Source organism: Phoenix dactylifera, chromosome 9 (assembly GCF_051530095.1).
Source record: "Phoenix dactylifera cultivar Ajwa chromosome 9, Ajwa_hap1_PhDact_Kaust_v1.1, whole genome shotgun sequence".
NCBI classification, from domain to species: domain Eukaryota; kingdom Viridiplantae; phylum Streptophyta; class Magnoliopsida; order Arecales; family Arecaceae; genus Phoenix; species Phoenix dactylifera.
Genome location: NC_143198.1, coordinates 18135689 through 18207777, shown reverse-complemented (window position 1 = coordinate 18207777; position 72089 = coordinate 18135689). Strand labels below are relative to the sequence as shown.

General features: G+C 44.1%; 3 protein-coding genes across 9 annotated transcripts in view; 2 read left to right on the top strand and 1 right to left on the bottom strand.

The window, feature by feature from the left end:
- LOC103713527 (C-type mannose receptor (DUF620)) overlaps positions 1-1633 on the top strand; it is a 3109-nt gene extending 1476 nt beyond the window's left edge. For both annotated transcript variants that reach the window (XM_008800489.6, XM_088704314.2), the window contains exon 3: positions 1084-1633. In XM_008800489.6, the coding sequence (XP_008798711.3) occupies positions 1084-1578 (495 nt within the window). In that variant the 3' untranslated portion in view covers positions 1579-1633. The remainder of the gene's footprint in view (positions 1-1083) is intronic.
- Positions 1634-26718: 25085 nt separating this feature from the next.
- On the bottom strand, positions 26719-54680 carry POLH (Y-family DNA polymerase H). 6 transcript variants are annotated; one of them, XM_088704312.2, is made up of 16 exons: positions 54542-54680; positions 54003-54123; positions 53750-53910; positions 53483-53650; positions 53055-53219; positions 52611-52714; positions 52353-52472; positions 51593-51716; positions 49233-49346; positions 48876-49067; positions 37194-37293; positions 36967-37085; positions 28454-28562; positions 28046-28375; positions 27661-27957; positions 26719-27573 (listed from the first exon to the last, which is right to left on the bottom strand). In XM_088704312.2, exons 3-16 carry the CDS (start codon positions 53768-53770, stop codon positions 27305-27307), a joined length of 2232 nt encoding a protein of 743 aa, XP_088560438.2. In that variant the 5' UTR covers positions 53771-53910; positions 54003-54123; positions 54542-54680; the 3' UTR covers positions 26719-27304. The 6 variants fall into 6 exon arrangements, with proteins under 6 accessions (XP_088560438.2, XP_088560439.2, XP_008798704.4 ...); XM_088704313.2 differs by having other exon boundaries at positions 28046-28366; XM_008800482.5 differs by having other exon boundaries at positions 53799-53910; positions 54542-54674.
- A 366-nt stretch (positions 54681-55046) lies between these two features.
- LOC103713526 (uncharacterized) lies at positions 55047-55858 on the top strand. The gene is made up of 2 exons (XM_008800488.5): positions 55047-55466; positions 55640-55858. The coding sequence occupies exons 1-2, from the start codon at positions 55149-55151 to the stop codon at positions 55721-55723; spliced, it is 402 nt and encodes a 133-aa protein (XP_008798710.3). The 5' UTR covers positions 55047-55148; the 3' UTR covers positions 55724-55858.
- Positions 55859-72089: the final 16231 nt, after the last annotated feature.

The window sequence follows — 72089 nt, the reverse complement described above, 5'->3', positions numbered from 1 at the left end:
CAAGCCTTGCAGGACAAAGCCTCTTCGTCTCAAACTTCAGAAGAAATTTTCAAGAGATTATGTATAACCAGTCACCCTTTGGGAAGTATGCTAAGGATTCTAATAATGTAATAGATGCACAATCTGGCATATGCAAATGGCTATGATATAATCATCAAAATCTCATACTAATGCATAGAATTGACAGAAAAAAATATGAAGATTTTCCATGAAATTTTTGTTTTGCTTGAAAGAGATAATGGGGGACTTTTGCAGGAAAGAAAGTGCCGAGGTTTGAGTGACAATTAGTGGCCAAAATCTCTTTCTTGATAGGCCCACCATAGACAGGTGTTTCTTGAATTCAAGCAGGGTTGAAGATAAATCCAGTTCCTTACAAACTATTCGTTATAGGTCAATATGAAGTTTTCCTCTGTCCTTTTTTTTTTTTCCCTTTTCTTCCTCTCCTTCAGAAAAATTGATTAGGATTGCTACACAAAAATTGCTTCTAGTATCCAGTAATAATGCATTACCACCAGAGTTTGAACCCTTCAGGGATAAGCTCTTATAGGAGAGTGGTGCTAACCTGCTAACCTCATAGCTGTTTGGTAGAGATTCTAGTCTTAGAATGTCATGCTGTGACATAGGCAATAGCTCAATGGCAGCACCCTTCCTTCTATGTTTGAAATTTAGAAGACATTTTTTGAGAATATAACTTTGGATTATTTTAGAGTGGATTTTCCTACATTCTCCAAACAAAAAAAATTCAAAAAAAAAATAAAATCTGAACCCATATTAAGACAGCTGAGCCCATGTTTAGTAGCCAAATCTGAACCATATGCATGCATCATCTAGCTTAGAGTCTCACCAAACCAACACCCATCCGAAGTGGCCAAAATTTCTACCTAGATGAACAGGGCATCCACAATAACCAAATCGGAAAGCCATTACCTTTGACGCACAAGTTAAAGCCTGTGTTCACATGCTAATCCAAATGTCATGACTCCAGACTAACAGTTTCACATAAAGTTCTCCAACTACTTACATTTGATCCCCATACATGGTTCTTGGGAACTTTTTTCATGCACTTCTTTTCTCATGTCGCAGGGATTGGACCCGAAAAGCATAGGAAGCATGTTCAGCAAAGCACAATGCTTAGGGGAGAAGCGCATCGGGGACGACGATTGCTTCGTACTCAAAGTATCGGCGGATCGTCTGACCATCGCAGATCAAACAGATGGGCCAGCTGAAGTTATCAGGCATGTTCTATATGGATACTTCAGCCAGAAGAGTGGCCTCCTCATCTACATGGAAGATTCACACCTTACCAGAGTCCAGTCTCCGGGGTCCGATGCCATCTACTGGGAAACAACCATTGGTAGCACCATAAAGGACTACAGGGAGGTTGATGGTCTCCTCATAGCTCACCAAGGGAGGTCCATTGCGACTGTGTTTCGTTTCGGTGACAACTCTGCGAACCACAGCAGAACTAGGATGGAAGAGGTGTGGAGGATCGACGATATAGTCTTCAACGTTCCAGGGCTTTCAGTGGATTGTTTCATTCCCCCAGCAGAGATTTTGACTGTCATCAATGGTTTGTGACCACAAGCCAAACAATATTCTATAAAATGTATGTGAAACTGAACCCTCAAAGAAAGAAGCGTCAATACCAGCGCCAATTCACCGGCGCAGTGCAAAGTTAACCATTAGATGTGCTGCGAAACCAAAAATACTATTGGACACAGTCCCATAGGCCCCAAACTTGGCCCACATTGGACACAGTCTAACCCCAAAGTCGGCCCAAAATGAGCACGACCCAAAAGGGCCTAAGCTCAGCCCATAATGGATACGGCCCAATAGGCCCGCATCGGCCCACATTGGATATCGCCCAATAGGGCTCGAGCTCGATCTGCAATAGACCTGGCCCAATAGGGCCCCAAACTTGGCCCAGATTCGGACTTTATTCGAGCAAGTTAACAACCAAACCACTAAGCAAAACAATTAAGGACTCTTTCTAATTTTAGACTGAAAATTTTGAATTCAATGTAATATTGGACACGCCTAATGTTGAATAGAGATGGGCACTGGGCCGGGCCGCCCACGGCCCGGCACGAAGCGGGCCGTGCCTGGCACGGCCCGCCAGCTACAGTGACGGGCCGTGCCTGGCACGGCCCCTTTGATAGGGCCGTGCTGGGCTAGCGAATCCTGGCCAGCGGGCCGTGCCAGGCACGGCCCGCTTCGGGCCTGGGCCGGCACGGCCCGGTCTAGGCACGCGGGCCAAGCACGGCACGGCCCGCGTGCCAGCACGGCACGGCCCATAAGGGCCTGGGCCGGGCTGGCACGCGGGCCTGGCACGGTCCGGGCCTGGGCCCGGCTCGGCCCGATAAAATTTTTTTAATACATTAATAAATTATGAACACTAAGAAATCTTGATTTATGAATATAAAGCCACCTTAATGGTGGGGGGTTTGGCATAGACCCCTACCAGTTTATTAATTTCAATCAAAATGGTACATGAAGGGAGGTTTGGACCTTGGTCTGACCTCTAGATTCTAGAATACAATAAGAAACTAAGAAAGGGCCGAGGTTTGGACCTTGGTCTGACCTCCAGAATACAATAAAAATGTACAATTATAAAAAATTAAGAAATCTTACTAATCATCAGTGATTCAGTGAATCAGTATTCACTCTTCAGTCTTCAGTCTTCAGTCTTCAGTCTTCACTCTTCAGTAGTGTTTGTATCATCATCATCAGAAGATGTTGTACTATGTCCACCTTTATCTTGAAGTCTTGCCTCAGCATCCAGCCAATCCTTGAAGCAGAGAAGCATCTCCACCGTTTCGCCCGTCATCCTACTTCTCTTTTTGTCAAGAACACGCCGACCTGCACTAAAAGCGGATTCCGATGCTACCGTGGACATCGGCACAGCTAAAATATCGCGTGCAATTGCAGACATAACAGGATATTGATTTCTAACACTCTTCCACCAAGATAATACATCTAGATTCTCTATTTGATTTTCATCATATGCAGACTGAAGATCATTTCGTAAATAAAATTCTAGTTCACTACTTAAAGATGAAGAAGATGAAGAGGAACTTGAAGCATGTGTGTGTCTTCTCTGTGCAATGAATGAAAAAATAGATGACGAACGAGAACTACTAGAAGGAGGAATAGAGGTTTGTATTTGTGTTCTAGATCCACGAATTTTTTCATCATATATAGCATAAATATCATAAAGAAGTTGTCTTACCTCATCTTTAGCAGATTCAGCATCTTGATTCATATTTTCAGCGTATGCATCAAGTAAAATTAGCACGCCATTTAATTTAACTCTAGGATCAAATACAGCAGCTAAGTTATGCATAGGACATATCCTGTCCCAATACTCATTCCATTTAGATTCCATTAGGTGAATAATAGGCATTAAAACATCATCATATCTATGTTCTGCAAATTTTTGACTAATTATATATGCTTGTTGTAAAAATGAACATGAAGTAGGGTAATAAATACCAGAAAGAACATTGGTAGCATTATAAAAACTAAGCAAAAAATCTTCCAAAATTTTTTCTTTATTCCAATCAGTTTCAGTCAATGTAAATCCTAATCCACGATCATTAATATATGCACTTAATAAATTTTTATATGGGTATGCATCATGTATCATGCTATATGTGGAGTTCCAACGAGTAATTACATCAAGTTTAAATTTTTTAAAACGTTTACCATGATTTATGCATAATTCCTTAAATTCTTGAAGTCTTGATCTAGAAGCATGAATAAAAGAAACTGCATTTCTAATTTTTGAAATCACATCTTGAATCATGCCCATGCCAGCTTGAACAGAAAGATTTAAGATATGACATGCACATCTAATATGCAGTAAATTTCCATCTAATATGGGATGCAATGAGTCTCTTAATAATACAACAGCAGAATTATTATTAGATGCATTATCAAAAGTAATAGACATAATTTTATCATTAATATTATATGAACATGCAATTTGATAAATTATATTTGAAATTTGTTGCCCAGAATGTGGAAAATCAAAAGCACGAAAAGCAAGAATACGTTTATTTAATTGCCAATCATTATCAATATAATGAGCAGTAATGGCAATAAAAGAATTACTACCTACAGATGCTGACCAAATATCAGAAGTTAATGAAATTTTTACATTTAAAGTAGAAAGTGTTTCAATTAAATTTTGTTTCATTGCTAAAAAATTGGTCATAGCTACTCTTCTAAATGTACGCCTACTAGTTCTTTTGTAAGCAGGTTGTAGGTTTAATTGAACATATTCTTCAAAATTAAAAGATTCACATAAACTAAAAGGTAATTCATCCTTAACTATCCATTTTACAAGTGCTTTTCTTTGATTTTCATGATTATATGCAAAATTACCTACAAGTAATCCCCCTTGTATATTAAGGGTACTTTGAGTTTGAGCATGAGAATCATGCATCCTATGACTCTCTTGATGTCTTTTTAAATGCCCTGTTCCCCCACTACTACTACAACTATAAAGTTTGGCACATTTTTTACATTTAGCTTTCCAGACTCCCTCAACCATAACTCTATCAAATTCATTCCATACAGTACTAGTCCTCTTACGAGAAGAGGTTTGACCTTCACTCGGTTCACCAGTTCTAGAGGAACTAGGAACAGGGGGTTGGGGATTAGTTTCTTCCCCCTCAGAAACAGGAATGCCAAACTGACTTTCCTCAAAAGATGACATATCTATGATTAATTCAAAAAATAAAAACTAACTGCAAGGAGGAATTGAGTAGAGGGTCGGAGGGCAGAGGCAGCGCCGAGATTCCGAGCTTCCTCTTGTGCTCTCAACAGAAGCGACCTTCTCTTCTCAACAGGAACCTCCTCTTGTGTAGCACTTGAACAAACTAAAAATTAAATTGCTAAAAGAGCACTTTAGAAGAGAGAAATAATAGCAGTAGAGAAGGAGAGAATGAGAGGTTTGGTGTGGTGAGAATGAGGGAGGAATGGGCTATTTATAGAAGCCCAAAATTTTTTTTTCCCAAAATACCCCTCAATTCAGCCGTTATAGGACTGTTGGGAGGGGCAAAACCGTCTTTTTCCCGAAAATAGCCGTTGGAAACGGCTATTTTCTTCCCCCCTCTCCAGACGGGCCGTGCCTGGCACGGCCCGTCTGGAGCCGTTACGGGCCGTGCCAGGCACGGCCCGTTTAGAGACGTTGCGGGCCGTGCCTGGCACGGCCCGTGCCGTGCCGTGCCCGGCCCGGCCCACCAATAGAGGGGCCGGGGGCCGGGCCGGGCTTGCCTTCCGTGCCTCACGGGCCGTGCCAGGCACGGCCCGTTTAGAGTTTTGGCCCGGGGGGCCTGGGCCGGGCCGGCACGGCACGGCCCGTTGCCCAACTCTAATGTTGAACCCAAACTCCTAAACTCAAAACTTCTAATCAATTAGGACTCTCCAACACTACTAGGACTTAATTGAATTAGGCGTTAGAACACTAGAACCCAATGTAACTAGGTGCTGGAAATCTTGGACCCAATGTGTTATGGTGCTGGAACTCTTGGACCCAATATATTCTGGGCATACCCAAGTAAGAACCCAAACTCTACCCAAACTCTACCCACATCCATAATATCTTGGGCCCCTACTCCTGCATCATTCACCAATCCCCTTCACGTGGTCAAGGCAAGAGAACTTGACTCACCAGTGCCCCTTCCTCTAGTCAAGATAAGAGAAGGTGATTCTCTGCTGCCCCCTCCAATGGTCAGTTGATATTTCCCTGCATTTTTCCCATGGTCTTCAAGAGTTAATAACCTCACACTCTTGCTCATCCGATTCAAAGTTCAATAATTTTATTTGCTTGATGTCATTAAAGATCCCAGTAGGGATATCTTCCAATGCCCAATAACTGTTCTTTTCTTCATGTGTGGCACGTGTGGAAAATTATATGAAAATGAAGCAAGTGAAAAGTAAAAAAATCCATAGTCTATTGGAGGTTCAAGGAAAGATGATTGGTGAGAGAAATTTAGTGACCATCAAAACTATAAAAATACTATTACCATTTCATCACATATCACCAAAGTCTCAAGGTTAGGCTTGCGCATCAGCATGTATGGAATTGCTTTCCAATGAACTCTATTGAGCACCAAGTTCAACCTTAAGTATTTCTATTATGCCTCAAACCCATCACTTGGATCGGTCATGACATGGCCGCATATTCACTAGGGCAAAACCTAAAAGAATTTGCAAGGCCTATAATTTTAATACAAATTCAACATTCTAGATAATAATCAACCTCAATTCATAACAAAATAATTCTATCATTAACAAATCATAAAATTTGTCCAATTACAAAATTTATCTATTTGACCGATACTAGTGATTATCTAACTTTTTCTTCTCTACAATAGTAATCCTAAGCTATAGTTGAATACTAAGTATCCTGCAGCTCTAAAAAGAAAAACTGAAGAAGTGGTATAAATTAATAGCACAGTAAGAATCTCCGCACACCTACACTAGCATAAGAATATAAATTTAAAAATAACAAATAATTAATACATAAATAAATGTAAATATCATGAAATTACAAATCAACTATCAAACACCGCTCCAATAAAATGGTCTACATCTACTGTAATTCCTAGCCCATAATGAACCGGATTTGATCTACTTGATAGGCCTGGGAAAAATTGGATCAACTCGAGGCCCATTAGACCCAAGAGCTGCTAGGCCCAAAACTCACCTTGGCCCAATTAGGAATGAGGAATTGAAAAAGAAAAAAAATTGAATCCAACACATGCACAGCATGTGCTAGGGGTTTTGTGAACTTCATGCACGCTGCACATGTTGGAGGAGGAATGGACTCCTGAGTCCTGATGGAAGTCATCTCCTCCGATTCTCCGTGGGAGTCCAGTGCCGAGAAGGAATCTAGCGCCTCACCATGCTCTATTTAAATCCCTCCGGTGTCCCTTTGACCTCCACCATCAAGTTCGAGCCTCAAGGGTTGAACTTTGCCAATGCTTCTTCTTCCCAAGCACAGCCCACAACCGGTGAAAAGGTAATGTGCAAGTCGACCCTGCTGGCATGGGACACGTTATGTTAGTCGCGTGCAGTGGTGGGTTGGGGATCCACTCTTTGTTAGATCGGTGGGAGATCTTCGCCACCAAGCTGGCAATCAGATTTCTTCTGGAGCTGGCGAGTCTTTGGAGCTCCATTATGAGGGCCAAGTATAGGAACTCGGCCAACCTATCAGTCTTTCGAGTGGACCAGCGTAGCTCCTTCATCTGGAGAGAGATTTGCTCCCAGGATCTCTTGATGACCCCAGAGATCATATGGGAGATTGGGGATGGGCGATCCATCGACACTGTAGGGGACAGATGGTTGGCGGACCTGCCGCTATGTAGATGGCCCACCTTGTTCGAGGTCGACTAGCTAGAGGGACGCAGGGTCTATGACCCAAACCCTATCTTCCCGGGCTACTTTCAGGCTCATGGGCCGACCAGGCCACAAGGAGCTAAGCCGGGCCGAATGTATTGATATATGGGCAGGCGACCAAACAATCTCTCCACAGAGAGATTCTGAAGGGGAAACAATCGTAGCTCAAGAAATTTAAGTGAGTCGTATCTTACTATTTAAAATTTTAGTCTTCAGTGAAAACATATGAAAATTAGCACCATAAAATTCATCAATCAATTTGAAACAACATTAAGAACACTACTAAATAGGATGATAGAATTATACCTTGGCTCTCAAGTATTTGAAGGTTAGGGACTTCACATTAATTAGAAAGACCTCATAGAGTTTCATCAATCTCCATGTTTTACCCTGGATTAAAAACTGTTAAGCTTGCATGGTCTAAAATGGACATGTCATGAAGCACACATCCTTATGCCCTTATCTGAGGGGTATTTGAGTGATAAAGAGTTTTGGTGGCATAGATCTCTATCCTATTCAAGCAATCAATAAAGCAGCAAGCTATCTTCAGTATCTTGTGCTCATTTGCAATCTTCGAGCATGGTTCTACAAGAACAGGACAGCTTGAAACTAGTCCACTTAATGAGTTCAAGAAATAACACCTTTGAGGTGCATAGCTGTAAGCCTCCTAAGATCAACAGAATCACCCAACACCAGTGGCCATTAAGGCAGGGCCAACATCAGTTTCTTTAATGACTGGCATGTCAAAGGGCAATTGGGCAGAGTCTCATGATAATCAAACTCACAAGTTGCAACAAGCTCGCAGTCAAGCTCGTGAACATTTCTCTATTCTGTGTACCGCAACCTTCTATCCGAAACACCGTGGTCCATGTGATCTGAGATTGCGAGGCGATAGTTTAATGTATTTGACTCATGTTCACAGATGAGCAGCACTGTAACAATATGTTCCTGAAAGTCCCCAAGGAAATCTTGATTAAAGTATAGAGTAGTGAATTCTCCAACTCTGAAAAGCTCAGGGATTGCTTGCTTCAACTGTATGAAAGGTAACACAAGCTAAGATGTGAACATTACAATGTAACTTCAAATGGGGCTGGTATAACAAATCAACCATTAATTACTGAATTAGGTGATATGTTTCATTGGATAATGATAACATGAAGAAAAATATGAGGGAAAAGGATGAGGGGAAAACATGAAAGGCATTGACTGTTTGACTTTGCTAAAAAAGGAAGAAAGAGAAATATATATATATATATATATATATATATATATATATATATATATGTTATTTGGATTTTGTAGACATAAATTATGTATGAGTGGTATTGGTTCTTTATAAGAGTTCACAATATTTAGACCTAATCTGGAAATTGGTAGTAGTTGCTAGTTACATTCCATCCTTCATTACAGCCAGTAGAGAACAATCAAACAAGGTTCTATATAGCAATTATCCAATGTGATGGCTCCCTAGAGCTACCATTACCGACTTATTTTGACACATCGATCCAGATATTGACTGTATAATTTTTAGAGTAAAATTGGGACTGTTACAACTGGCAACAATAGTTATTAGGCATTGTCATGGGAAATAATAGGAACAACCAGGATATAAGAGTGTATTTAACAAAATCATTGTTTCATAGTGTAATAGTAGTCGTTTGATTGATAGCTTTGTGCATCTATTAAGCATGATAATATGAAACATATATATGAAAAGATTGCATAACAGCCATTATGAATGGCATTTTATATACATTAAAAATATGGAGGGGCGTTAAACCATTGCAAAAGTAATGATAGTATTATAACAGTCATTATTTTCCTTGTGAAAAAAATCCCAAGTTCAAGAACCACAGCTCTAGCAAGAATTAGAGAGTTACAGATTGAGAACCATAGACAAACATGAATTTGAAAAAAGAAAAAATCTAGAAAAAAAGGGCTCACAGTCTTCAAAAAGTCTGGAGTACTGTTAAGTGTTAAGCATAACCTGGTTGATTTTAACACATTTAAGAATCTCACATGGAAAATCTAATGATAGCTTTAATTACTGGCGATAAATCGAGTCATATGTTGATGCAAGTCTAGTGCACTCCAGCTAGCATCACTCAGCTCATCAGCAAATCCAACAGATTCTCATGATCAATAGGTGTCAGATAGGTTGGTTACAAGTAGAGTAGTAAGTTCTCAAATCTAGCAGCATTTACATGTTGACGATGGATGTGGCGAGGGGAATGAACATGGATCATACATGTGCTATATATAAAACTATCTGCATGTCCATATCCATTTTCATTCAGCTAGTATAGATATCTGTACCTATGCATACCCATATTCATCGTAAATGGTCTTGGACACAAGCACTATGTATTTCAAGAAATATTTCTGCATCTTGGATGAATGTACATATAGATACAAATATCAGGCCATTTTGGGATAAAGGAGTATATGTGATTCTATCATACTAGACCCATTTGTGAGCCCTGTAAAATTTTCATGTGATGTATGAATTCTTTTAGAATTTTAGCAAAAAATTAGAATCATTTTCCACGAACAATCGAATGCATGTAATCACTTTCATCATCATTGTCATCATAGAATCATCATCATTATCCAAGCCTTTTCCTATCAAATACATTCAGCAGCAAAGCATGACTCTATGTTGCGAAGGCTCAATGGAAGAATTGACCAGATTTTAACATCAACCTTCAGCCTAATGCCAACTCTCTAAATCTGGTATAACAATATTGGCTAATGTAAAATTAGGCATGAGATAGGCCTGCAATGAAACCTATATGGCCAGTTGGCAGGTAAAAACATATCCCTTATTTTTTGCAATTTAAGCTTATGCAATCAAGGTTTAACCCTCTAAAATTCCCCTTGAGTTGTAAATAGATTAGATGAACCTAATGAAACATTAATAGCTTTATTTTATGGATTGGAAAGTCAATTGATGAGAAAGTCATAACTAGAAGATGGTAACAAGGTGTTCATGGTGGCAATAATGAGGGTTAACATGTGGTTAGCTAGAGGGGTATATTTTGGGAGTCTTGATTTGTAGGGTGTGTAGGAATCTATGTTTAGGTGTTAAATATTTTTTAGGGCTCAAACCTGTCAAATATGTTAAGATTATTTAGCCTAATGCAACTTCAAATCCTCCACTGTCTAACCTAAAATTGCCTACAGGACTCCATCTAATCGAAAAGGATAAAGTAACAAGGGTCTTACACAATATCATATATTCAGTGAGACCTTGTCAAGTTCAAAGAATTTGACCACCAAATTGACCATTCTAAGCATTCATTTTCAAATGGGCTTTCAATAACCAAAAAAGTTGCTATCAAATTATCCTTAAAGGCCACCTTAATCACTTATTGAGTCACTGGATATTTCAATAGAATAACAATCCCTTTGACAACAATCATGGCTTCCCCAGGTTCCACTGTTCAATCTTGGTCCCTTGCTAGTGGAATTTCAACCTTGATCAAGAAAGGCACAACTAGGTAGATAATCATGAAATGTTGAATTGGTTCATCCAACCTAAGCAGACAGTAGGAAATGAGAGCAACTATTAATCAATACACTCAAATTCACACCCATAACTAAAGAGAATGATCTAATGCAAGAGAACTGAAACTACATTCTGAATCCAAAATTGAACCCAGTTAAACTTAATCTAAAACCATAGCCTTTTTAAAACCAGTTTATTAACAAACTAATCTTATACCTACCTAATAAATCTGAATTTAGTAATTTCAACATATACTACCTTATTAATTCAGTCCTAATTAACTTATTTAATCGAATGCAATTAGTGCTCCACCCAATTAACTCCCTAAATTTGCCTTTTAAACCATAACCCACTCAGTCCTTTTTAACATATATAAGCCCAATGAGTGAAGAATCAATTAGTGTAAATAAGTATTGTTGCTGGTGGTCCAAACCGAGAACGATTGGCACAGCGGTGTGAACGGGGTTCCGTCTGAGTCGCCTTGGTTGGTGTTGATTACGCTCCACTTTCCACCAGAAAACCTGCAAGCAAGCCTCGCACCACCACTGGGGTAGTGGGGGCCCTCCGACGATCAAGTCAGAGGAGATTGGAGGAGAAGGAGAGATAATTGCAGGTAGTAGGAGAATGCACTGGAAGTTCTTGCTTACCTCCCCCCTTCTTCCCCCAGCCGCATATATACCAGGCTGGGGGGTCCTTCTGGGGGGTTGATCATCGTGTGGCACGATGGAGTTGCCACTGACATGGCCGTTACTGGGCGTCGTGGGGTAGCGCTGGGTACGGCCATGACAGGGCGTAGTGGAGCTCCGCTTTATACGGCTGTTACAGGAGATCGTGGAGCAGCGCCGGATACGACCGTTGTAGGGAGTAGTGGAGCAGAGGGTCGCGGCGTGCTTCAGGGGAACAGCCTGTCGTTGTCGAGAGATTGCCGACTCGGGGTCGGATTGCTGGATCCAGGGGGCAGCCGACTCGGGGTCGGGCTGCGAGGCCGAAGATATCCGACTCGGGGTCGGGTTACTGGATCAAGGGGCAGCCGACTCGGGGTCGGGCTGCGAGGCCGAAGATATCCGACTCGGGGTCGGGTTACTGGATCAAGGGGCAGCCGACTCGGGGTCGGGCTGCGAGGCCGAAGATATCCGACTCGGGGTCGGGTTACTGGATCAAGGGGCAGCTGTAATCTTCTAGGGCGCGCGTGCCGGTCACGTGGGGCATGGTGGCTGAGTTCCCCCGTAACAGTAGCTCCCCACTTCCGAGCCTGGAGCCAGAAGGGGAACGGGTGAAGGAAGTGATGCTTCGAGATTGTCGCCATCCCTCGGAGAGGCGCGCGCGCTTCGAGCTCCCCGCCTTCTTTATGGCGTATGGCGGTTGTTGCTGACCTGGCAGTCTGAGGATTTCGGCGGACATCCTTCCTTAATGGCGTCGATTCGCCTTTGGGGCGCGAGCGACCCTTCGGCAGCCAGGCGTCCTCTGGCGTCACCGAGGCGTCACCCACCTTTCCGCCTATTTAACCGGGGGTCCTCCTCCGTCCGCCTTTCTCTTTACAGACATCTTCGAGTTTCTCCTTGGCGCTGCCGTCATCGCCGTCGGACTGTTCGCTTGCTCCTCCTTTGACGCTCTCGGAGCCGTTCTTCCTTCTTTTCCGGTGAGTTGCTCCATTCTTTAATTTAGGGCTCTCCATACTCTCTTTTTGTATTAGTGTACTCCAGTCGTTCCGGTCTTTTCCCCCTTCTCGACCCTGTCCTGACCGTAGATTCACTGGCCATTAGGGATGGGCGAAGTGAGAGCAGACCGCATTAAGTCGGAGTTGGCCGCCGAAGACCTAGATAGGTTCGTGGCTCGATACCATCTTCCCGAGGCCTGCAATGTTACGCTCCCGGGGCCTGAGGAGAGGATGTCCCACCCTCCTCCGGGGAAGGTTGCCATCAATGAGGGCATTCTTCAGGCCGGGTTCCGCTTTCCCCCCTCGGACTTAGTCGTTCAGGTGCTTCGGGGTTTAAGAGTGGCGCCGACGCAGCTGGTGCCGAACTCATGGCGCGCCCTGACAGCCTTTCAGGTTCTCTGCCGCATGCACGAGGTTCCCGCCACCCTGAATGTCTTTTGGGAATGCTACGGCCTGAGTGGCCACCCCCAGGATAAAGGGTGGTGGTGCTTTGCGGCGCGGCGAGGGTGCGGCCTCGTCAAGGAGGCTCCCACCTCCATTCACGGCTGGAAGGAGCGCTTCTTTTTCGTTGACGCAGATCCCTCTTGGGGAATCAGGGCAACCTAGGAGACGCCGATGAAGTCCCAGATTGGCCTATCGAGGTTGTCGAGGGAGGAATCCGACGGCGTCGCCGTCTTGAAGGAGTTGGTTGCCGAGGGTCGGCTCCCCCCGGTGTGTCGCCTTATTTCCGAGGATACCTTGGTGAACGTCGGTCTGAGCTCGGTCCCCACTGACCGTGAGCCCGCCACCATTTCTTTTTTAGCTCTTTTCCCCTCTTTCGTTTCGTTCTTTCCTTCAGTTTCTCAACCTCCGACCACCTCGTCCTTTTTGCAGAGATCGACGACGTCATGCGGTCGGACAAGGCAACGGCTGTTGGTAGGACGTCCCTACTGGAAGCAGTCCGGAGGAAGAAACGAGCTCCTCCGAGCGGGGCTCCACCGGCGAAGAAGTCCCGCCGGCAGGCGACTCCGACGCCGACAGGCGGGTCCGGACCCACCGATCAGGGGGACGCCGCGGGCGCGGACCGGGAGTTGACGCTGTATCAGCCCTCCGATGCCGAGACTACCGTTTCTCCAGAGGCATCACCCGGGCGCGCCCAAGATGGACGGGTCGGACGTGATCGGTCCCCAGCCCAGCCTTCGACTCGGTCGGCTCCGGATGATACGAGGAGGGACGCGCCGAGGCCCCGGCCGAGCGGGACCCTGTCAATTCCAGGGGCGGTCCCCGCCCCGAGCGTGGTCAGCATGACTCTTCCCCAAGCGATGGGTAAGGGTAAGGCTGCGGAACCACCGTCCGACTCCGGGGAGAAGTCGGGGTCGGCCTTCACTTTCGCTGGCGCCCGAAACCTCATCGAGACGGTACTGCTGGAGAAGGACCGCAGGCAGGTCCGGGAGATGAGGGTCCCTGACGTTGGGGCTGCCAGCTGCGTCTGTCTCATGTCGGTGAGTGTTCTTTCGGTCGCTTTCATCATTTATAGGCTCTGTTGATCCCCGCCTGACACCCTCGTTTTTCCTATCTCTTAGCTCGCCCAGTACATGATCTGCCTGGAGGAGTGCTACGAGGAACAGGCGAGGCTTCTGGCGAGGGCCGAGAGCCAACTAAAGGCAATAGAAGAGGGAGGTCAGGCTGCGGCGGGGAGGACGACCAGGGACCTCGAGACGAGGCTCCAGGTGGCCGAAGAGCGGGCACTCGGCTTCGCCACCCTCGAGAAGCAACTGTTGGAGGCTCGGGAGCAACTCAAGGTTGCCTCAGGTCTCGAGGGCGAGATCAAGAAGGCGGAGGAGCGGGCCGAGAAGCAGTCCCGGAAGGCTGCCGACTACCGGGAGAGGTGGGAGAAGGCCCAGCGGTCAGCCGACAACGCCCGCAACCGAACCCGGTCTCTTGAAGCCAAGCTGGGCGAATTGGAGTCGGCCTTGGAGAAGTTCCGCGCGAGCGACCAGGAGCTTCATTCGCGCCTGGAGGAGGCTGAGGCTGCTCGCATTGCTGCCGAGGCGAAGCACAAGGAGGCTCAGGCTGATCTGCTGAGGGTCTCCTCCGAGGCGGATGACCGGATTGTGGCGAAGGTCTTGGAGGCGAAGGCTCAGATTATGGAGCGGGCAGAGGCGACGCTGGCCGAGAAGAGTGCGGAGATCGGGCGTCAGGCGGTACAGGCTTATCGTCAGTCCGCCGAGTTCACCCGTGATATGTCGGAGGCGGTACAGGCCTATCGTCAGTCCGACGAGTTCGTCCGTGATATGTCGGACGCGGGGTCCGACTCCTTTGTCTTAGGCTTCGAGGAAGGCCTGGCAAGGGTGTCGGCTAAGTACCCCGAAATTGACCTGAGTGGGATCTCCCTTCTCGACTCCCCTCCGGCGCCATTGCCTGCTGCTTCTCCAACCGTCTCCCTACCCCCTACGGACGTGCCCGACGTTCTCGACCCGGGGGTTCCTCCAAGCTGACCTTCTGTATTTTGTTCTTTTCTTTGTGTGTTGGCGTTTTGCCAAGTTGTGTGAGTCTCAGCCCTGAAACAATGAAAGTTAATGCAACTAGAGTTTCTTCATTTCACTTTCGTCCTTCTTCTTTTTAACTCTTGGTAGCGTCTCGCTGACTCCCGACTCTTGAAATTCTTCCGAGGGTAAGCCAGGCATCCGAGGGTCAGGCCTCAGGAAATTCTTCCGGCGCTAAGCCAGGCATCCGAGGGTCAGGCCTCAGGAAATTCTTCCGGCGCTAAGCCAGGCATCCGAGGGTCAGGCCTCAGGAAATTCTTCCGGCGCTAAGCCAGGCATCCGAGGGTTAGGCCTCAGGAAATTTCGCTCGTTGGTCGACCAAGGCTGGCGCAAGCCGAGGCGATCGGTCGGGGCTTCAGGCTAGTCTGCTCCCGGGATGATCATCGGGTTAGCCTGGCATCCAAGGGCCGAGCCTCGGGAGATTCCGCTCGTTGGTCGGCCAAGGCTGGCGCAAGCCGAGGCGACCGGTCGGGGCTTCAGGCTAGTCTGCTCCCGGGATGATCATCGGGTTAGCCTGGCATCCAAGGGCCGAGCCTCGGAAAATTCCGCTCGTTGGTCGGCCAAGGCTGGCGCAAGCCGAGGCGACCGGTCGGGGCTTCAGGCTAGTCTGCTCCCGGGATGATCATCGGGTTAGCCTGGCATCCAAGGGCCGAGCCTCGAAAAATTCCGCTCGTTGGTCGGCCAAGGCTGGCGCAAGCCGAGGCGACCGGTCGGGGCTTCAGGCTAGTCTGCTCCCGGGATGATCATCGGGTTAGCCTGGCATCTAAGGGCCGAGCCTCGGAAAATTCCGCTCGTTGGTTGGCCAAGGCTGGGCAAGCCGAGGCGACCGGTCGGGGCTTCAGGCTAGTCTGCTCCCGGGATGATCATCGGGTTAGCCTGGCATCCGAGGGCCGAGCCTCGGGAAATTCCGCTCGTTGGTCGGCCAAGGCTGGCGCAAGCCGAGGCGACCGGTCGGGGCTTCAGGCTAGTCTGCTCCCGGGATGATCATCGGGTTAGCCTGGCATCCGAGGGCCGAGCCTCGGGAAATTCCGCTCGCTGGTCGTGCGCCTGTCGCTTGCCGCCCGACGGAATTTCTCCATGGCCAGCTGCGATTGTATTTCTCCTCCTCTCCAAGCGTCGCCTGGGGAACACCAGATGGGCATTAAGTGCTAATTAAGGGGTTATCTGGGAAATCGGATCGCCAGTTGCTGCTTGCGAGGAGTGTCAGTTAAGCGACCGCGATACGCGCGTTCTTCGAGGCGGATGCGGCCTGGGGCGCGAGCGGAGATACGTGGACCTAGGGGTACAGGCCACCCGGAGTGTCCTGCACAAAAAATGCGATTAAGGAGAATGACGCTTAGGAAATCGCGGAAAGATACGCCTTGAGAGCCGGATCGGCTCCGGATTCAATGCGCCCGCATTTATTGGAGCCACCCGTATCGGAACGACCGGGGGGCTGCAGTTTGGCTATAAATATAGGTGCAGGTGCGACGGAGCCTGCCAAGCCGGAGCTGTTCAGGTTGCCATGGATCGTGGGCCTCCTCTCCGGCGCATGGTTGAGAGACCCCTGCCGAAGGAACGGGAGGCGCGCCCTTCGCGACTTCCGCCAACTAGCCGTTTCATCTGGGATCAACAAGGAGGTTCTCCCCGGCGGAACTCCGCTCTAGGCGTTTCATCCGGGATCACGTCTCCCCTCCTTGCAGTTCGGCCTTCCGATTGAGCTCCGCGCCAGGTGCTTGATCCGGGACCGCGCCTCCATATGCTCTTCCCCCTTGTATTCCTTCTCTCCCCTAACAATGGGGAGGACCGGAATATCCCTTGGAGGTGGCGTTCCCCTGGAGGCAGCGGGAGCTTCGTCTGCGGCGGCTCCTCGTCCTCTTCGTGGGGCGTGGATGGCGCCTCCGGTTGGAGGCAGTGTGGACTTCTCCTTCGTCCACTTCTTCTTCATCCGCGCCGGCTCTTCGTCTCTTTCGTGAGACGCCGATGGCGCCTCCGGTTGGAAGCACCCACTTCCGGCGGGATTGCAACCGCTTCAGATGGAGGTTTCGGGATCCCAGATCTTCAGCTCCTCGGAGTCTCCACCTCTTCTTTACTTTCTTTACACCCTAATTCCCCTCTGGGAATTCCTTGTAATCACACGAGCACGCCGTTGTAACCAGAAATTATTGAAATGCAAAGTGTTATACATTTTTGAACTGTCTTTCTGGCATCGTCGTTCTACTGGTAATACATCCGCAGGTTAGCGGAATTCCAGCTCCTTAGAATTTCTCGACCATCTAGGGCCTCCAACTGGTAGGAGCCAGGTCGGTTTACCCAGCGAACCTTATACGGGCCTTCCCAATTTGGCGCTAGCTTCCCACCTTCCGCAGGTTGAGATGCTTTAGCTCGCCTTAGCACCAGATTTCCGATTCTGAAAAGCTTCGGTCGGACCTTGGAGTTGTAATATCGGGCCACCCTCCGCTGATACATCGCCATCCGAACCTGCGCCATTTCCCTCGCTTCTTCCAAGAGATCCAGGTTCCCTCGGAGTTGCTCCGAATTGGCCTCGGGTCGGTGCGCGACCACCCGGGGTGAGGAGAGTCCGAGCTCCACGGGGACAACGGCTTCCGTGCCATAGGTTAGGCTGAAAGGCGTCTCCCCGGTAGGGGTCCGATGCGTGGTCCGATACACCCAAAGGACATTCTCGAGTTCTTCGACCCAAGCTTGCCCCGTCCGACCGATTCGCGCTTTGATTCCTTGGAGGATTGTCCGATTTGTGACCTCGGCCTCGCCGTTGGTTTGGGGATGCGACACAGATGTGAACCGATGCTCGATCCCGAACTCCTCGCAGAAGTCACGGAAATGCTTGTTGTCGAACTGTCGGCCATTATCCGAGATGAGGACCCGAGGTACCCCAAATCGGACAATGATGTTCTTCTTCACGAACTTCCGGACTTGCACCTCCGTGATAGTGGCCAGCGGCTCTGCCTCCACCCACTTGGTGAAGTAGTCGATTGCAACAATCAAAAATTTCCGCTGAGCTGAAGCGACGGAGAATGGTCCGAGGATATCCATTCCCCACTGGGCGAAGGGCCAGGGTGCAGTGATTGGTGCCAAGGGGACAGAAGGGACTCTCTGGACGTTGGCGTAGCGCTGGCAGGCGTCGCATTTCCGTACATGATCCTTTGAGTCCTCCAACAAGGTAGGCCAATAATAGCCTTGCCTCATGATCTTGTGCGCCAAGGACCTAGCCCCCAAGTGGGATCCGCAAACGCCTTCGTGGACTTCGCCGAGGACGTAGGCCGCTTCCAAGGGGCGGAGGCACTTTAAAAGGGGGGCGGTGAACGAGGTCCGATACAGCCTCCCTTCATTGAGTACGTAGTGGGCGGACTTCATAACAAGTCGCCGAGCTTGATCTTCGTCTTCAGGGAGGATCCCTTCGGCGAGGTAGGCGACAAGCGGGTCCATCCAAGACGGCTCCGGGTCAATCGCCATCACCGCTCCAGCCTCGCCGATGCTCGGGGCATCCAGGGTCTCCAGGTAGATCGCCCTCGACAAGTTGTGCGCGTCTGCGCTCACTAAGCGGGACAGCCTGTCGGCCCTGGCATTTTCACTTCTTGGGATCTGCTGGATGTCGACACTGCCGAGGTCGGAAATGAGTGCTTGCACCTTCCAGACGTAATTCTGCATGGTCGGGTTCCGGGCTTCGAACTCCCCACGGACCTGCCCGACCGCCAGCTGAGAGTCGGTGAAGACCTTCAGGCGCCGGATGCCGAGCTCCTTGGTGAGTTTGAGTCCCGTGACTAGGGCCTCGTACTCCGCCTCGTTGTTGGTCACTGAAAATCCGAACCTCAAGGCATACTCGGCTATCACTCCATCAGGGCTGGTGAGGACCAGCCCGGCCCCTCCACCTTCGGGGTTCGACGACCCATCGATGTGAAGCGTCCAAATCGGGAGGTCGAGGCTGGGTGTTTCCGGCGACTTAGGTTCCGCCTCCTGCACCGTGCACTCAGCGAGGAAATCCGCGAGCGCCTGGGCCTTGATAGCGGGTCGGGGCTGGTAGCGGATGTCGAACTCACCAAGTTCTACTGCCCACTTCACCAGCCGTCCTGCATTCTCAGGATTGCTGAGGATCTGCCGCAGCGGTTGATCGGTCAAGAGGGTGACAGAATGGGCCTGGAAATAGGGGCGAAGCCTCCTGGTCGCGGTCAGCAGCGCGAAGGCGATCTTTTCAGCCTTCGTATACCGCGTCTCGGCATCCCGTAAGACCCGGCTGATGTAGTACACAGGCTTCTGGAACTTTGCCTCTTCCCGAACCAGTACCGCACTGACTGCGGTTGGGGAGACTGCCAGATAAAGGTAGAGCATCTCCCCTTCTTGCGGCTTGGACAGCAGGGGAGGAGACGCCAAGTATTCCTTGAGCTGGTCGAATGCTGCTTGACATTCGGCCGTCCAGAGGAAGTCTTTCGGGCGTTTCAACACCTTGAAGAAAGGTTGGCAGCGTTCGGCCGACTTTGCCACAAATCGTCCGAGCGCGGCGACCCTCCCAGCGAGCTCCTGAACCTCCTTCACTTTGGTCGGAGGGGACATATCTTGGATGGCCTTGATTTTGTCAGGGTTGGCTTCGATCCCCCGCTGGTTGACAATGAAACCGAGGAACCTCCCGGCCGAAGCGCCAAAGGCGCACTTCGCTGGGTTCAGCTTCATGCGAAACTTCCGCAGGGTGGCGAAAGTCTCCTCCAGATCCGCGATGTGCTGGTCTGCATGGCGGCTCTTCACCAGCATATCGTCCACGTACACCTCCATGTTCCGGCCGATTTGCTCTTTGAAGATTTTGTTGACGAGGCACTGGTAAGTGACGCCAGCATTCTTCAGACCGAAGGGCATTACCTTGTAACAGTACAGCCCCCGGTCTGTTATAAAGGCAGTTTTCTCCTCGTCCTGTGGAGCCATCATTATCTGGTTGTAGCCGGAGAAGGCGTCCATGAAAGACAGCAGCTGATATCCGGAAGTCGCGTCGACCAGTTGGTCTATCCGCGGAAGCGGAAAGCTATCCTTGGGGCATGCCTTGTTCAGGTCGGTGTAGTCGACGCACATCCTCCACTTTCCGCTCGCCTTCCGGACAAGTACGACATTTGCCAGCCATTCGCGGTAGCTGACCTCCCTTATGAATCCTGCCTCCAAGAGCTTGTCTACCTCCTGGTCGACCACTCGGATCCGATCCGGGGCACAGTGTCTCTTCTTCTGCTTTACTGGTCGGTGGGTTGGGTCGACGTTGAGGGCGTGAGAAATGACCTCCGGGTCGATCCCAGGTACATCGGCCGCCGACCAGGCAAATACATCGGCGTTGGCTCGGAGGAATTCCACCAACCGAGCCCGAGCTCCCGGGTCGAGATTGGTGCCGACCCGGACCGTCCGGTCCGGGCGACCTTCCTCGAGGGGAACTTCGATCACACCTTCGGCCGGCTCCCCGTGCCGCAAGGCCACCTCGTCTCTGGCGTCGAGGGACTCGACGCTTAAGGCTTCTACGGGCTTCTTCCCTTTGAGAGTTGCTAGGAAACATTGCCTTGCGGTCGGTTGGTCACCTCGGACCTCTCCAATCCCGGCCGCCGTGGGGAACCGCATGAGCAAGTGGTACGTAGAGACCACCGCGCGAAGGGCGTTCAGTCCGGGTCGTCCGAGGATAGCGTTGTAGGCCGAGGGAACACGGACGACCAAGAACCCGAGCCGCATCGTGGCTTCTGCGGGTGCAACGCCCGCAGTCACAGGCAGCTCAACGACACCTTCGGCCGAGATAGCGTCACCAGTGAATCCTATGAGGGGGGTGGATGTTTTGTGCAACAATTGTCTGGACAAGCTCATCTTTTGGAAGGCCTCGTAAAACAAAATATCAGCTGAGCTTCCACTATCCACAAGAACACGCCTTACATCATAGTTTGCCATAGTGAGGGAGATCACCATGGCGTCATCGTGGGGGGTCTGAACCCCCTTTACATCTTCATCACAAAAAGTGATTACATTACCGACCTTCTGCCTCTTTGCGACGGCTGCCCCTGATGCTTCAGTCGAGCCCCCCGCGTTCCTCTCGGGCCGGGGGCAGCCCCCAGTGATAGTATGGATCACGCCCGCGACGGGTCGATTCTGCTCCCGAGGCTCCGGAGGGGCCGGGTCGGCCGGACGCGAGTCTGCGGGGGGACGTCGGTCGTTCACATATCAACCGAGACGCCCTCGGCGGATGAGAGCCTCGATCTCGTCCCGAAGCTGGAAGCAGTCTTCGGTGTCGTGGCCGTGGTCCCGGTGGTACTCACAGTACGCCCGAGAGGGCCTCCTCCCAGGGATCTTCTTCATCTGTCTCGGGACCGGGAGGTCCTCCCGCCCCTTGATTTCCATGAGGATCTGGGCCCAGGGAGTCAGGAGAGGAGTGTACCGGTTGAAACGTCGGGGCGGAGAACGAGGGCGTGGGGCGCCGTGGTTCCTCGCCGGCGACAGGCTTCTGCGCCGACGTTGAGGCGTCGGGCTCCTCCCCTGGCGTGCCTCTTTTCGCCTTTTCTTCCCGAGCTTTGGAGGGATCTCGGCGGCCTCCTTGCTCCGGTGGGCGGCCGCCTCCTCGGCGTCCGCATACTGGTTCGCCCGGGACAACAGCTCCGGGAAGCTCCGCGGCAGGCGTTTGTCCAGGGAGAAGGTGAGTCTGCCCTTTCGGAAGCCACGCTTCAGGGCTGAAAGAGCCACCTCCTGGCTCAGGTTCCGGACTTCCAGCGTAGCCTTGTTGAAGCGGGTAAGATAATCCCGCAAGCTTTCTCCCTCGTTTTGCCGGACATCAAGGAGGGAGTCGGAGACCAGTCGCCGCCGGCTACTGACGGCGAAATGGGTGATGAAGAGGCGAGTAAACTGGTCGAAGGACTGGATCGAGTTAGCCTCCAAGCCGGCGAACCACGCCCTTGCCGGGCCACGGAGGGTCGCTGGGAAGGCCTTGCAGAGGAGAGGATCTGATGCTCCGTGGAGGAGCATAAGAGTCCTGAAACTCTCGACGTGATCTCGCGGGTCCGCCGCCCCATCATAGGGCTCGATCGCCGGCATTTTAAACCCCGGCGGATTCGGGGTCCGCAGGATGCTCGAGGCAAGCGCCGGCTGGGAGGAGATCTCCAAGTCGGCGAAGGGATCTTTGGAGTGGCCCTTCAGGACCTGGAGTTGTCGGTGGAGATCGTCCACCCGCCGGTCCAGAGAGCGCGACCGATGGGTGGGAGACAAGGAGCACCGAGAGGGGGATCGACTGGAGCGCGGGTTCCTTGAGGACTGGGGGGTCTGGGAACGCGCCCGGGCCCGCCTCTCGTACCCCGCGCAGCTCCGATGGGAAGGTCCCGGCAGAATGGACCGTGCTCGAGAATCTTCCTCGCGCCGGCGCTCCTCCCCATGGGAGAGGAAGGAGCGCGGGTTAAGGAGGACAGGTGAGCGCTCAGGGAGCAGCGGCTCCTGGGCCCGCTGCGGCGCCCGAGACATCACACCCTGCAGGTTCTGCACCGCCTCCGCGAGGGTGCGAACCTGCTGGGCTAACTGGTCGAACTGAGCGGCTTCGACCATCTGAATGGGGGGTGGAACGGTGGAGTGTTGCTGAGAATGTGTTGGAGACGTAGCGGCCTCCCGGCCGGAGGCGCGAGAAGCCCCGCGACCGGAGGCATTGGAAGCTCCACGACCACCTCGCCGTGCCATTACGATCGCTCTGAGATTCGGCCCTCCTTCTAGCGCCAACTGTTGCTGGTGGTCCAAACCGAGAACGATTGGCATAGCGGTGTGAACGGGGTTCCGTCTGAGTCGCCTTGGTTGGTGTTGATTACGCTCCACTTTCCACCAGAAAACCTGCAAGCAAGCCTCGCACCACCACTGGGGTAGTGGGGGCCCTCCGACGATCAAGTCAGAGGAGATTGGAGGAGAAGGAGAGATAATTGCAGGTAGTAGGAGAATGCACTGGAAGTTCTTGCTTACCTCCCCCCTTCTCCCCCCAGCCGCATATATACCAGGCTGGGGGGTCCTTCTGGGGGGTTGATCATCGTGTGGCACGATGGAGTTGCCACTGACATGGCCGTTACTGGGCGTCGTGGGGTAGCGCTGGGTACGGCCATGACAGGGCGTAGTGGAGCTCCGCTTTGTACGGCTGTTACAGGAGATCATGGAGCAGCGCCGGATACGACCGTTGTAGGGAGTAGTGGAGCAGAGGGTCGCGGCGTGCTTCAGGGGAACAGCCTGTCGTTGTCGAGAGATTGCCGACTCGGGGTCGGATTGCTGGATCCAGGGGGCAGCCGACTCGGGGTCGGGCTGCGAGGCCGAAGATATCCGACTCGGGGTCGGGTTACTGGATCAAGGGGCAGCCGACTCGGGGTCGGGCTGCGAGGCCGAAGATATCCGACTCGGGGTCGGGTTACTGGATCAAGGGGCAGCCGACTCGGGGTCGGGCTGCGAGGCCGAAGATATCCGACTCGGGGTCGGGTTACTGGATCAAGGGGCAGCTGTAATCTTCTAGGGCGCGCGTGCCGGTCACGTGGGGCATGGTGGCTGAGTTCCCCCGTAACAAGTATAATAAAACTTAAAGAGCCAACCTACATTTGAATACCCAAGAAGCGGAGTCAAATCTCGACTGTTATAAAGCAAACTTAGGGATTTGGACTCCATCCAGGAATTGACTCTAATTTCTTATTATTTCTGAACAATGCTTTAGCTTCCCTATCTTATATTGAGGAATGAAAAAGAACCTCCCATTAACTCCCAAATAATACTTCTACTTCTTTTCCTATTTCTATCTCATCCCTCATCTTGAAATGCACTTTTAACATATCCCACCTTCATCAACGCCATTATAGCTGTCAACCAGGTAGCACGCTTTCAGTCCAGAGCAACAACAAATAGTTTTAGAATGCTACCTCCATTGATTCTTAAACAGTTAATCTAATTCAGGTTGGAATTAAATTCTTAGTGTCCTCATATACCTAATTTCTTTTCAGTAAGGTCAAACATCACATTGTTAAAGGGAAGGGTTAAACTTTACATCATTTTCTGCATTTAATTGTCTTCAAATTTGGTTAAGAAAAAGCTTATCCGTAGACAACAATAGCGGAACACTGCTAACCACGGCCTCATATACTTCTCATTTTTTTTAATAATCTGTTGTTTAACTGTTGTCTCCTTTTTGCAACTATGAATTGTTTCTAAGACGCTGTTAAACCTGAAAAAGGTCAAGGGCTGTGCAGTTCTCAGCCATAATTAGCCATAAAAATGTCACATTATAGATCAGGTGGTAAAAATGTAAAATTCTTGCGAAGGGTGCACATGAACAATTTTTCAGGCCACCTTGCATAAGGAGACTGGTGCACAACTCATACGATTTGTTGAATAAACATGAGTTAATGATTAAATTGCCAAACCATAATTTATGTCTTCAATGAACTTTTTATGTGCGATTAATGGGTGCTAGAAAACGAGAAGGTATTTACAAAGAAAACCCAATCATTAAGAGCAGCTACTATGTCTTATCCCGAGCTGCATGTCGGGATCCGGCTATGGACGCCCATGTGCCATCCTCGGGGGCCAGACTGATCTGCCTCCTCTTAGCTAGGGCAAGGACGAGGGATGCCCTAGCCGACTGCCTCCTCTTAGCTAAGGCAAGGACGACTTTTAGACGACTGCCTCCTCTTAGCTAGGGCAAGGACGAGGGATGCCACGACTCTCAAATGCATCTTGGAGGATTATTGCGAGGCTTCGAGTTAGAAGGTGACCCTCCTCAAGTTAAGCATTTGCTTCAGTCCAAAGACCAAGTTGTGGGTGAAGCAAACCATCAGGGAGCTCCTTTGCATGAGGGAGCAGGAGGGGCTTTGGGTTTGCCTGGGCATCCCCATCACCAGGAGGAGGCTGCAAATGACGGAGTGTCTAGGTATGGTGCAACGCTCTAGGAGCGGCTAAAAGCTTGGAGAGCAGTGTCATTATCTATGATGAGTAGGCCGACTCTTGTGAGGTCGGTCCTCAGTTCTATGCATGTCCACCTTATGTCAACATAATTATCCTAAAGACGGTGCTGATAAGAATTAAACAGATGTTTCGGAGCTTTTTGTGGGGCTTATATGGTGGCGGATATGGAGTGTACCTACTAGCCTAGGGCACTGTTTGCCGGCCAGTTCAGGATAGGGGCTAGATGTCCATTCTCTGCTTATGAGGAGAGAAGCACTGGTCGCCGGACATGCTGCAAGATTGGACTTCGAGCCTTAGTGCCTATGGAGTCAGATGATGATAGCCCGATATTGCCCGAGAACACTAGATAGCTGATTGGAGATGGGAGCAGTGTGGATGTTATGCAGGACCCTAGGATGGACACTATTCTAGTGGGGCTTTGGCCGACCATGGTTAATGTCGAGGCTACGAGTAGCTTGATGGTCGGTGATCTCCTCCAACCTGATGGGGCAAGGTGGACTCTAGCCGAATTGGTCATCATTTTGGAGAGCACCTTGCAGAGAGAGTGCACTCGTTGGCCGTTCCTAGGTATATTGGCCTAGATGTGAGGGTCTGAAGTATCTTATGTAGCCTAAAAGTTAGAGTGAAGGACATCTACAACCTTCTCCAGAGTGGGCTGAGTAAGAGGTAGGACTAGCCTGGATTTAGAGGTTTGGCCTCCACCCAAAAGTTGTCTTGTTCCTTTGGAAGGTGACTTAGGGTCGTCTACTAACGATGACTGTTCTGAGTAGGTGCGGGCTGAGCATCCTGTCGATTTGTCGCGGGTGCGAGGTGGAAAAGACCGTAGATCACGTCCTACTCCAGTGTGATCATGTTGTAAGGGTGTGGAGGCTTACCGATATTCTATCGGATGCCCTATGCTAGGCCGGCTATTTCACCCAGGCACTTAGGAGGTAGGTTAGCTCTCCTCAAATTTGGTATGTAGCCATCAGGACAACTTATACCGCTTACCATATTTGGATGGCGAAGAACACTTAGATTTTTGGAAAGAGTAGTCCCATACAAAGGCTGGTCATGGAGAGAGCCGCGTGCAGACTGTGAAGATCACCCATTCAGGTTCATTGAGCGGGTTACTGATAGCTTGGGGCACTTTAGACTCTACCTCTGCGCTTATAGCGTCTCGAACGGTGTATATTACCTAGAAGCGCCTACCCTTGAGATTTTTCAAGGTCGACTTTAATGGATGTGTTTTAGATCGTGGAAGAAAGAGAGGTGCAGATTTAATGGTCAGAGGCTTGGACTCTAGAGTGGTAGCTACTGGGGAGAGCTTTATCTTTGACATATCAGCCCTAGAACGGAGCTAAGAGCAGCTTGGATTGGTTTGTATCATGCTCGGCGTATGCTGTAGGCCAATGCCATCCTTCTCGAAGATGACTCGACTATAATAATTGGCTAGATCAAAAGGCGCACTGGTGACGCTGAAAGCCGCCACCCCCTGCTCTAAGACATTTGGGATATCGCTAGTGGTAACATTACCTTCTGAGCAAAGCACATATATAGGGAAGCTAATAGAGTTGCGAACTGGATGACTTCTTTTGTGGCTAATTATACCGAAGGGCATTTATGGATTGGTGAGGCGGAGCTATCTAGGGCGCTATATTTTGACTTTTTGTTGTATTCATACTAGACTTGTATGAGTCCTCCGGTGTTGAAAAAAAAAAAAAAGGCAATGAGGATAAAACTGATGCATGCCATGTACAACATTCACAACAAATACATATGTGTTTCGATAGAATTACAACAGAAAAAACTAAAGAGATATTCAAAGAGAAAATAAGAAAAAGAAAACTTGTACATGGATAGATAATATCGAAGTTTTAATATAATACAATAATCACGTGGCTTATGAGATACATGACATGACCGGCAGCCACTCAGCATGATGTCAAAGCGTAAAGGTGCATCTCCTTGCCCAACAGCGCCGCCAATAATCTTCACCCAGCAACAACTACTAGAAATAAGGAACAAATGGAACCACTGTACCTACGAAATAGCCTCTGGAAGATTTCAACGACCAAGCTCCGGGTAATGTCACAAGAATGAAATAAGATTCTATTAAGAGGTTAACAGACAGCATTATGTGACTTCACAGCTAATCTAGCCTGTAGGACTTCAGACATCATTCTTGAAGACATCCAAGAGTCAGATTGCTACATGGAACTTATACGCCAGATGATGGCCCAGCTCCCATCCAATGCCTTGTACTTCGATATGCAATGCTCTATAGTACTGACTAATCTAAAACCATCCACAATCCTATGATTTTTTTGCTGATGAGAAGTAATGAACAATACTGGAACCTCTTTTACTAGTGTTTGCACGCTTATGTGGCTGAAGCCAGCCTTGGACTTCTCTTTGGATTTCCAAAGGCAACTCATCAATTATAGAAGGATCAATATCTTCAACATTGAAAGTCCACGTATCAAATTTTTGTCTACTTTGATTGGGATGAGTCCCAGTGTCATTGTTGGCCTCTGCAGGCCCCCCTTGCTCAATTTTGTTTATTCCTGAATAGTTCTGACTTCCTGAATGAGAATTTCAGTCAATAATGGTAAAATGGATACTCAAATAGCAATGTATGGCACAAAGACTGACGGAAGAATCAGACTAACCAGAAGATGATAGGGGTGCATGATCTTGAAAGAAATCATTCAATGCCTCTTTTGTTGTACAAGAAGAGGAGTTGCTGCTTTCAATACTGGCTGCACACTTAGGTGGCAGAACCCAGCCTTGGACATCTCTTTGGATTTCCAAAGGATCAATTATAAATGGATCAATATCTTCAATATCGAAAGTTCGTGTATCAAACTTTTGTCCAGCTAGATCAGGATGACTGCCAGTGTCATTGTTGGCCTCTGCAGGTCCTCCTTGTTGCTCAATTTTGTTCGCTCCTGAATAGCGCTGATTTACTGAATGAGACTTTTTTCAGTCAACAAAGGTAAAATGGATACTCAAATAGCAATGTTTGGTGCAAACAATGATGGAAGAATAACTTACCAAAAGAAGACAAAGGTGCATAATCTTTAAAGAAACGATTCAATGCCTGTTTTGTGGTCCAAGGGGAGGAACTGCTGCCTAGAATACTGGAGCCTCTTTTACTAGTGTTTGCACGCTTAGGTGGCTGAAGCCAGCCTCGGACTTCTCTTTGGATTTCCAAAGGCAGCTCATCGATTACAGATGGATCAATATCTTCAACATTGAAAGTCCATGTATCAATTCTTTGCCCAGTTTGATTGGGATGAGTGCTGGTGTCATTTTTGGCCTCTGCAGGTGCTCCTTGTTGCTCAATTTTGTTTACTCCAGAATACTGCTGATTTCCTGTGAGAACTTTTCAGCCGATAATGGTAAAATGGATCCTCAAATAGCAATTTGTGGCAAAAAGAATGACGGAAGAATAAGACTTACCAGAAGATGAAAAGGGTGAATGATCTTGAATGGAACCATCCAATGTCTCTTTTGTCATACAAGAATAGGAATTGCTTCCCTGAAAAAAATTTAAAATCGAGCATTTTGCCTGCCATAACCAATGATGCTTTTAGATAACAAATATACAGCTCACCTGATTCATACAATGTTCAAGTAGGCATATCTATAAAAAATTAAGGCATACAACGCCCCAAGCTTAGATGTTCAGATCATATATAAGCTGATACTAGGTTATTAGATCATAGTTATTCAAAATAACTCACAGGACAGGCACATGCTTACACTACTATTTATAGTGTCCGCACAGAAGGGTCTTTCCAACATCTGCAATTAATATCAATTATTTCATTATGCAATATTTTATCAGTTTTACAAACAATACTGTGTCATGTATCCCATTGCTGTAGCCTACAAGATTAGCATTCACATAACATTATATAGAGTTAAGTCTGAAAGTGGCTACAAGGCTATCTTTCAAAACAAATGTGTCCATTCAGTATTGCTTTTGTTTTCTGTTTTAATTTTCTCAAACCCAAGAAGAAAAAAAACCAGATTTAACAGCATGCATGATGAAAACCTTCTGCTTTTTTTCTTTCAAATTGCTTGTAAAATCTTCAGCATTTGGAAGCAAAGACTTATTGCTTTCAAGGAGGGGGGAAAATAGAAGCAAGAATAGCAGTAGAATGTTACCTTCAACATCCATATCTCCAGGGTAATTCACTCATTTGTAGAGAAACAAAAAAAATGCCAAACAGGCCAAAAGTTTTGGACGTCCCCAGCTGATATTTCAGGAACCAAACTTGTGGAAATGAAATTAGCAAATCAAAGGATGGGTTTCATTATCCTGGTTAAAAGGTGCATAAGAAAAAGAATAACTAGTTGAATAAAAAAATAATGAAAATTAACATATCCAACTTCAAAGCAGAGCAGACCAAGTGCATTAATTCCAATCCATAATTCTTATAAAAAATCAGATTGCTGCTCAGATTCAGCCACTCCATTTGCAATATGCTCCTAGCACCCAGAATAACTGCTCTACCAACTTATGTCTAATAAGGTACCCAGCACCTGTTATGTGCCGTTGGTGGGATCTGCACATAGTCCAGCTATTGAAGGAAAATGCACATGGTTATTGCTTGGTCAAGAGTCCCAGTTATTTGAATAAGGTTGTTTGCTTTGTTCAAGAGTCCTAGTTGTTTCAATAAGTCAAGGGTGTTTTGTTAGTTGAGATAATGATTCATGAGTCAAGGTTGTTTAGAAGTTGTTTGTTAGTTGCAGTCATGGGTCCTTAGAAGTAGGTAAGGGTAAAACAATAATGGCAAATATGTTTCACATGGGAAGAGGTAGTCATCTATAAAAGCCCATACAATCAACCCGAAGAAGGACATCGTATATCAATCTACTTTCCTTGTTATTGGAAAATTCTGTCTCCCCTCTATCTTTTTTGTATTGTACATTTTGAGTGCTTATATAGGATCAAGGAATCCAAATAATACCTTCCAACTAACCATTTTGGGTGACGTCTTGGGTTATTACAAATGGGTCAGAACGGACCCAGCCCATAACCTATATGGGCCAATCGTGGTGCTTGTGATTAGATTTGAATGGATTTGAACCCTCAGGTTCCGACCGGTTCAGCCTTTACCATACTGGTGCCAGCTAGCACCGGTACGGTACAGCCACAGAATTCGGTTCCGACCCCTTTGGAGTTGGAACCGAACGGCTCCTTGCCAGTACCAGTGCGAACCGGTCCGGTTCGCACCGGTACAAGCCCGGTACCGGCACCGGGGAGAAGAAGAGGAAGAAGAGGAAAGAAGAGGAGGAAAGAAGAGAAAAAGAAGAGGAAGAAGAAGAGAGAGGAGGAGAAGAAGAAGCTTACCTCCTCTCTCGGGCCGACCTCCTCCCTCGAGCCGACGAGGATCGCCTGTTCACCGGTACGGTTCCGGCCCCTTCTTTGCTTGCGGGAGAAGGGGGGAAAGAGAGGAGAAGAGAAGAGGGGAGAGAGGAAGAAAAGGGAGGAGGAGAAAGGCCGGGAAGGAGAAGAGGAGAGGTCGGGAAGAAGAACAACAGAAGGGGTAAAAAAAAAAAAGGGGAGATGCGGGTGCGCGGGCGCGAGTGGGGAAACCCATCCCCGACTCGCGCCTCGCGCGTTCCACGCGGTGCGAACCGCGGACCATGCGTAGGGAATCGCGTGTGCGCGATTTCCCGCGCTCGCGCGCGGTTCTCTCTGCGTGGGGCAGCGAGCCCCGCTTTTGCCACTCTATAGCCGAACACAGACGTGCGCTCGTCCCCGCATTTTTTTTTAAGCGGAACCGGTTCGGCACCGGTTCCAACCGGTACCGGTCTGAACCGGTACGCCGGCTCAGCCGGTTCCGCATACCTTGTCTTAGCCTGACGAGCACGTCAAGGTTTAAATGAGAAAAGTATACGAGGACCCGTGCGTGCATGTTAGTCCTACATCGGTTATTCGCTAGGTAAATTTTGGATACTTATACAGGATCAAGAAATCCAAATAATACATTCCGATTAGCCATTTTAGGTAAGATCTTAGATTGTTATAGCCCCGTACTGCTAGGTATGGGGCGTACTATATTATACCGAAAGAAAACCGGTATGAAACACCCCTTCAAGTTGGTACAAGTCTCGTACTGCCCGTACCGAGGTATACAGACCTATACTGAAGCATATCGAGGTGTGTACCGGTCTGTACCGAGATGAAAATTGAGAAAATGAATAAAAAAAATATTTGGGCATAGAGGTATACCGTATCGTACCGAACCAAAAAGGTACCGATACGGTATCTGATACTGAGACTGAGGACCTCGGTTTTGGCCATGCAAAAATAGAGGCCAAATTTGCTGAGACACCATATTATTGTCAGAATAAATTTGAAGAGATTGAAGCATCTGTGGGAGCAGCGTATTCATACTAAAGCACAATAGAAGTGGCTTATCAAACTTATGGGATATGACTTCGCGATTAAATACAAACAGGGCCTCTCCAATAGGGCAGCAAATGAATTGTCTAGAAGACAAGAAGAAAAAAGGTCAATGGCAGCCATTTCTCAACCAATTCTCAGGTGGTGGGAGCCTATACAGGATGAGAATACAAGACATCCAGACATGATATGCCTCGAGCAACTTTTTGAAGCTGGTGAAGCTGTAGGTCTCCGGCAACTCAAGGATGGGGTAATGTTCTACAAAGATAGAATTTATCTTCCTAAAGATTCAGACTAATAGACACCGTCATTTAGAGGTGCATGGCAGTACACAAGGGGGTGCATAAGACTATTCATCGGGTGAAGTCCAACTTCTATTGGCCTAGAATGAAATCAAAAATCAAGGAGCACATTCATGGATGTGATATATGCTAGAAAAATAAGGAGGGCCATCTATCTCCCTCAGGCCTACTGCAACCATTACCTATACCCACTTAGGTATGGTCTGACATTTCTATGGATTTTGTTGAAAGATGACCTCCATTAAAAGGGAAAAATGCCCTGTTTGCGGTCATGGACCGTTTATCTAAGTATGCCCACTTCGTGCCTTCATCTCATCCATACACTACACCCAGCGTCGCTCAAGTATTTTTGGAAAATATATTTAAACTACATGGAATGCCCTAATCAATTGTACGTGGCAGGGATCTAACTTTCACAAGTGCATTTTGGAAGGAGCTTTTCAAATTGAATGACAAATTTAAATTTTAGCTCTTCATATTGCCCACAAATGAATGAACAAATAGAGATTGTCAACTGAACAGTGGAGATGTTTCTTCAATGTTTCACCAACACCAACCCACGAGACTGCGTACGTTGGATACCGTGGGTCGAGTTCTATTATAATAGCAACCGCACCTCTCTATCCGTTGGATGCCATTTGAGGCTGTTTGGAAGCCGACTCTGCTTTTGTATGTACTTGGAACTGCCAAAGTAAAGGTTGTTGTTCAGGAGCTTAGAAGGAGAGACCAAATCGTACGTGAATGAAGAAGCAGGTTGATCGAAGCACAAGGTCGCATGAACAAGTTTATGATAAAGGAAGGACGGATCGGGTGTTTAAGGTGGATGAACATATATATCTAGAATTGCAACCTTACAAGCATCTTTGGCTCTTTGATAGAATCAAAAATTGGCACCATGGTTCTGCAGTCCTTACCGGCAAGGCCGTTGCCCTAGGGTTAGGTCCTCGAACGCCATCCGCAACGTCAAGGCGAAGATCCAGGACAAGAAGGGCATCTCTTGAGGTTGGCTCCTATAGCCTCCTTGGAGCCAAACAAAGATCCAAGATAAGGAGGGCATCCCCTAGGATCCGCTCCTACGGCCATAGATCTCAGCGAAGATCTAGTGCAAGGAGGGTATTCCCCTGAATCAGCTTCCGTGGCCTCCTCGGAGACTTCGCTGTTGCTACCACCGCCGACCTCACCACCATCGATGCTGCCCCCGCCATTACTGTCATCGTCGTTGTCGAGGCTAGAGAAGTCCATACCCAAGAAGAGCCACTGAGCTTGAGCTCGGCATGCTTCGAAGCCCTTTCCGAACGCATCAACCACGTTCTCCAAGGTCTCCTCTCGGAACTCCTTGACCGCCTTCACAACCCCTGGCCTCGGCCGTTAGAAAACTCCATGGCCTTCTTCCCAACAGCGTGGAAGGCATCCCTAGCTATGGACAGTTGCCTCTTCATGATCAGGGCCTAGCTCCACGCGGTCGAAGTATGGGCTTCTGCCGACTCAACTTTGCCTTTGGTTGCATTCGCCCTCAGTTCGGCCTGATGGGCCCACTCCTCGGCCGCCTTCACCCTTAGTTCGGCTTTTCGAGCCCGCTCCTCGGCAACCTCCGCTCGCCTCGACCAGACGGGTGTGCTCCTAGGCGGTCTCTACCCTCACCTTGTACTTTGAGATGCTCCTCGAGAATATCTTGATCCTCTCATGCAGGCAGTCGAACTCGAGGGTGTGCTAAAAAGAAGGCGGCAAATTAGTTTCCAAGGAAAGTGACTTAATGAAGATCTATGAAACTTATCCGAATGACCGTAGTGAAGACTCCGTTGTAGAACTCGGTGGGGTCAAGGGAGCACACGAGCTCCCTGTTGGCTCGAAGCTGTATGGCTCGAACCATCTCTCTCGCCACTTCGGGAGACTCTAGAGCTGAGTCGGACTCTTCGATCGCGCATTCTAGGAAATAGGTCCCGAAGGCATAGGCCGAGGCTGAGGGGCCCTCTTTAGCCGGAGCGGACAAACCTGGATCCGATCGAGCGAAGGTGCAAACCTCGAAAGATGGTTGGCACAGAGGCGTGGAGGCAACACAGGGTTGGGCGAGGCTGACCCTCTCCGGAGAGGCCGACTTGATCAGTTGAACAACCTCAACCTCGGGGTCGACCTCTATAATCTCCTCCCAAGGTACAGACACCTTGAGAGGGACTTCAGGCACCAAAGCTTCAGGAGTGGCCTCAGCAACAGCTTCAGTACTAGGAGTCGAGGACTCCCCCGTCGACTTTTTCCTTTGAGAGACCTCACCCTCGGCGACCACGACTGACCTTTTCTTTTTCTTTCTCCTCTCACGAATCAACGTGAGATTAGTCTTCATGGCAGCAAGAGCTGCAGAACCAAAGACAAAGTTAGCCTACGACACCAAGGTGAAAAGATAGAAAAAATCTAGGAGATGCTTACCTTGGGAGTCGACAGGGCTTAGATTGGCCTTAATCAGAGCCTCCTCGGACAACTCTTGCAAGGCAGAGATCTTGGATTGAGATTCTAGAAGCCTGTTCAAGGTCCTTTGATCATCATCGGACAACCTCAGAGGCCGATTCAGATCTCTCCAAGGCACCCTCCCCACGGTATCAAACCTCCATAGCTGCTCAGAGTGAACAAAGAAAAACCTTTCTTGCCATCCATTGATGGAAGAGGGCGGACCTTAGAGCAACTAGCAGCCTTTCCAAGAAAAAAAATACCACAGTTGCTGTTCCGAGGATGCCTCTTTAGAGTGAAGCACCCTCGAAAAAGGAACACTGAGGCAAGAGTTCAGCACTAGTTGGGTCGGAACGAGGTATTAAGACCCCATCAATTGTACAAAGGGGTGGAGAGAAAGTCTCAGCCCGGCCCGCAGAGTCTCCTCATACAAGCTGAGCCGAGAAGGGTGCGGGTTGCTCACCCGGTCACTAGGACCAGCGAGCTCAAAGGTGAACTCGGAGGGCACAAAATGCCGAGCTCGGATGAGGTCCATTTTCTCCTAAGGATGGATACCTCATAATCCGGGCCCGACCGACCTCAGACTCAACCTCACCCAGAGGTGATGACAGTCGACCTCGAGAGGAACGATCATACGGCCGACTCTCTTTTGAGGCAATGGCCTCAGCCCTACTTATGGTGGCCAAAGAAAGACGAAGGAAAAGACCAAGAAAACGAACAAAAAGGGCGAGGAGACAAAGAAGACAGGAAAAGTGTTGAGTAGCCAAGGATCGAAAATCCACCAAAAATTGAGAAGCACGAAGGATGCCAAAGCCGGAGATGGACTTCGTCGGAGCACCACCCGGGGCCCTAGACACTCAAGCGCTTGAATGGAGCGAATGGAGCAAAGAGTAGAGACCGAAGGTTGGGGACGCCTTTATATAGGGGCGCGGACGGCCACAATCAAAGCACCAGTCAGGCTACCTGAGCAGATCGAAACACGTGTTAGCATAGGGCACGACAGGGGGCAATCCACTGGATCGTTGCATTAATAGAGTCTTGGAGTCATCCCACAATGATGGCGTCTCGGGATAGCCTAGATTCGCCGATGCTTCGGAAAGACATATTGGCGCACTTATTTCCCATGACAAAAGTCTCACCCTCAATCAAAATGACAACTTGACTTCCGTCGCCCGAACTAAGATACAACTCGGCCTCGGAAGTGAGGGAAAAGTGTTAGAAAAAATATTGGACACCTCCCTCGGGCCAAACCTACCCCTTTACCTTGGACATATGCCGAGGAGACCTCGACCCGAGCCGAGCAGTCGACCAACTGAAATGAGATAGCTCGGCCCCGGCCGAGAAGCCAATCAGCTAAAGAGCCATCAGCCGAAGAGAACAATCAGCACGTGTCGACAAAGACTGATAGTCCAAACAATCGATAACTTTGGCAGCCCGCAGTCGTGGCGGCAGCATGACCTGCGCCCCACCAACACTACCCGCCGCCCACACAGTCTGGCACCCACGCCTCAACCGTACTACCGGCCGTTACCTGGCCATCATGCTCGCCACGTCAAACAAGGTAATAACAAAATTGACTCCTTTATATAAAAGGGCAGCCTAGAAGACCTTAAGTACACACGTAATATTACTCACAGAGTCCACACTCTGCTGAAATTTTCTTTCTTCTACGTTGTTGCCTCACTATTCTAGGCATTGGAGGGTCCCCCACCAAAAACTCTCTGGCAAGCGGACATTTTGCAAGCCACGTTCGCTGGAGATCCACCCCCAACACCTCAACCAGCCTACTCAGCTGTCTCCAGCCGACCTCAGGATCGTCCGAGCTACACTCTGACCTCAACCCGAATTTGGTGACAATACCTGCCTTTGCCATGTTGGCCAAGGTTGGCCCAACCAAGGAGTGTTGCATCCACTAATTCCCTTGTTACATCCACACCACCCACAAGCCAATTGGGGCCCTTTCAATTTCCTAAGCCTCAGTATTTGCTCTTCCTCATGGGTTTGTCCTCCATAGAACCATAAGAGAGTGAAGTCTATAAAAATTAATATAACGTATCTGCTACTGGATTATGTGCTATCACAAGAAATCGCCTTTTCTAGCCTCTATCTTTGCATTGGTTTGCCTTGTATTATCGCAAGAGTTTTTCCTTTCTCTAACCTCTACCCATCAAGTATCTAGTGTGATGTATCCTATAATAATGATATGTCTAATCGATATATATTTCAAAATTGACATAGGTGAACTCTTTGTTGTGATTAAAATTAGAAAAATTCCAATTAGTATTTTCATAATTTCCATATGCAATATCTAATTTTATAATTAAAATATTTTTTGATACATCACCAGTCAGACCCCAGTTGACTTGATCCAATAGTTAAATAGTTCAAGCCTACTAACCACGGTGCCATTAACAAAGACTTGAAATATTGAATTCTCATTTAATCTAACTGCCCATGTCGAGTCCTCAATTTTTTAGTTCAAACTCCACCATACTTAGAGAAACCTAAATCTGTTAATACTAGATGGTAGAAAATTATTCTAGACCGTTTTGGAGAATGTAAACAATGATAACCCTCCAACCAATTTTTTCAACACTTCAACAAGAACAATTTTTCAGCTGTAAACTCAGGATCAAACCTTCAAATGTATGCACAATGGATTGGGAGTGTGAAATAAGTTAATACGATATATGATTTGGCCAAACATATTCTTCAAAAATAAGAGTTAAACAATAAGTCAATTTCACTTCAAGAACAATAGATATGATGAAGTTAAGCATGCCCACTAGTTTAAAATCGACCATGTCATATACCTTATCTTTCGACGTGTTGGTCCAGCTTCGTCTTCTGCAAAGAGCTTTATCTTGAACCAATGTGTCATTATTAACACCAATCTCTTCAGAGGCAACTTCATTCTGTTTCCCATTTTGATCTGAGGTCATGTAGCTTTTGCTTTTTAAATGACCATCAGCCCTAAAGTTATGGCGGAACAAAAGAAACCAGATGTAACTGAAATGTAGATACAAGGATGGAGTAATACCTGCAGGATGCAAGGGAACAATTTCTTCCATGAACACTTTCGAACCAGCCAATGAAGTGGAAGGATTCTTGTCTTGAAGAAACCTTACAATTGATGTTCCCTACCCCAAAAGCAATGTTCACCAAATGACCAAATGAAAGCAATGCGTTGGTGTGTGTACATGTAAAAGTCAATTCTTTCATGTGATTCCATGGAAGTTATTAAGACAGAAAAAGCATAGTCAATTTTGGGCATCTTATAGAACACAAGAAGCTTTCCTGATGTTAGATAGTTCCAATGGATGGTTACTTCACTAAATAAAATTTTCGCATAACATCCTCTAGATTCCATCCATAAGATGCCACAAGCAAGCGCAAGAAAGCATAGAAAATGAAGTTTAACAGTAAGTCAAGTACAAAAAAATAAAGAAGCAAATTGCTCCATTAGAAACACTTATTTTCCACACTCCACTGCAATTCAGTCTCAAATACATCAAAAAATGTTCTGAAGCAGACTAATCTTTTTCATAGAATATGTGAACAATAATTTGCAGCTTATGAATATGTGAATTTATTGTCCTATCACATGAACTTGCTGCAAAAAAGATTAACTTCAATCAAGAAAAGAAAGCAACAACAATTTTCAACCAGTAGTTTCCTTACAGCCCTACTTTGAGTTTGATGGCCTAGGCAACATAAACATTGGCCTAATGTGTTAGCACCATATGCTATGTACTTGTGAGTCATCATCTTGAGTGTTCCTCCTGAGGTGGAATACCTGGTACAGATAGTCTCTATAATCCATCCCACCGGCTCCAAATCGATTCCGAACCAACACCAACACGTCGTAGGTATGTCTCAAATATTAGAATTCACCCTTGCTAACCTTAGACAATGTCAAAAGAATAGCCAATAATCTCTTTAGCATTTTGATTATCCCGATGCCACTGCAGATAAGCCATATTGGCATCATCAAAGGCTTCCTTGTCAGTTGGAGCAACTGGCTCCTCGTGACCCAATATCTGAGCACCCTCACAAAGCAGCAAGCTCGTATTTCTTACGCCACTTCTCAAAATTATTTTATCTCAATTACCAAAAAAAATTTTTGCCTCGCCAAACAATCAGTCATCAAAGCAGTCATATTAAAGCCATAATCTCCAGAGAGGATAGAACTATACATGGAAATGAATCCCCGACCAAAATAAAGCAATAATGCATGAATGCAAATATGAACATCTCATGATCATAAAAATAATCTGACAGAATTTGGGTTTTTTATCCGGTGGTGTTGCTTTATTGGATTTGGTGCTTTCACTCTAAGTACATACTCAGTAGTAAAGCCTATTGACTTCTCCAACCTATGTATACCCACTCTCATGTGTGCATTGCGAGTAGGACCAATTTGATGGAGTGGATAGCAACTATCTTTCCCCTTTTTTAGGTGAACTTTAATATTGCAGGTACCACCATCAATACCAGCATTACCTAGGTTGGACACTCAACTTCCAGCCTTGGCCCTTATTATGCAAAATGCCTGATGTCTAGTGGACACCACTGCACCCATGAGTTAAGTGTGGCCCACCATCTCCGTCAGGAGTCAAAATGTTATGGCGAGAGCTGCTAGGGCATGTGCTCCCACTCAATATGCTCCTTCCCGATTATGCATCACTACAAGCATATAAAAAAAAATAGGATTGGCCTCGAGGGCATGCACTTACCCAACACATGCTAGCACTTCATAGAGTGGGCAATAAAGGGCCATGCTGGCTCATATATGTCTACAAGTCCTCATATACACTTAATATTAGAGGTCTTTTATGAGGGATAAATAAACTTTGGATCAGCTTTGGATTGACCGCCGATATTATAAAGAGTGGAATATCATAGAATATCGTGTAAGCATTACAAATGCAAAAGAAAAATATATCCAACCATGCAAGCATCTCTAGTGGGGAAAAACCGAGCAATCATAACATGTGATAATGGAGTAAATAAAGTAATATCACAGTCCATCCAAATAGCATACATGCATGATCCTCACAATTTGCAGCTCCTTTCTTGGACGTCCACACTTTAGATGTGCCTCATGATGCTCTTTGTAGAATAAAATACAAGAAAAACAAAGAGATAAGTGTCAAGCTCCCTTACATGATAGCCAATAATATAGTCTAGACCTACACAGTGTATTGATCGAGGTCTTTAGTTTAGAATTTAATAACCATCAATAGGCAATTAACCACCACAAATTAAACTAGAAAGTACATTACACCATACTACCATCCCATAGAGTTGACACCAAGGTCTGCTAAACTTGTCGGAACCGACCGATTCAGCCTGTACCGTACCATAGAATTCGGTTCTGACCCAAACCGAAGGATTCCTTGCCCGTACCGGTGCAAACCGCACCAGTACTCGCAGGGAAGAAGAAGAGGAAAGGAGGAAGAAAGAGAAAGAAAGAAGAGGAAGAAGAAAAGGAAGAAGAGGAAAAAGAGAAAGAGGAGAGAAGAAGACTACCTCGCGAGCCTCTTTCTTCCTCCCGAGCACCTCGCGGGGAAGAAGACCTCCCTTGCTCGTGGGAGAAGGGGGAAGAGAGGAGAAGAGAGGGGAAGAATGGCTCGGAAAGAAGAAGAGAAGGGAAAAAAAGAAAAGAAAAGAAAAAAGAGAGGGGTCGGGGGCAGCGCGCCTGCGCGCAAGGGCGTGGACGAGAGTAAGGAAACGCATCCCCGACTCGCGCCCGCGCACGTTCCACGCAATGCGAACCGCGCACACGCGGTTCCCCCTGCGACGAGCGCAATTTCCCGCGCTGTGAGGCCTAGGGCAGCCCGCGTGGTCTTTTAATGTGATAGAGTGGCATTAAATGCCACTCTGTGGCATAATGAAGATGCGCGCACGTTCGCGCGCGCGTCCACACATTTTTTCTTTTTTTTCGAAACTGGTTTGGTACCGATTCCAACCAGTATCGATCTTCACCGGGACATCGGTTCGATCGGTACTGCGTATCTTGGTTGACACTAGTTTTGGCAATACCTACATGGTTCGATCCATAGATGCAATAAAATATGTGCCCATTATTGATGCAAAAACTACTTGAGAGAGATTATGAGCATGGATATAATTGAATCCACAAACCATGGTGGTCATACCTGTTGGCTCTACTTTGTGCTGCATCATTCTACCCTGGTTGGAGAGAATTCACCCTGGACTTCAATTCTTCCTTAGATGTACCACCATGGTATAGCATAAGGTGCTCAACATTGAAGACATCATGGTGCTAATATGACTCAGTAGCTTCAGACGGTAGGCATTATCACTGATTTTTTCTACAATCTCACAGGGTCTTACAAGGAGAAAATTTTTCCTATTCTCCAGTTGATAGGCGGTCCCTCGTAATGATAGCCCATACATAATCACCAACCTTGAATATCACCCTACATCTATGTTAATCCATATTCCCCTTGTAATTCCTATTTGATTCTTCAATCTTGTAACACACCTGAACATGTATATCTTGAAGCTTTTGCACCATATCTTCATTTTTATTTTGTTTATGGCTCTACTATCTACACATATGCGCCAAGTTCCATCCTTCTTAGGAGTTAGGAGTGCTGGAACTACACAAGGACTCATGCTCTCACGAATATATTCTCTTTCCAGAAGCACATTAACTTTCCTAGACAAGTCTGCATGCTTTGTAGGGCTCATCCGATAGTGGGCTCAATTTGGAAGACTAGCTCCTGGAATCAAGTCGATTCTATGATGGATGATCGAAGCGGGGGTAATCCAGATGGAAGCTCCTCGGAAAAGATATCAGCAAACTCTTGAATAATAGGTTGAGCCATCTTTGGAATGCCACTATTTTCCACAGCTTCCTTTCCCAACAAAACCACAATCACGCTAGACTCTAAAGCAGCCATAGCAAATTGTGCTTGACAAAGAAAATTGCTACTCTCTCGAGGATGTGGCTTAGAAATCGCTTCCTTCAATGGTACTAATACAATTTTCATCCCATTCAGGACAAATAAGTGCTCTTCCTTCCGTCATGCATTACACCTATCATACTGCCAAGGATGCCCCAATAGAAGATGATAGGCATCCACTGCCACGTCACACCAAGCTCAATTTTTATACTTGCTGCAAACAAAACAAGATACCAAACACCTCTTTGACACGATAACCTCGCTACCTTTCTTTAACCAAGCTAGCTTATATGGATAGGGATGCTTTTTTGTGTTCATCTACAACTTGGTCACAGCCTCTTCTGACACCAAATTATCATAGATACCACTATCTATAACCATCTTGCATGCATTTTCCCCAATTGTGCAAATGGTGCGAAAGATGTTATTCCACAACAAATCATCTCATGACTCACCCGTGGTGCGAGGTAGGTTCGTCGTACGACTAGAGATTCCCTGACATCTCCACGCACAATCTCCTCCTCTAGTTCATCCTCATAGTCGTCAAAAAATAGGCAACGCTTCATAACTTGTCGATTACTCTTCCTCATGCTCAACAATCAATAATTGCTTCCCTTCTCGCCCCTTTGGCATCTTGCAGTCTGCAACTCTGTGGCCTAGTTCTCCACACTGAACGCATCGAGTTCGACCTTGTGCATTTTGAATTGGCTGCAGAATTCGATTATGAGTTATATTGGATGGTATGGTACCCTTAGAAATATCAAAATTGCCTCCTGTAGAAACTCGGCTTGTTGATTTAGCACCTTGCAAAATTGATACTTGCCGATTTCTTGGCAACTTCTTTTCTATTACTAGAGCACACTAATGTGCCTCTGATACTGACCAACAACCCCTCAATAACAATTCATCTTGAATGCTTTGGCGTAAACCCCCAATATATCTCCAAACTAATTGTTCTTGGGATTCAGCCAAATCATTCTGAGCGACCAATTCATAGATTTTCCAGAATAATTATCAACTGAGTCGCTTCCTTGCCTTAGATTTTGTAATCTATGATACAGAGTATGAATATAGTTTCACCTTTTCCCAATCAATGATTTTTGGCTTGCTGCAATGTTTCCTCATGATTTTCAACTGGCGCCACCATAGAGCTGCCCTACCTCACAGCCGTGTTGCCACTAGAAGCACTTTCTCATCATCTAGAACCTCTATAAACTCAAGGATCTCCTCGACCATATAGAGCCAATCCAGAAACTTCTTCGCAGTCAAGTTCCCTGAGAACTCAAGAAGGTCGACTTTGAGGCCTTGCTCCCATCGCCTTGGATTCCCGCCAAACGTCAGCCTCCCCTCTGATGCCTTTGGTGCAATCTTATGGAAAGGGTTGAGCATGTCCTCACTCTTGACCTCTTTCACGTGTGAGGAGGGTTCAATTGCATGAAGCTATCGAGTAAGGGCTTCGATATGGCACCGGACCTTCACTACATTCGATACCAATCTGTTTTCGTGTGCTCCTCCTGTCGTGGCTACCTACACCATCTGCTTCTTCTTTGAAGCCATCCGAAGCAGATCAGAAACTTAGGTTCTAATATCATCTGGCATACTGGGAAAAAGAAGGGATGATTTGATCGACGAGGTTATGCTTCGAAAATCAACACGCAAATAGAAGAAAATTAGATTGAAGAATTCTTCACTTGATGAAAAAAATTCTCTGGAAAAAAATTTTATTAATATCTCAAAGGTTGTCCCTTGAAATGTATTACATTCATATTTATAGGATATGATACCTTAACCATAATTTGGGCATTAAATCCAATGCAAAATCATATTTGAAATAAGACTTGATAAAAAGAAAACATGCTAGAATTATCCTATTACAAAATAGAAACATGACTAAAATTTGATATTGTCCTTAATGAAAAATTTCTAAAAAATCTGCCAAAAAACTCTGAATCCTGTTCCCCCCCACTCGCTCACAGGATGAAAATAAATTAATTTTTTTCTTATTGCAGTTTTTCCGAATCGTATGAGTGGCGGACCGAGACAGTTCCGGCAAACAAAAAAAAAACCGGCGACGAAAGGGAAAAGGAGAAGGAAAGAGAGAAAGAGAGCGCGGGAGGAGGGAGAGGGAGGGTGGCAGCCAACTGGCAAAGGGCTGGAGGGCTGGGGAGACGTGCAGAGGGGCGGAGAAGGGGCTCCGCCTCCGATTTTTTTGTTTTGTTTAGAATAAGGTACCTGAGAGGTACCCTATTTATTTTCGAAATTTTTAAGTGAAGTCGGCAAACTCCTTGTCAACTTCACTCAATTTTGAAGAAAAAGAATTAAGTGAAGTCGGCAAGAGGTTTGCGGACTTCACTTAAAAATTTCGAAAATAAAAAGGGGCCTCTGGACCCTTGTTTCAAACAAAATAGGAGAACCGAAGGCGAAACCCCTTCTTCGCCCCTCCACGCAGCTCTCCGGCCCTCTGCCGGCCTTCGACACTCTCCTCTCTCTCATTTTCTCTCCCCCGTTCTCCCTTGCCCCCTCTACAGTGTCCGTACGGGCCCAGAATGAAACGACACAAGGGCATACCAATCCGTGCCACCAAGCAACTAATCCAGGCCCTAGTTCCGGCATAGCAATCTTTGCTTGGCATGATCTAGTTGATCATAGTACCTGTTAGCTGTACCTTGTGCTACATCACTATACATGTCCCAGTTCTAGTACTTATCAGCATAAATAAATCCATAGTATATAAAATTTTAAAAAAAAACAGATCTATGATCATATCAATGAATTTCAGCCTGCATAAATCTGCACAATATGATTACAATGCTATCTTGGGAGGCTTAGATTAATTAATCTGGTTTCAATCTATGCTTCATTCTTGTTCCAGAGCAAAATAAGTGTGCTATATGTGACACAAGTAATTCCATCAGAAAAACTGATTGTTATCCATATTAGAATGAGGTGCCAAAACTGCTAGTTGGTCAAAGCTAGGACCTTTAGCCAATTGAATTAAATTTCTAAATATAGACTAGGGCGTGCCTGATGTAATTAGCATAACATCCAGAGGCATCCCAAAAGTTACTAGAAAATAATTATTTAATTATTTGATGCCTCTATGCATCAGTCCTAGCACTTAGATCCAATCCTAAACCCGAACCAGCACTCTAATACCACTTTGATGGACATGGGGATACATTTTCGGTATGTACAGCGAAAATTTAGAACTTTCTTTGTCATATTTGTATGCATAAAACATGCTCAATGAGGATTTTTCAAGCCACAATACAATTCTGGAGTTGTACTTCTTGCCCTGGGAGCTGCTAAGATCGTGAAAGCACAAGATCCTCCAAGCCTTACCATCAGCAGCCACATCGGTCCATGTACACGATCCCAGGAACCTTGTTGACTTCCAAACTCCAGCAACTCACAAGCCAACATGATGCTTCGCTAAAAGGAATTGATCTATTGCGCTAGATCTAACCTTTCTCTATTCCTCTCTTTTCTTGAAATAGAGCTTGCGGAACCTTTTATCTTTCTTTTCCCTCTATATGATATGCCACATTTTTTCTCACACCTTTGCCACCCCTTATTGCTGGATATTAATAGTGGAAAGCTAGGCTTTTAGCGGCCAGCTCCAGCTAGCCATTATTTTAGTATCAAAGTCAAAATAGAACGCCAAGAAGAGCGGGAGTTCCTTTCTTGGATGCCTCTTTTAGGAGTTGACCTTCCTAAGGAATGTCGGCTTCCTATCCACATAGAGGAGAGGGGAAGCACACTAGAAAAGTGACCAACCACTTCCCCTAATCCTAGTCTAGTTAGGACTAGACTTGGTCGAAGTCCAGTCATACTTACCTAGTTTGACCTAATTAAGGCTCAATTAAGTCTCCAATTAGATCTTACCTGATCCAATTAATAATTGAGAGAATATTTAGTTAGAATCTTATTCTAATTAATAATTGAAGATAGGTCACACGTGCTGGACACTTGGATAGCTCAATCCAGGTTCCTTGCATCAATAATAATCTGCCCTTCAGGTTTGCAATGTCACATATAAGTAACATGACTCGGAATGGGGATATGATGCCCATAATACTTTACCGAACCTTGGTGAGCTAGGATGAAAACTAGTAGTCTCCCTGTTTCTGCACAAGCTCTTTTACTACAATTCGATCCCCCATCATTTCAGCATCCTTGCATGACCATTGAGAATATAAGCACTCTCAAATGTTTAATCATACAATATCATGGTCTATCATAACTCTGCATCATGTCAAACAATTTTTAGGTAAAACCTTTCACGCGAAACCTTCTGCAAATAATTAATTACTAAGTATAATAAGTTTGCAAACTAATTTATTGTTTTCTATAAAATAACTAATAGCTTGGGCCTTAAAACTCCCATGTTTGATCATGTCTCTGTCCTCATATTAATACAATGCTACCTAATGGTTTACTTGTTGCATAGCCTACCCCTCACTCACATCTAGACCCAATAAACTAGTGAGCTCCATGTCATGGATGTAATCCAAGGTATCATGGGTGATATGAGTAGGGGCACAAATAGGTCGGGTCAGACCGGGTCATGAGTGACCCCAACCCAACCCATTTTCTTGTTCAGGTTCTAATTTTGGACCCAGATCCAAATCAATAGAAGATTGGATCGGATCGGGTCGGATCCAAAGCTACAATTTTCGACCCAACGGGTCATTCGGGTTGGGTCGGGTCCATGTATAACCCGATCCCAACCAAAAAAAATTCGGACCCGATTCGGGTCCGGTTCAGGTCCGGTTTATCAAAAGACCATCAAGGAAAAGGGCTTATCAGACAATTGCAGGCACTATTATTGCATTTATTGTCCTCTTATCCACAACTAGAACTGGCGTGTGCAGATGCACATGATGCTTCAAAGTATTGATCAGGCATGTACGTACGACTGACTTCGGATGAAGATACACTCGCAAGACTTACATATACAAGTATTCTTCTATCATATGCAAACACTTTGAATGTGTGACATTCTCTCAGCTAGCTTTTAAGAGAGAATCAGATAAAATGCATTTCAAGAGAATATTACGATGATTATCTGCTCCAACTATCATTTACAAAAATTAAAGTGCAATAAGCAGTTCCAACTATTATATATTTGAAGTTGAGTGGAGACAGCACTGACAGACAAAAATGGGAAAACACCTTCACTAGTAATACCGGAGATAACCTACAGAACTGGAAGACTTGAAAAAAATAAAAACAATGAATAGGATGCAGTTCTCATAGAAAAGTTTTATAGGCATATATTACTTTCAACAATAATTACATCAAGTATCAATGACTATAAATACTGCTAATGAGCCAAATGCAGTTTCTAGGGGCTCATACATCAAAATATGCCATAAACTCACATACTGATCTGGCATGCTTTCTGCATTCTGCACTCATGTGATGCACAAATGCAGTTTCCATGGGCTTGTACATCAAAATAGAAATTGAAGGATATGTGTGAATATTAGGACAAATTTTCATGTTCAAGCTTTCAATGCCATCCGGTGTCATGCAAGTCTACATTATCAATAAACACAAGCTTTTGAAACCTATCAATCAAGTCATATCATAATAGTCAACAAAGAAATAAGCAAACATTTATTCTCAAATCCTTTTCCCCACATTTTCCTAGAGGACCACCGAGGCATAAATCTATTTAGTCTATCTACCCATAAAATACCAATTCTTCCAAAATTCTCTACCATATAACACAGCAACTTAGCAAACAAGGAGATAATAATTTTTTTGATGTATCATTTCTACTGAAAAATGTACAATTTCATCAATTTGGTTTAACCTAGCTTCTGTTTTGCTTGTGGTATGCCCAGCAAGGAAGGTCATACAGGAGCTTAAATAACCTGGTAGGCCTGGAGATTGCAAAATCAAGGGACAAGACAGAGATTCTCACTCCTTCATGATAGAAGATACCGGTGCAGCAAAATTTTCAAATTCTTCTAGTTTCTCTGGACCTAAAACCAAATGTAGGATACTCTTGAGGCAATACAACTTTCTACATAAGTTTCCCCATCATGAAAACTATACATATTTAGAAACTGACATAAAGGATAAAGGAATGATTAACGGGTCAGGTCGGGGCGGGTCGCAGGACTGAAAACCCAAAATTATCCAAATTTGAAATGGGTTCGGTTGGGTCAGATCTAAATTCAGTAAACCCAAACCCGACCCAAAAAATGGAACGGGTCCAATTTTAGAACCCAACCGGCCCCACGGGTCCTCCAAAATGGGTCAGATTGGGTCTAAGCGGGTTGGGTCACGGGGCAACCCGACCCATTTCCGGCCTTAGATATGAGTTTGGCCCCAAATTTTTACTAATACCTCAAAATGTAGCATGGTGCCTTATCCTTCATATCAAGGAACTATCTGTAAGCTATGCACCCGATTCACACCTCAATCATTGACAATAATTTCCAAGGTCGATTACCACTGTTGATTGTTCAATGTGATATCACATCCAAGTGCTTGTGCGAGGTCACCACCTTGGTGGATGAGAAACTTTAAGTAGTCACCATATACTGCAACAACCAAATAGGAGCAATATGCAACCTCACCATAGCTATGAACAATATTTCAAATGCTTAGGAATATCCAATCTTCAACTAGTAAATACTCCAACCACTTCAATAATTCCTCATGAGCACGCATGGACTCTTTTCTAGCTCCAGGGTTGATGTATGAAGCACACCGAATATTATTCAATGATCATATAAATGAAATGTCCATGTTATATGTTAACCAATGTTCAAAAAATTATATGCGAATAGCTTTTAGGACATTACCCTACTCCAATAAGTACACTTTTCCCATGAAGTTGCATGTGCTCCATAGCATCATAAAAAGACAAGGACACCACTGCAGTAGCAATCCATTCATAAGATTGGTAGTAGACAGCCATATTGATTTTTACATTCTTTCATCATTGTCAATGAACAATTTAGGGATCAAAAATCATAATATCAAATTTCAGATCAGCAAATGCAGACGCTAAATTGTAAAAGCAAGGTTACTACAAACCACAACCAACATTATTAATTTTTTGGTAAACATGACCATTAGATTCGAGAATCAAGCAAAGCTCTAATTCAAGGTAAGTACTAAAAAATATAAACTGAAAATTCTGGATATAATAAAATCCAATCAACACAGGAATTTAAGGAAAAGGAAGAAAAGAACCAGCAAGACAATTTGATTGACAATATGCAGGTATATGATTAATAAGGTAAGGCCCACGGTACATAAGAAAAGAATCCATGAAGAACAAATATATACCTGAAATGACTAGGATAACCACGTAAGAAAAAAAAGGATGGTGATCAAAGAAAAAAAGGTAAAGATGCATGGGAAATTTCACCAGGGAAACAAAACTAGCATTTGAAGTCAAGATCATAAAATATATCATCATAGAATAGGATGCCACATGCATCAAAGCCAATAATTTTCACGTTTTAGTAATTGCATATTCATAATACATTATTAAAGAAGACACAAAATCTAAATATTTTATAAGAATACCATAATTTGCCAATATATTTTAAGTTTAACCATGTTTATTGATGTGGTTCCAGTTTTCAATAAACAAATTAAAAGCAAATTACGTATTTTGTGAATCAATAACTGCATCAGCTGGTAAGAAACAAGCAGCAGTAATGAAGCTAGGAAGACAAATATAAGATAGCACAATTACATCATGGCAAAATCCTATCAAAATGAATGTGAAAATAGATTCTAAATAAAGTGAAACTTACATGTGGTATATCTAAAAGTTTGCTAGCTGTAACAGAAAGAGATGTTATTCCCCATCCAATGTTTTGCGAACCCAAAAATTCACGGAGACCAGAAACAAAGAGTTTCATTGCATCTTCTTGAAGTTTTGCAGTCCCATAGCGCAATGGGCACGACTTTGAAGGAAATTTCTTGTGAGAGTCCAAATCATTTGCCTGCAAAACACAAAATAAATGTGGAAATATAGTACAATATCCATTATAGAAACATGCGCAGCACGAGCACATGCACACATGCATTAAAGCATTAGTCTGTTTTCCTCCTCAACAAAAACTAGAGAAATGACTGGAAATAGTTGATGAAGGACTGAAAAAAAATACCTTAAATGCTTTTGCATGCAGGGTCAGTCTGTGCACAAGCCGCTTGTTCTGATCCAGGTCAGATTGAATGCGTTCACTCAATTCTTCACACAGTTGATTAAGCCAGTTCTCAACCTATCATGCTCCAAGATGTTTGGAATACACGAATAAGAAAAAGTGGCAGAATAACTTTCTCAACAGAGCATTAGGAAACGACAAATTAATATCTAAAAGAGCACATATAAGTAGATCTAAGAGCTATGCCCTAGTGCTCCTGCTGACACCTAAACCTACTATATCAACTTGCAGGACAGATGGAAAGAATCAATTAAGATGCAGTAGACATGTAATCTATAATGTAACTGCAAAAGAAAATTAGATGTTCAGGTGATACTCTGGATAATAAGTAGTATGAAGATATTCAAATATCAACTTGAAAAGTTGATACATAACCACGCTGATTTGACTTTTCTAGCAATTAATGATTTGAGAAAGGAGCAAGTTTAATAGAGAATATGAATACTTAAGTAGTCCCAAAGCCAGATTCATCTTAGCAAGTTAATAAGCCCAAAAATATTAATGTCTATCTCTCCTATACATTTGAAGGAAAATCCTACCTTATATCATCAGATTCAAACTAATGTAAGTTCAACACCTCAAATAGACAGATGTACTGCATTATTTTCAAAGCAGCACAAGAAGGTAAATAGATTTTTCCAAAATCTTAGTGGAAGGATTGAAAGTAGATATTTGATATTTAGAGGATGTACCAAAGCCTTAAACTCATATTATGGCTGTAACCTCTTTAACAGTTGAGACATCCCGTTAGCATTCCCCACCCCCAAAATCTTAGTGGAAGGATTGAAAGTGGATATTTGATATTTAGAGGATGTAATCAAAGCCTTAAACTCATATTATGGCTGTAACCTCTTTAACAGTTGAGACATCCCGTTAGCATTCCGCACCCCCACCCCCTCCCCCTCCCCCTCCCCCTCCCCCTCATCCATATATAATCTAAATAGGGAAAAACAAATTAGCATTATTCACCAAACTAGGCTCACATAGGTAACCAGCCAAGAGATGTATAAGAGGAAAAATAGTTGTAACCTCTGCTAGCCAGTCATTTTAGGAAGGAGAAGTAATGCAAGATAATCCCAACAATAGAGAAGGCCTATAACAATTCCACAGGAAACATGGCTGAGATATCCACAATACACCCCTCTCATATCCACTTCATTTTTGAAATGACTGAGCTACTGTATTACCAGGTAGTGAGGAAAAATGGAAGTGCTTTTTTCTTTAAACAGAAAAGTAATCACAGTACTAGTAAACTATGCAGTCTACATTGTAATCATTAGATGGCACAACAACTTTTGATCAACAGACAACCTAAGCTTTATCCCATTTTATCCCAAGGATGAGGATGCCAATTGAGGATATACGAGACAGGTATCCCCATTATTTCTATCAAACATCCAAACTAAACCTTAGAACAAGGAAATGATTAATTATGGGTGAAAGAAGAATCGCAGAATAATACATCACATACTGTGCTTTTTCTGGCAATGGGCTGGAACAATACATATGACACTTCACAACATGCTAGTCACAGTTATCCTCATATTTTCTATCCATTTTCCAAACTAAGCCTTGGAAGAAGACATAGCAAAGTACAGGTCAAAGAATAAGCACAGATTAAATCACCACATACTGTGCTACCAGCAAAGGGGTGGCACAATATGTATGCCATGTTGTAATGTGCTATAACTTGGCATACACTATGAAGAGTACACATATCAAAAAATAAATATATGTATTGCTCATATTTGGGTAAAATCAAATTTATCATTCCAAATATGGATATCAGTTTCATTAAATGACTGACATTTGTATTTGGATTCATATCCACCAAAATGTTGGAAATATAAAATATCAGAATGTCCTAAATTTCTCTCCAAGTTTCAATGGTTAATACCTTCTTTTCCTTTCACATGTAGAACTCTTCAAAATGATAGAGAGTCATGTGGTGTGAAAGTCTATATACTGAAGGCTTGTGAATGTTAAGTATCATTAAAGAATTATAGAAGTGTAAAGAGAAAACAGCTGTCTATGTGTGCATGCGTGTGAAATGGTGTTTAAAGTCTATGTACTGAAGGCTTGTGAATGTTAAGTATCATTAGGCAACAACAGAATTATAAAAATAAAACATGCATTGTTATACTACGCACTTGTAAAAAGAAAACAGGCTTGTGTTGTGTGTGTGTGAAATGGTGTTTGAAGTCTATGTATTGAAGGTTTATGAAAGTTAAGTATCATTAGGGAACTATAAATTGTAAAAAGAAAACAGGTAATATCATAATATGCACATGGTAATATCTTACAGAAGCAGTAGTCTTCAATGCTTGTGGGCCAGGAAATGTCTTTCCACAACCATGACTCTTAGGTAGAAGACGGTCCTCAACTTCTTCCCCATTGATACCTCTTGCAATATTCCATAACCACGTGCTAGAGTGTAAAAAACATTCGATGTTAGGAGTTATTCATTCTAAAGATCTATTATTAACCACGTGCTAGAGTAGAAAAAATATAAGATATTAGGATATATTCATTCTAAAGATCTATTATAAGAATAATGCATATTATAACTACTTGACTAAGTGAAGGTAAAGTTCACAATCGATGCAATCCAAATAAAAATGCATGATGCACCATAATTGGATATTAAAAAATTGCACTTAACACAGAAAAGGATCCAATATAGTGGAGAATAAGTGAGTTAAAGAGGATAATGACTCTGGAATTTAAAAGTCAGCAATAAATACTTCATCTACAATCACCCTTTTTGTGACTGATTCCATAAATAATTGGTAGTAAAGAATTGTTTAAATGTAAAAAACTTCACCCTTTTTGCTTAGATTCCTGTCATCAAATGATCACTAGTCTTATGGCATCCTGTCACTCATTCGACTTAACCTTTGGCATATCATAAACTTCCAAACACTACCAAATTATACTAGAGTCCAACATTCTGTGATCCTTCCATGACTAGGAACACAAAAAAAATATAAAGAAAAAACATAACTCGAACAAGGTTAATATCTTACTAAAGTAGATGTAACTAAACAATTAATGTTACCACACCCTGTATTAATGCCATAGCACTCTTGCAACTTCACTTCAGTGAAGTGTAGTAAATCACCAACAGTTTTCACTCCAAGATCAATTTGTAGGGAGCTTCCGAGCTTTCCCCCAAGTTGTTTCCTACAAAGTCAGAGGTGATGAAAAATTGATATCTATAAAAGAACAGGTGAAAGCAATTATATTTAGCATCGTTATTCAGATTGGAAGGATATTTTGACACCACCACCCTCCAAATGAAGCAACAAGTTCATGTCTTACATTTTCTTCACAGGCAAGGAAGCTAGTAAATCTTTTACTGATGACGATGGTACCACTGTTTGTTGTGCAGGTTTATGCATTGCACTTGCTTGTTTCGCTAACATCTGCCACAAGTATCAGTCATAGATTCCATAAGAGACAACACTAGCAGAAACAATAAGTTAAGAGATCATGATAGGAAATGGCAATGAGTTCAGAGCCAACAAAAGGAGGAGAAGAAAAAAGAAAGCATTGTAAAATATTGAATCAGAAGCAAAATTGTAACAAAACTCATCATACAACATGGTATTAACATAGCATTTAAGAATTAAATTGATTAAAAAGAACCAACAGTGCACTTTGCACATGTAGACATACAACACATGTATGGGCATGCAAACAGGAACTGCCAGAGGGGATCATGCAAACAGTCACAATCTCATTCTAAACTTCTTTCTCAGTTACCTTATTGTGAGCAATGCCAGCTGAACATGTGAATTTGGTTTCCTCTAAAACTTTTGTCCGAAGTTGTGCAATAATAATGGCTCCACAAGCTAATAACTTATCTTCATGGTCAGCATCACTCCGACAGAGCCACTCTCGCACATTCCCTTCCCTGTCAGTTATATCCTGAACATAAGAAACAACCAAAATTAACTTCAAGAATGAAAGGGTAGTGAAACATACCTAGTAACAACAAGTCTTCCCACTTAAACTTGTTTAAAATGCACTGGATTATCACATGAACATTCATCTAGGACCATATCCTTTCAAATAATTCAAGAGAATCTGAGATAGAAGCATGCATAAGCAGACTAGTATATATTTATTGATGTTATCTCATTACCGCAATCCTAAAGTAATAGAAGGGGGAATGAAAAGTTGCATCTTACATTAGTAACACCCAGAATATGTGACTTCAGAGCCTCTTCATCGATTGCTTCCAACACCTCTGGAGGAGCTTCTAACAGCATTGATTTAGCTGCATCAGTAAGGTCAAGGTATACTTCATCTATTGATGCCCGCTCACACCGTCCTTTTGTAGCAAGTATCGAGACTACCTGCAATTTTGAATCCACCAAAAGTACCTAGTTATTGCCAGGGTTACTTTAAGGTTACATAAAAGGCTGCCTTGTTATTAAATCTATTGAAATCCATACAGAGAACCAAACAGTGATCATCTCATATTCCCACTTCTCCCAGACACACCTCAGAGCCAGCACTGCGATATAGATTCAAGTCAGCTTTACCACGGGCAACCGGAACTTGAATTAATTGGATGTTCGGACAGACCTTCTTGGCCTCATCCCCTCGCATAGAACTAGAAGTCCAGATATAAAAGAATAGTTTCAGGAATCTAACTACACAGAAATAAATGACTTTAATTATAAGAAAGAGGGGAGAAAAGCTTACCGCTTAATGCCAAATTTTCGAGCTTCATAACTAACAGCAATCAAGCCCCCACCTTTCCAAGAATTATATTGTACTACAGCAGCCGGCAAACCCCTTAATTCAGGATTCTTTCGTTGCTCAACTGCAAGAAACAAAATAGATATACGCAGACGCAGTTAAGCAACAAAATTGGCATACTCATTATGCAAGGGAAAGGTCATTTTTGCGACATAACCGATGATTTTTCCAATATTTAACAGCTTCAAAGCTATGACCAGAAAAATTTTCTTTCACGATCCTAGGTTTTTATAGCGCAATTTTACAGAAGAAGAAAAGAAAAAAAAAATAAAAACAACTAATTTAACCATATGGGAACGATCCATAGAGAAGATCAAATCAAGACTAGCTTTGATCGTACTATTTGCAGAAAAAAAGATTAATACTTGGTTTAAATTACATAAAAACCGATTAGCGAAGATTAACAAAAGATTCAGGGGTTTAGGGATTAGCAAGTGGGGAAAAAGGGAAAGCGGAGAGAAGGAGAGCGGAGAGTTTGAGACCTTGGACGTAGAAGCAATCCATGTCGACGTGGGCGATCACACGGGCATCTTTCGGCTCCGGCCGGGCGATCGGCATCCTCGCCCTCTCTCTCCCCCCCACCCACACCCTCTTCTCCCCTTTCCCTCCATGTCCCAAACCAATTTAAGCGAGCGAGAATAGCCTATTTGGTGGGCTCCACTTTCGCACGTGCGGCGACAAGAAGTCGGCAAGTATCATCCCGACTTTAAACACGTTATTGATTAAAGAAAAGGTAAAACATTTGATGATGGATGGCCGGGATCACTTCAAGTGCCTCAGAGTTGATGGAATCTCAACCGTCCAACAAAACCACAACCTTGGAGGGGACCGTCAGATTGCATCTCCAAGTGGAACCATTGGGAAAATGGTACGGCCCAAGAAGAAGTTTATGTATTCTAATGATATTTTAATATCTCAACGGTCATATTTCACAAAGCCAGGCAACAACGGTCACCTGCGAGACTCTAGATTCCCCTTCCCTTTACCCTTCCAAAGTCTGCTCTCTTTTAACTCTTTGGCTTTCCTTCTTCCACCACCCAAAAACCCAACCCAAAACCAGAGCAAGGAGCCTACTACTGCCATTACCCCATGATAGTGGAGCGACTTATTACGGTGGAGTATCTCGATCCATCCATGTCTCAGGAGCTCATCGGCAAGTTCCCGGATGCCACGGCTTTCGACTTCGACTACTCTCAGAGCGGGATTTGGTCTCCCTTGCTTCCACGAGGCAGGCACAGTTCATCTTCAGTTTTTCCTATGGAATCCCACAAGAAACTCTCAGACGCGCCTGGGATTCTTTCTCCGGGAATACTAAGGAAAGTGAAGGGAAAGATAAGTAAGAAGCACAAGAAGCATATGGTTGCTCCGAAGCGCTTGGATTTCTCTACAAGTCCTACTCCTAAAAAGGTAATATTTCATCGCCAACCTAATAAATAGTTATTTATATGTTATGGAGGATTTTGTCAAAATTTATCAGCTTTATAGGAGTTCTTTCTCGCCATTTTTCCAATTTCCTAGCTGCCAGTAGTTATTTGTTCCGTATTTTTGAAAGAAGTCTAGATGACCTGAGATTGTTGCAGGGATGGAACAAGGTGTTGAGAGCTGCTGTGAAACGCTTCAAGATTCACAGATCTCCCTGGCAGATGATGCTGCCCACTTTGTGAGGCAAAAAGTATTTCCCTTCTTATATTGTGTCTAGCGTTATTAAGTTGCTTCCAAAAATCTATTTGTTAGTCACGGCAAGGATGTATATAATTCTTGTTTGACATTGCGGAAATAAAGAAGTGGTGATTGATCCATTATGTATGTTTCCGCGTATCAATAGCTATGAATCTTTAATTGGGAAAGGAGAGGAAGAAAAAGAACAATTGAAATATAATTAGATCTGAATTACGACAAAATTATTATGATTACATGTAGTATTAGACCCCCTTTGTAATTTTAGAAGTTGATCAAATATATAAAATGCTGCAGAGGAGGTTGACCGTTGTATTCCTGTTCTCATCTATCGTTCCTTTGTAGATCTGATCATTTACTTCAAAATTAAAAAGAAAACACAAGGGCGGCAGCTGCTGTTGAAAAGTTCCCTATTCATTCTTCATTCATCCCAAAGTAAATCACCAAAAGAGGGACCTTTCCTTAATCCTAAAATGGTGTCATACCTTCAAACCTTTTTTGGTAAATGACAAGTTCTATGAGTGGGAGAAATTATATTCTATATCTGGTGCTCAGCAGTGTATCGGATTCCAACATGTGTATCATTCCGGCAGCCTCAATGTAAGGAAAGAAAAAAATGGTGCCAGATCTCTATCCCCTCTCTTGAGTGAATGGAACCCTAGCTGCTCCCTCAACCAAGCGAATAGTTTCTATATTGATCATGATATATGTAATAACTCTGGCATCTATTTTAAATGCATATTCCTTTTTTGCGCAGCAGAGTTATGAAAATTTACTTGAAGCAACTGGACGAATTGTATGTGCCAATTGCCATCTAGCTAATAAGCTGCTCCCTCAACCAAGCGAATAGTCCGGATTTTCATTTCTATATTGATCATAATATATGTAATAACTCTGGCATCTATTTTAAATGCATATTTCTTTTTTGCGCAGCAGAGTTATGAAAATTTACTTGAAGCAACTGGACGAATTGTATGTGCCAATTGCCATCTAGCTAATAAGCTCGTGGATATTGAAATCCCGCAAACCGTGCTTCTTGATACTGTATTTGAAGCAGTTGTTCGACTCTCTCCCGAGCAGACGGTCCTCATACCCTCTCCCGAGCATCCTCCATCTCCTGAGCACTACTCCTTTCCACCCCCCTCGCTCCAGACACCCTCCATGTGCGTTGCCCATGTCGAACACTGACATCAGTTTGGACTCAGTTGACAATTATCTTCTTGTCCCGAGTGCGATCGCACTCGAGGAGGCCAATGACTCGGTCGGTGTCACAAAGAGTAGTGATGTCAGGGGTGGTCACAAGCACAGCCTCGTTGGAAGGGGTAGTGGCAGTGATGAACCCGATGTCGATGCCGACGAGGCAGTCTATGAGGACAAAATGGGGTGGGCTGGATGGGCGAGACTGGAGAGTGTCGACGACCCAAGTTAGGGCCTTGGCACCAAGGCTGGATGGGAGCTTTAAGCGAAGCTTGGAGCAGGGCTTGGAGATGCAGAGGAGCTCGGGGGAGAGTAGCAGTAGTCGCGGACGAGGGCATGGTTGAGACGACAATCGCCATTGAGGACCTCGACGATGGTGTAGTTGATGCAGTTCTCAAGGCCAAGGAGGAGGATGAGGCTGCAGAGTCTGATGTTAGCGAAGACAGTGAAGCGGCCGAGGCAGAGGCCAATAGGAGGGGGGCACTATAGAAGGGAATATAAGGTGGAACCTTTTTTTCCAACACTTTTTTTCTTGCACCTACGTGAAAAGAAAATTCAAAAGTTAAATAGAGATAAAAAAAAACTTCAACTAATAGACCCCGACAGTCTTTTAACTTAAAAAAAAAAATGCACGCGCTAAAAATGATCATCCACGAAGAAAGACCATCTATATTCTCTTTTTTTCTCATCAAGCCTCTTCTTTTATTCTCTTCCTCATCAAGCCGTCTCTTCCATCAGTAAAATCTTTTTCCTCCTACTAAGTTTCTTTCTTCTTTCTTCTAAAAAGTGTGTATCGATTTACCTAAAGATATGTATTAAAATATTAGATGATTATTTTGCCAAATGTGTATCATCTAGTCGTGCACTGTATACTAATGAATACTATGTATTGAATAACCTACCTAAAGGCATAGGTTTCAAAGGACTACAAATATCGGTATGCACAAGATCTAATGGTTATCTTGATCTTTGATGCTTGCCAAAAATGCACCCTTCACACACTTGCTGTGAATGATCAATGAGTGGTAACCCCTTCATCATGTTCTTTGTAGCCAAGAGCTTCAAGCCTCCAAAGTTAAAATGCCCAAATCTCAAATGACACAAACATGAATTGTTATGTGTAATGGAGCTAAGATATTTGAGTACATCATGTTGAATATGCAAAGAAAACATTCTACCATGGGATATTTTTATATAAGTAATTAAATTATAATGACTATCCCATAAAGTAAAAGAGTGGTTTTTCATATTAACACTATAATTTTTCTCCAAAAGTTGAACCAAGCTCAAAAGATTTCTATGCAAATTTGGAATATAATAGACATCGAAAATAAAATCATGATTGCCATTCATGAGCTTGATGAGAATATTACGTTTGCCTTGCATCGAAATTTTGGAGTTGTCACCAAAAGTAACATAGCCTTGCATACTTTCATCCAAATCAACAAACAATTTCTTCTTCTCCGTCATATGGTTGCTTGTGTTGGTATGAAGATACCATGTATTGTTTTCATTCTTTTTACTCTCATTATGAGCCAACAAAAAGTAGAAGTCACACCATCAATACTCTCTTTCTTAATGATATTAGCTTGTTCTCCAACTTTGTTGTTTTACTTTGCCCAACATTCATTGCTATAATGCCCATACTTGTGACAATTGAAGCATTGTATATTTCTCTTGTCAAAGCTTTGTTGATTGAAATGATGATTGAAATTGCTTCTTGACCTTCCTCTTGGAGGGAATGATAACTGGCATCTTCCACCATGCCTTCCACCTCTTTCTCTATAACCAAAATTTCTTTCTTGATTACTAAATCCTCTTTCTTGGTTTCCATAACCTGTTCCACGACCTCTATAACTTCTTTCTCGGCTCTCATAGCTTCTACCTTGGCCTCTTTGAGCACTAATAACATGGCATTCTTTCTTGACATCTTACAAAGAGAACTTGGATTGGAGAGCTTATTCTAAAGAACTAGAAGACTTCTTGCTCAATCTATGCTCTTGAACTTATAGCATTCCCATCAAATGATCAATTGTCACGGTGCTCAAGTCTTTTGCCTCTTCAATGAGTACCACCACATGCTCAAATTTTAGAATTAAAAAATGCAAAAAAATTTCCATCACCCTAACATCATCAATCTCTTCACCATTTCTTTTCATTCCATTTACAATTAACAATGCTTTTGAAAAATAATCCAAAAAGAACTCCGACTCATTCATGCTCAACTCCTCAAATTTTCTTATCAAAATTTGGTGCCTCACCTTCATAACTTTGTAATACTCCTACGAGCCTTCTTGAGAATTTTTCATGACTCCTTTGAAGTTTTGACATTAGAAATCTTCTCAAAATTAACTTCATCAATGACTTGGTAGATGACAAATGAAGCTTTTTTTATCTCTCTTCTTTGACTCTTTAAGAATATTTCTTTGACCTTCGGTGAGCCTCTCTTCTTCTTGTGGTGAGCTAGGTTTTTTAAACCCTTTTTTAACTATCTCTTATAAATCTTGAGATTCCAACAAAATCTTGATTTGAATACTCAAACGATCATAATTCTCCTTAGTTAATTTAGAAAGTTGAATAGAAAGCATATTACTCTCTATTTTAATTAAAGATTGAACCAATATCAAACTCAAACTCAATACTCTTCAAAAGGTCCCAATTTCAAACTTTAGATGCAAGCCAAGTACAAGGCAACCACCAAATCACCATATCAAGCTCTGTGCCAATTTTGTTGGAGCAAAATGGATGTTAATAACATGTAAATCATTTCAAATAACAATGAAAGATAGAGCTGAACAATGAGGCACAAGATAGGCTCAAAACTACTTCATAAAATCCTTTATTTCAACTATGAAAAACTGAAAATAGAACTTATAAATATGCAAAAAATCAGCAACTAGGAAGATGCCTTTTCTTCTTATAGTCTTCTTCCTTCTAATACAAAAATCTACCAAGGGCGGCCCAATACATTTGGAGGCCTAAGATGAATTCACTGAATGAGGCATTTTTTTGTTTTTTTTATGATAAATTTTTTTAATAAGTAAAAAATACTTAAAAAATGATATGAAAATAGATAGCTATCAAGTACACTATTTCAACAAAGATGGATGAATCTAATAAAAATAGACAAGAAGCCTTTTCAGTTTAATATAATTCTTGAATGAAAGCACGAAAAAGTAATTACTCTAAAAAGGACCCATGAAACTGATTAAATAATTGAGATAATGCTCAGCAATACTGTTTACCATGTCAAGCAAGAGCAGAATAGGAAAAGGTTATCCCATGGCACTTCATGGTCAAGGTAAAGGAAATAATTTGTCTAGAAAGGAACCTCTCTAAAAGATATAGTAGGGGCATTATGGAAAATTCACTTCATCTAATTAATAAAAGTCCCATCCCACCATCTCCCCTTTAAGGGAGTACCCAAGCAGCAACTGCAACATCACAGCACAGCAGCCATTCAACCCCCTCCCTCCTTTTCTCTCTCAGCCAACCAAATCCCTCCTCTCTCTTTCTCTTTACCCAAAACAAAACTACTGTCCCTAACTTCCCAAATTGCCCCTCTGCAGGCCAAAAAACTCTCCACCCCCCTTCCATAGGAGGAAGACTCGTAGCTAGCTCCTGTTTCCATTTTATATGGGGCCTTTGCTTCCTTTTGGTCACGGTCAGACATAGAAAACAGGGCAAGAAACCTCCCTCCCCCCTCTCTCTCTCCAATCTCAATCTCTTTCTCTCCTCTCCTCTCTTTATTTCATCGCAAGTCGGTGCCTTTTTGCCTTTTCCCTTCCTTCTGTGGTTATCTTCTTTTTGCCTCTCGGAGACCTTCCTTTGGGCCTACCAAAAAGTCCTCTTCTTCTCTTTCAAAGAGGAGAAATTTCTACCAAGCAAAAAGTCCAAAATGCCATGGAGAAAAAGCCAAAGAAACCCATTAAATTGGGTTTACGTTTCTAACAAGCAAGTTTATTTGTAACAACCCAGGATCTCACCCAAAATGGCTAGCCGGAAGGTTATTATTTGGGTTCCTTGATCCTGTATAAATACCCAAGATCTACCCAGCGAATAACCGATGTGGGACTAAATACACGCCCGTACGGGTCCTCACATACTCCTCCCGTTCAAGCCCTGACGTCCTCGTCAGGCTAAGGGTTCAAATCTAATCACAAACACCACGATTGGTCCGTGGTCAGCCCCAATGGATCCGTGCTGCAGTATCCCCTAGTCCACATAGATTATGGGTCGGGTCGGCTCTGATACCATTTGTAACAACCCAGGACCTCACCCAAAATGGCTAGCCGGAAGGTTATTATTTGGGTTCCTTGATCCTGCATAAATACCCAAGATCTACCCAGCGAATAACCGATGTGAGACTAAATATACGCCCGCAAGGGTCCTCACACTATTCCCTAGAAGAAATCTCTCTCTTCTGTAGGAGATGCTCTTGTCCACCAATCGACATGGAGGCACTGCTATCAGTTGGAGGATCCATCGCTTCCACTGTGTTGAACAACTTAGTCGGCCAGGTGAGCTCCGATGCCATCCAGCAGTATGGCCAGCACTCGGGGCTTTAGGATGACCTCAGGAGGCTACGGATTACCCTGCTACAGACACGCTTCATCCTTAAGAGCGCCGAGAAAAGGCGCACCAAAGACAACAACCTTGCCCAAATCCTCCAAGAACTCAAAGACGCCGCCTACGATGCTGAAGACTTGCTGGACAAATTCGAATACCAAGTCCTGCAGCAAAAGGCTGAAAGCCAAGAGAATCAGAGAGGTAACTTTTTATCTTCTCCTCTTACACTTGCCAGAAATGTGTTCAATCGTGATGGTGATGCTATGGCTAAAGTGAGGGAGGTTATGGGGAGGTTAGACAGCATTGCTGATGATTTGGAAAAAGTCATCAGGCTTCTGGATTTAGATGATGAAGGAAAAAAACAATAGAGATCGGCGACACGAGAGACGAGCTCATTCTTAACTAGTCCCGAAGTGTTTGGGCGAGAGAGAGAAAAAGAACAGGTGATAAAACTGTTGTTAAAGACGAGAGATGCAACCAAACCTGGTGATGATCTCATCCGTCTTTGTTCAAAGAGAAAAAAGAAAGACAGTATTTCTGTTTTGCCGGTGGTCGGTATCGGAGGGATCGGAAAAACTACTCTTGCTCAGCTCATTTACGATGATCCGGAAGTGCATGGTTATTTTGAGCTAAAGATTTGGGTTTGCGTGTCTGATAATTTTGATGTGAAAAGGCTAACTAAAGAGATAATAGAGTCTGTTACCCGGGAGAGACTCTGTGATCACCAAAATTTGAATTGTCTCTAAGAGATCCTTAAGGAAAAGATAATTCAAAGAGATTCTTGCTCGTCCTTGATGACATTTGGAATGATGACCGCAACAAATGAGATGGTCTGTGTGTGCCATTCAGGTCCGAGCTGCAGGGAAGCAAGATCTTGGTAACAACTAGATCTCAAAAGGTTGCAGAGATGATAGGCACACTGGAGGCAGTCTTCTTAGAGGGTTTAGCAAATGATGCATGTTGGGAATTTTTCAGTGGACATACATGTCGTTCTCAGAACCCCAAAGAATATCCTGGGTTATAAGCTATTGGCGAGAAGATTGCTGACAGACTGAAGGGATCTTCACTTGTAGCAAAGACACTAGGAGGCCTATTGACATTATACCGGTCCTATAGTTGAGCTATCAGTACCTGCCTGATATCTGAAGCAATGTGTTGCATAATGTTCTGTATTTTTCTAAAAGTTATGAATACACAAAAGACGAGCTAGTCCAAGTCTGGATGGCATAAGGTTTCATTGTCCCTCAAGGAAATGTGCGGGTTGAAAAAGTAGGGAGTGAGTACTTCCATGATTTACTTGGCAGATCTTTCTTTCAGCATCATGGAAGGATGAATATGTGATGTATGATTTGATACACGATCTGGTACAATCTATCTCAGTCGACGAATATTTAAGAATAGAAGATGGAAAATGGCAGGAAATCCCCAGCAGGCTTCAACACCTATCAATATATACTGAGAATCTGGAGCCGAGTATGCTAATGGACCTTGCCAATCATAAGAATCTATGCACCCTTGTCTTCTTCAAGGATTTGTATTATACAATGTTGAGTGATTGTTGTTCTCCTATTTGATTTTGATGAGCCCAAAACATTTGAGTATATTTCATATTATACTAATGAATTCAAATGAGTGTTTCAGAAAAATATTGTTGAATGTGCTAGAATGACTTAAAAATTGGTTCAAGGAGTTTAAATTCAACCTTTACTATATTTGGAACCATTTCGATCTTCGCCCTACACTCGAGTCGACTCCGACAATTCTTGAGTCAGCTCTGGCACAAAGGCTGCTAGCTAGCATGCCCTCGAGCCGACTCCCAGTTTGGACGAGTCGACTCCTGATGGATTGGCAGAAAGCAGGATTTCTAAGTGCAGAGCGCTAGTCAACTCCAACTGAGACCGAGCCGACTCTAAGAGCAAAGACAAAGAAGTATTTTCTAAGGTACAGTGCCCGAGTTGACTCCAACTATGGGTGAGTCGACTCCTGCGAAAAGTCAGAAGATCAGTTTTCAAGCCAACTGATATCGAGTTGTCTCTAACTGATATCAAGTCGTCTCCAACTGATATCGTGTTGACTCCAACTGTGGATAAGTCGACTCCTGCGAAAAGATAGAAGACTCGTATTTAAGCCAACTGATACCGAGTCGACTCCAGTTTTGGACGAGTCGACTTCGACAAGAATGACAGAAGAATATTTTCTGCGGCACTGAGATCGAGTCAACTCCAGTAAAGGCCGAGTCGACTCCGAGGATAAAGTCAGAGATCAAGTCTTTAAAGCTTCTGATACCGAGTCAACTCCAACTGTGGACGAGCTGACTCCAACAAGAAAGACAAAAAGTCAGTTTCTGATACATTGAGATCGAGTCGACTCCAACTATGATCGAGTCGGCTCCAATAAGAAAAGACAGAAAATTAGTTTCTGATACACTGAGACCGAGTCGACACCTGAAAGTTGCGAGCCGTCTCTCGTTTTTGGCGAGTCGACTCCTAAATATCGCGAGCCGTCTCCTAGAAGAAATGCCTGAGCAATACTATTAGAGATACAGTGAGCGAGTCGTCTCCTGAAGAACACGAGTCGTCTCCAGTTTCAGCCGAACCATCTTCTAGTTGCGCGATTCGACTCCAATCTCAACGATCATGCTGTCAAGCTGCACAATAATGTTAGAACGACTCTCTTATTCCTTCTAATGGCTATTTTTTAAAAAGAAGAGCTTTGAAAAGTATTTAAAAGGAGAAGGGAGACAAGAACAAAGTATCCATTGAAGGGCATTCAAGTTTAGAGCCTTTTTTAAAAAGAAAAAGAGGAGTAACTACGCTTACATTGATTTCAGAAGTACTCCTCACATTCAAGGCTCGATTATCTGATCCTCAAATTCAAGAGAGGATCCAGAAGAGGAGACGTCACATCTTCCTTCAGCATAAAAGCTATTTGAGAGCTTCTACCTTTTTCATATTGTTTATATTGTGTTGTAACTCATATATTCTGGTTTTATTTTTTGATTCAATCAGGGGATTGAATCGAGGGGATTAAGGTTTATTGGTGAGCCAGTGTAAAATCAACGTTGTTAAGGTTGTAGTTGGTAAGCCGGAGAAAACCAACTAGGTTGGATTGTGAGCCCAGAAAAACAATCGGTTTGGTTCTAGTCGGTTAGCCTGTGAAAACCGACTGAGTTCCTTGTGATCTCGTGAAAACAACAAGTTAGGTTGTGAGCTTGTAAAACAACTGGGTGTAATCCTAGGGATTATAGTGAACTCCCAAGTGAGGCTTGAGGAGTGGACATAGGAGCAGGATTGGCTCTGAATCACTATAAAATTCTGTGTGTTTGTGTCATGGTTCTTTGAGCATCTTTTCTTTATTACTTTATTAATAGATTGATTTATCCTCTTAGATTAAAATCAAGAAATCTTTCACAATTCTCATTAAATTACTTAAAAAAAGTACCAAAGTTTTCTTAGTACCCAATTCACCCCCCCTCTTGGGTTGTCTACTAGGAAACAAGTGGTTTCAGAGCAAGTGCTCTTATCGTGACTGTTGTTCCAATCAAACTAGAGTAAAAGATTAGATGACAACTCAACTCGGGTCTTTTCTTGTAGAGGGACAGTCGACCAATAGGCCACCGTTGTTTAACGGAACTAACTATATCTATTGGAAGGCTAAAATGAGAATTTTCATTCAAGCCCAAGATTATGATGTATGGAGCATCATTGTAAATGGACCACACATTCCTACACACACAGTGGATAACATCCCTATTGGCAAGCTTGAAAAAGATTGGGATGATAATGATAGAAGAAAAGCCCAATTAAATGCTAAGGCTATGAATGTCTTATATTGTGCTTTAGATCCTAATGAATTTAATAGAATATCCTCTTGTGTTTCAGCCAAAGAAATATGGGATAGACTTGAAGTTACCTATGAGGGTACTAATCAAGTAAAAGAGTCTAAGATAAACATGTTAGTGCATAAATATGAGCTTTTCAAGATGGAACCAACTGAAACCATTACTTGCATGTTTACTCGGTTCACTGATATTATTAATGAGCTGAAAAGTCTAAGTACATCATATTCTAACAGTGAACTTGTTAGGAAAGTGCTGCGTTCCCTACCTCGGATATGGGAGGCAAAAGTAACAACAATCCAAGAAGCCAAGGACCTCAACATGCTTCCACTCGAAGAACTTCTTGGATCCTTGATGACCTACGAGTACTAACAATCCTTGATGGCCAAGAACTTCTTAAATATACTACTAACAAAGAAAGTACTTGCAACAGCAGTAGTGAGGATGAGAATGGAGAAGATGAGGAAGAAGCTCTATTTGTGAGGAAGTTCAGAAAGTTTATGAACAAAAGAAAGCCTTACTGTAAGAAGAGATACACCCCTCATGCCTTTAACAAAGAGAAAGATAAGGAAAAAAAAGAGACAGTCGGGTGCTATGAATGTGGAAACCAAGGCACATTAAAGCTGACTGCCCATTAGTGAAGAAGTTTGGAAAGAAGAAAAAAAAGGCACTCCTCACATCCTTGAGCGAAACTGAAAATTCATCATCAGAGGAACAACTACAAGAAAAGAGAAATCACTGCCTTATGACTAATGAAACTAAGGTAAGCTCTAAATTTCATTCTGATTTTACTTTTGAAGAATTATATAATGCATTTAATGAACTAATATATGAATGCAAAACTCTAACTCTAAAGAATAAAGAATTAAAGCTATCTAATCAATCTATCATGCATAAAACAAAAATCTTATCAAAGAAAAAAGAAAAAACTAATTAAAGAAGTTTCTGAATTAAAAACAAGTAATCAATCTTTAAAAGATGAATTAACCAATAACGTAAACTTACTAACTGAAAATCAGAATTTAAGTAAGGAAGTTGATAAATATAAATCAATTGTTGAAAAGCTTACTTTTAGTTCAGAAAAATTACAAATGATCCTTAAAAGTCAAGAGTTGTTTTTAATAAAGCTGGTTTAGGGTACAAACCTAAAGACAAACCCAAATTACTTAAAAATCTTTTTGTAAGAGCTAAAGATACTCAAACTGAAAGCTTAACATATTTCTGCAGTGATAGAATAGGACATAAAACAAACATATTTAATCACAAAAAAATAGAAAATTAAAAAAAAAATATGTTTGGGTTCCAAAAGGGACCATTTATACTAACCATGAAGGACTCAAGAAAGCTTGGGTACCTAAATTTATTTGATGTGTGCTTCTAGGAGTGTCTTGCAGCTAAATACAATAAAAGGAGTTGGTACTTAGACAATGGCTGCTCAAGACATATGATAGGTGACAAAGAACATTTCTTCACCCTTGAAGCAAAGAAAGGTGGTGTAGTGACTTTCGGTAATAATAACCAAGGTCGTGTGATAGGCATTGGTAAATTTCAAATCACCCCTTCTACCTATATTGATAATGTATTGTATATTGATGATCTTAAGCATAATTTGATTAGTATCAATCAATTATGTGATAGTAGATTCGATGTTTCATTTAAATCATCATTATGCATAGTAACCAATCCAATTGACAATAGCATAGCATTCAAAGGACTTAGACGTGGCAATATATACATGGTAGATCTAGATGATCTCACTAAAAATAGCCACTATTTAGTAGCTAATAATGCTAAGGTCAATGAGGCAAGTTGGTTGTGGCACCGTAGATTAGGTCATACTAACATGGATACACTATCTAAACTAATCAAAAAAGAATTAGTAATTGGCTTGCCAAAACTCAAATTTGAGAAAGATAAAGTTTGCAATGCATGCCAATTTGTTAACAAATAAGAAATTCATTTAAATCTAAAAATGCAATCTCAAGTACTAGGCCACTAGAATTACTCCACATGGATTTCTTTGGGCCAACTAGAACTACTAGTCTAGGTGGAAAGAGATATAGTCTTGTGATAATAGATGATTACTCTAGGTTCACATGAGTTCTATTTTTGGCACATAAAGATGAAGCTTTCAACTTATTCAAGAAATTTTATAAGAAAATCATAAACGAAAAGAATACCACTATTATTGCTATAAGAAGTGATCAAGGCATAGAATTTGAAAATCAATATTTTGAAAATTTCTATAGTGAAAGAGGAATAGAATATAATTTTTCTGCATCTAAAACTCCACAGCAAAATGGAGTTGTAGAAAGAAAAAATAGAACTTTGGAAGAAATGGCAAGAACCATGTTATGTGAAAGTAATCTTCCAAAGTATTTTTGGGCTGAAGCAATTAACACTTCATGTCATACTTTAAATAGGGTTTTGCTATGACCTATTTTAAAGAAAACTCCTTATGAGCTTTAGATAGAAAAAAAACCAAAATTAAATTACTTTCATGTGTTTGGTTGTAGATGCTTTATTCATAATAATGGAAAAGACAATCTAGAAAAATTTGATGCCAAATTAGATGAAGGGATCTTTTTAGGATACTCTTGGTCTAGTAGGGCATATAGAGTCTTCAACAAAAGAACTCTTGTGGTTGAAGAATCTATACATGTTGTCTTTGATGAAACTAATGATACTTCCTCTAGCAAGAAAATAATTGTTGATGATGATGTAGGTTTTCTTGAAGACAAAATTGAAAAGGTAAGCATCCATTCTAAATTAATAGATTTAGATTCTTAGCCTGATGAGAACTCTAGAGCTCAAACAGAGGAGCAGGTGAGGACCTGTGTATGCATTTACATAGTCCTACATCGGATGTGTACTAAGTAGATCTTGGATACTTATACAGGATCAAAGAACCCAAGTAACATCTTTTGGCTAGGTTTTTTAGGTGAAGTCCTGAGTTGTAACATGGCTCGAATCTTCACTTGACCTATTGAAGATATGTTTAACCTATTTAATCTATTTAAAACTTATTTAAATTGTTTAATTTAATTCAACCTATTTATTACATAGTTTATATGGGTCGGATTTGTTATCTATTGTTGTTATCTTTTTTGGATATAAAAGGGGTCGACCAAGATACTGATTGGACAAATGCATGGGTTTGCCATTGTTCAAACCAGAAAGAATGGAGAAGTGGTGGTGGGTCTCATTGCCTTGAACCTTCAAGAAATTTCCCCACTGAAATGCTGCCTACTTAAGGGGTGGTAACTAAGTAGCTATATTAAGAGAAATAAAGGAAACATTAATTAAAATTAAAAATAAAAAATGTAGTAATGATCTAGATAAAGTTATTCTTTTCCTAGGTTACAACTTTGGATTTATACATGATTCCCTTAATTGTTTGACAAATGTTCTTAATAGTTACCTCCTCTATTTAACTTATAGGCATGATCCCCACTTTCATGCTTTGATCTTGGTAACCGTCCACCAGCCATTTGATTTAGTTAGCCCAATACTTTGCCCCAGGCCAATAGTCAATCATTTAGATCATATTCTAAGTATCTCATTCTAGGCCGACAATCGTTTGTATCTGTTCTAGGTATCTTAACCTAGGCCGACAACCTTCACCACTTGGTATTACATTTCTATGCTCGGCCTACATTCCAATATCCATCTGTACCTTATTTGGCCTATTGCCCAACACTTTGGCTTCAATTAGGAGCCACTATGCTCAGCTTGTTAAGTCAAACCTTGGTACTCGGTCTATCTTTTGTACCTTGACGCTCAATCTACTTCCATTACCAAGGGTGAGGGCCTTTTTTTATTTTTACTCAACTTCTCTTTAGTGTTGCCACATGGCTATTACCTAATGTGCCTTTAGGCTTTCACTATTGATTAGGATGTGGTGTAAACACCTCTCTAACAAAAAAGATACATTTTAGATTAGAATTTTTAACATAGTTAATAAAAAGATCATGCTTAACTTAACAAATATTAGACTAAATCTACATCTGAACTGATTTGTATGTGATCCAACTCGACCGGATTGCCATCCTAAGTCTCAAAGTCAACTATCTATCCTCGATGAACCTACAAGGGAACTTCATAATAAACCAAAACTAGACTCATGCTATATATATTCTCGTTCAATTTATGGTGTAATGTTGGAATGATTCAAAAGTAGCAGACAAATACGGTGCCCATGGTACAGTATGCATAGGCCTTTACTCCCAATGCATGACATGTCCATTAATTTGAGTGGAAAGATGCCACTGAACCTTGGTTGAAATGGCACAATCCTTGCCGCTTGGTTCTTTTTTTTTTTATTTTTAACTAAGATGGATGGATCATATCTGACGAGTATGGATACACCCAACAAAATCAATAAATAAAATATCTCGGAGTGCTAGGGGCAACTCCCCATCTCCAACCCGTAGGATATTACCGAAGTGACTGGCTACATAACTAGCCACCCAGTCCGTAGCCCCATTAGCTTTACGGAAAACATGCTTAGCTTGGAAGGCCCCTCTGTTTCTTACCATTGTCCAGATATCTTAGAGTAAAGGGTGGATGCAACCATCACCCCTCGAGCCCCCCCGGATCCAACTAATGACCGTGGCCGAGTCCCCCTCCAAGACAATAGAACTGGCCCGTAAAACAAATCGAGCGTGACGAAGGCCCGCCCAAGCGGCCCTCAACTCTGCACCCGGAACCGAAATGTCGAAGAGTTGATTGCCCCTGCAGCCATGACCCTGGCAGACAATTTCCGAATAACAAAATCCGTGCCGCCTCGCGTACCTCCGTCCAAGATGGACCCATTAAAGTTAACCTTGAAAAACTCGGGGGTGGGGGCTCCCAAGTGAAAAACACCGTACGAGATACTCTCGAAGCAAAATGGGAACCCTAGATGTTTCGAGCTGTCAAGGTCCCTTGACTGAGCTTTGCCGCCTGTACACGGATACTCTCTACCACAAGTCTCGGCGACATACTACATTCGCCAAATGTACGAGCGTTTCTAGTCAGCCAAATCTGGTAGGACGTGCAAATCGCTTGGGCTGCCTCCTGGCGAAGCAGTGGGGACTTCGAGCATCGGCGCATGGCCCGTAAAAACTGGTCCCTCCAGCCCCGAACCTCCCATAGGATCCCTGCCAGTTGCCAAGTTGCCCTAGCCCATGTGCACTGAAATAAGGCATGGTCCACCATCTCGTCCACACCACAATCTCCACATACCGGGAGAATCCTCAGCCCTCGTCCGTTAAGAACTACTCTCGTCGGAAGACAGTCCCAGACCACCTTCCAGAGAAACAGGGCTACCCTCGGGTAGAGTCCCAAGCATCAGATCTAGGTGAAGTTAGGCCCAGGCTCATACTGCCGCTGGAGAATGCGGGAGAGGTCGCCCACCCAGATGTTGGTCCTGGTAGAGGTGCTCCAAACCCGTACGTCAGGACCTGCACACCCAGGTAATGGGAAGGATCAAACCCTCTCCACCATATGCCTCTCAAAAAGCTGAACCAACCTAGTTTCGTCCCATGCAGCCTCCCCAGGGACAAGGAGGTCATAGACCCACTCACCCTTTGCAGCTTCTTCACTGACCATAGTCGGTCAATGCCGCAAGAGGAGGGCATCTAGCCACGAGTCCCCAACCACATCAATACTGCACCCATCGCCTATCAGCCATTTAGTGTGCACCAAAGCAGTAGGCAGGTACCTCGCAATCTCTCGCCATAGGAAGAAAACTCTCGGCCCTCATGCCAGTGTCTCAGGGCTCAATCGCCCATAGCGGGCTGCCATGGTTCGGCTCCAGATCCCCTGTGGCTCCAAAGGAACCAGGCTACATATCGGGCAATGAGCACCTCCCGTCTCTCCAGGAGAGACAGAACTCTAAGGCTGCCCTCACTAAATAGGAGGCGATGCTCTTCCATGCCACCAAGTGTACTCCTCGACCACCTCCATACGAGCCCCATAAAAAGCCCCAAAGTAGCCACTCAATCTTCAGTAGCATTGTCCTTGGCAAATACTGTATTTGCCATAAGATAGATGAGCATAGAGCCAAGTACATATCTGATCAACGTCAATCTACCCATAATAGATAGAGATGCTGCCCGCCTTTCCTCCAGCCTGCTCTAGACTTGTTGCACCAGCCCGATGCACTCAGATACCCACAGTCTCCTACCTGTGATCGGTACACCTAGGTAGCTCCAAGTCCCGTCCTACTCTGACATCCCCAGAATCCTTCGGATCCCCTGTCGAACCCCTGGTGTCATGCTAGGGCTGAAGGGGATGGTGGACTTCTGGGCATTCACTCGCTACCTCGATGCAGCGCAATAGTCGGCCAACACCCTCCTAAGGGCCCGTACATCCTCTACTCGCGCCCACGTCAAGAGGAGATAGCCATCGGCAAAGAGTAAGTGAGATATTGGTTGGGCCCTGAAGCTGGAACGTAAGCCTCCAGCTCCCCGGCGGCGCACGCAGCCCGTAGTGCCGAGACAAAACATTAGAGTAAATGATAAATAAGTATGGGGATAAGGGACATCCCTGCCAAAGCTCCATGGTGAATTTGAAAAAAAGGGGATGGTGTGCCGTTGATCAGAATAGAAATCTCGGTCCTCGAACACACCCCAGCACCCAATCAATCCAGATGTCGTGGAAGCCAAGACTCTCCAAGGCTCGCCTAACGAAGCTCCACCAAATTCTGTCATAAGCTCGTTCCATATCCAGCTTGACAGCCATCAGGTTTCGCCGCATCGGGGCCC

Coding starts and splice junctions, on each gene's coding strand:
- POLH (XM_008800482.5), bottom strand. CDS start 54,617: ATGCCGATCGCCCGGCCGGAGCCGAAAGATGCCCGTGTGATCGCCCAC. Junction 37,086..37,193: donor TGTTCCCTTGCATCCTGCAG/GTATTACTCCAT, acceptor ACATGACCTCAG/ATCAAAATGGGAAACAGAAT. Junction 28,376..28,453: donor TTCACCCTTTTCATCTTCTG/GTAAGTCTTATT, acceptor TCGGCTGAAAAG/TTCTCACAGGAAATCAGCAG.
- LOC103713526 (XM_008800488.5), top strand. CDS start 55,149: ATGATAGTGGAGCGACTTATTACGGTGGAGTATCTCGATCCATCCATG. Junction 55,467..55,639: donor CAAGTCCTACTCCTAAAAAG/GTAATATTTCAT, acceptor AGATTGTTGCAG/GGATGGAACAAGGTGTTGAG.